Here is a 72089-nt window from a genome sequence, read left to right as displayed (position 1 = left end):
GATCGTCTGATGATTTCACTAGACGGTAAATTACAGCGTCATCTGCAATGAGTCTATAACCTAGATCATTTATGTAAATCAGGAACAGCAGAAGATCTATGACACTACCTTGCGGAACGCCAGATATCACTTCTGTTCTAGTCAAGGAATTAGCGTCTACCACTACTAACTATGACCTTTCTGAGAGCAAATAACGAATGCAGTCACACAACTGAGACGATAACTCCACATGCACGCAATTTGATTAATAGTCGCTTGTGAGGAACGTTATCAAAAGCCTTCTGGAAATCGATTATGGAATCGATCTGAGATTCCTTGTCGACAGCACTCATTACTTCATGGGAATAAAGAGATAGCACTGTTACACAAAAACGATATTTTCTGAATCCTTGTTGGTTATGTATCAATAAGCCATTTTCTTCGAGGTGATTCATAATGTTCGAGTACAGTATATGCTCCAAAATCCTACTGCAAAAGCCGGTCGCTGTAACCGAGCGGTTCTAGGCCCTTCAGTACGGAACCGCGATGCTACTAAGGTCACAGGTTCGAATCCTGCCTCGGGCATGGATGTGTGTGATGTCCCTAGGGTAGTTAGGTTTAAGTAGTTCTAAGTCTAGGAGACTGAGAACCTCAGACGTTAAGTCCCATAGTGCTCAGAGCCATTTGAACCTACTGCAAATTAAGGTCAGTGATATGGGTCTCTAATTCAATGGGCTACTCCTATTTCATTTCTTGAATATTGGTGTGACCTGTGCTACTTTCCAGTCTTTAGGAACAGACCTTTCATCAAGTGAGCGGTTGTATAGGATTGCTAAGAAAGGCGCTATTGTGTCTGCATACTCTGAGAGGAACCTGACTGGTATACCATCTGGACCGGAAGACTTGCCTTTCTTAAGTGATCTGAGTTGTTTCGCAAGACCTATGTCACTCATGCTAACAGCTGTTCTGGTTTAGAATTCTGGAATATTTACTTCGTCTTCTTTCGTGGAGGAATTACGGAAAACTGTATTTAGTAACTTTGCTTTAGTGGCACCATCATCGGTATTGACTGTTTTTTGTCACTGGTGCACGTTACAAGCGACCAGAATCTCTTTGGGTTTTCTACCATATTTTGAGACAGAATTTCATTGTGGAAACTATTAAAAGCATCTTGTGATGTCACCGCCAGACACCACACTTGCTAGGTGGTAGCCTCTAAATCGGCCGTGGTCCGGTAGTATACGTCGGACCCGCGTGTCGCCACTGTCAGTGATTGCAGACCGAGCGCCGCCACACGGTAGGTCTAGAGAGACTTCCTAGCACTCGCCCCAGTTGTGCAGACGACTTTGCTAGCGATGGTTCACTGTCTACTTACGTTCTCAATTGCCGGGAAGATAGTTTAGCATAGCCTTCAGCTACGTCATTTGCTACGACCTCGCAAGGCGCCATTACCAGTTACTATTGATATTGTGAATCATGTACCGTCAAGAGCGACGTTCATCATTAATGGATTAAAGTTAAGTATTCCACCAGCTACGTCCTTTGTTTCTAAATTCTAATTTCCTTGTCCTGTTCCTGACCTCACGCTAGCCTGCGTGAGCTAAGTCGTGTGCCTTTCGGCCTCCTCTAGTAAAACGGTGTTGGCTCTCCTGCCAACCACAAAATTGGCGACGAGGCACAACCGCGTTCTTATCGATACTGCCCTGATTTACTTGTGTAATGGCTTCGCCCCAATCTCCAGATGTATTGTCCGAATTTTATCGTTTACAGAATCAGCAGACGCAAGCCTTACTGGATGCCCTTGGACAGCTCGTCCAGGGTCAACGTGCGATACAAAACGATGCGGCAGCAGCCGCTTCACCGCTAACGCAGCCACAACACGCTGTTGCACCAACTTTTCGACCTTTTGATGCTGCACTGGAAAGCTGGACGGAGTGGTCACGCCAATTTGGATTCCATCTCGCCGCCTACAGAATTCAAGGTAACGAGCGGCAGCCTTTTTTGTTATCTTCAGTCGGAATGAACACGTACCGTGTGATGGTCACATTATTTCCCCGCCGCGACATAGCAACTCTGTCCTACGAAGAAATTTTGTCTGCATTAGATGCATATTTCAAAGAATCAGTCAATGTAGTTGCGAAAAGGTATACCTTCTTTCGTACAAAACGTACGGCAGGTCAGACTAATCGGGAGTGGGTTGCAACTTTGCAAGGCCTTACTACGGATTGTGCTTTTGAGTGACTGTTTTCGTCCGAAAAATAGTGTGCGTCGACATCGCCGGAACTCCCGTCAAGTCGCAAGTGATTATGTACATGTGTCAGTTCACGTTGCACGAGACAGTCGCTCTTGTCGTCAGCAGGACAATAAACTTTTTGTGGACTTGGACATTAACGGCAAAGTGATACCATTCCAGCTCGATACCGGGGCTGCAGTTTCACTGATCAATCAAGACACTTACAAACTGCTGGGCACACCTCCGTTGCGTGCCGCAAATGTTAAGTTAACTAGATATTCAGGTCAAGAGATCCCTGTGTTAGGACAGTGCAGCCTTCTAGTGAACTTGTGTGGTTTCGATTTATTTCAGTTGTTTAACTTGTCTATAGTAAATCAGCACCTATCAGTGAACCAGACGGTGCCTTCAGACAGTGTTTCTCGTCTATGTGAAGAATTTGCAGACATTTTTGCACCGGGCCTCGGTTGCGCTAAGAACTATAAAGCACATTTGGAACTGAAAGTAAACGCACAACCGAAATTTTTCAGAGCGCGCAAAGGTCCCCACGCATTGCGTGATGCGGTCGCAAAAACATTACACGATTTGGAATCCCAAGGTGTAATTGAACGTGTGCAGGCTTCTCTCTGGGCATCACCCTTAGTAATTTTGCAACAACCTTCCCGAAAGTTGAGACTTTGTGTGGACTTCAAGGCAACAGTGGATCCACAACTAGTGACTGCAACTTTTCCTTTACCCCGCCCGGAAGATGTTTTTGACAAACTGTGCCCGGGTAAATATTTTTCGAAGTTGGACCTCGCAGATGCATACTTGCGAATACCGGTGGACGAAGAATCCCAGCGCGTCTTGGTAGTTAACACGCATCTTGGTTTGTATCAAGTCAAATGACTGCCATTCGGGTGTGCATCCGCCCCTGCATTGTTTCAACAATATCTACAAACTGTTTGTGCGTCGGTCCCTACTGCAGCAAATTATCTGCACGATAAGACGGAAGAAGAACATTTGGCCAATCTCAGAACATTATTTCAGGTCTTGCGACAAAATGGTCTTCGCTTGCGGAAGGACAAATGTGTGTTTTTTGCTCGTGATTTGCCATACCTGGGACATATACTCAATGCCCAAGGCATACATCCCAGTCCCACGCACCTTCGTGCCATACAAGACTTTCGTCACAGAATTTGAAGCAGCAACAGAGTGTGCTGGGAAAAAATTAATTTAATACCACCGCTATGTGCCGCTTGCCTCTTCCATTTCAGCTCCGCTTCATCGCTTACGCCGTAAGGGCGTTCCGTTCGTCTGGACGACGGAATGCGAACGCTCCTGTCGCCAGTTGAAATCGGCGTTGCTTTTCAATACTTGCCTTACGCCATTCGATCCCCAGAAGCCCATTTTGTTGATGATAGATGCATCGGATTTCGGGATCGGTGCTGTGCTTGCGCACAAAGATGGATCGCACGATCGCCCTATTGCCTTTGCGTCCAAATTGCTCTCGTCTGCTCAAAGAAATTATTCACAGATCGAGAAAGAAGCATTGGCTCTCGTATTTGGTGTTACAGAGTTTCATGATTTCTTGTATGGTCGTCACTTTACCATAATCACAGACCACAAACCTTTGACATCGCTTTTTCATCCGACCCAGCCTGTACCTCCACGTACAACGCAGAAATTCATTCGCTGGTCTATTTTCCTCTCGCAGTACCGCTACGATATCTTGTATCGGTCCACTGCTAAGCACGGAAACGCCGATGTGTTGTCCCGCATGCCTGTTGCTGAGGATAGGGCATTCGATTCCTCCGAACTTGCTTGCATGTTCGTTGATGCGGAAACCGATGACGTGGTCGAATCGTTTCCGATTTATTTTCGTCGTGTCGCTACAGCCACAGCTGCGGACCATGTCCTTGCTCCCGTTCTGCGTTTTGTTGCTACGCAATGGCCCTTGTCAAAGTCACGGATCAGGGATCCGTTGGTTCGCCGATTTTCTGCTTTGTACGAGGTGGTGTTTTGCTGTTGCGTTCTGATAATGATCAGTCCAGGGTCGTGGTATCACGTTCGTTACAGTCCTCTGTCTTACAGCTTCTCCACCAAGGACAGTGGGTTATAGTGAGAACGAAACGACTTGCTCGTCAGCACTGTACTTGGTTCGGAATCGATGCCGCGATTACGAATATGTGCTCTTCTTGCATGATGTATGCTGAACAACTGTCAGCACCACCGCGGAAATTCTTTGCATGGCCAAAAGCCACTTCCCCTCGGCAACGCTTACACATCGATTTTGCTGGTCCATTCTGGAATGCTCGATGGTTGGTTGTGGTAGATTCATTCAGTAATTTTCCTTTTGTTGTCCGGATGTCTTCCACGACGTCATCTGCCACCATTCAAGCGTTATCCGCTATCTTTTGCATTGAAGGTCTTCCACAGACTATTGTTTCCGACAATGACCCACTATTCATGTCCGCAGACTTTCAGTCATTCTGCAAGGCCAATGGTATTCAACATCTGACGTCCGCGCCGTTTTCGCCACAGTCAAACGGTGCCGCTGAACGATTGGTCCGGACTTTCAAGTCACAGATGTTGAAGCTGAAAGAGTCGCATTCTCGGGAGGACGCGTTATTGCTCTTTCTGTCCTCGTATCGCTCTCAGCCCCGAGATGGTCGCTCGCCGTCTGAGTTGCTCCACGGTCGTTGATGTCTTTGCTACATCCGCCGCATCAGGTTCCTGTGCAGCGGCAGACACCTGCTTTTGCCCCAGGCGACGTTGTCTACTACCACCACTATCGAGGTTCACGGCGTTGGCTCGAAGGGCGCATTTTTCGCTGCCTCGGCAGCGCTATGTATCTGGTTTTGGGGGCCTCTGGTGAGGTGGGTCGGCATCTCAATCAGCTGCGCCTCTGTCGTCGCAAAGGATCTGCTGCTCGCCGTCTGCTTTCAGCGACGGTGCCGTCCGGTCAGCGCCCTGGGGACCCATCTACTTGCTCGCCTCAGCCCCAGGTGTTACCGACGCTGCCTTCCATTTTGCCCCATGGCGACGCGCCGCCGCCACCGCCGCCGCCGCCTGCTCTGCCGCCGGCGACGCCCGCAGTGGACGCGTCGCTGCAACCGCCGGGCTCCTCCCTGGGTCACGCGCCGCCGATCGCTTCCCGTGACCAGTTGTCCTCCGACGTGGAACTCTTGCCCGCTCCGGACCATATGTCGTCTTCGCACGTCGGGTGCCCTGGCCCGAAGGAGGTCGACCCTTCGGCCCCTCCTGTCTCTCTGCGGGCGCATACACCGCTAGTTGGCGTGCACTATGGAGCAGGTTTTCAGGCGTTTCCTAGCTCCCCGCGGTCCGAATGGCAGAGTGCGGGTGGCACAGCCTCGACTGTTGATAGGCTCCCCACCTCGTCGCATACGTCAACATGGGGTCCTCCCCCGGCGGGCGGAAGCCTTATGGCACAGCCGTACGCCGATTTGCGGGGGAGGAATGTGGTGTCACCGCCAGACACCACACTTGCTAGGTGGTAGCCTTTAAATCGGCCGCGGTCCGTTAGTATACGTCGGACCCGCGTGTCGCCACTATTAGTGACTGCAGACCGAGCGCCACCACACGGCAGGTCTAGAGAGACTTCCTAGCACTCGCCCCAGTTGTACAGCCGACTTTGCTAGCGATGGTTCACTGCCTACTTAAATTCTCAATTGTCGAGAAGATAATTTAGCATAGCCTTCAGCTACGTCATTTGCTGCGACCTAGCAAGGCGCCATTATCAGTTACTATTGATATTGTGAACTATGTACCGTCAAGAGCGACGTTCATCATTAATGGATTACAGTTAAGTATTCCAACAGCTACGTCCTTTGTTTCTAAATTCTAATTTCCTTGTCCTGTTCCAGACCTCACGCTAGCCTGTGTGAGCTAAATCGTGTGCCTTTCGGCCTCCTCTATTAAAACGGTGTTGGCTCTCCTGCCAACCACAAAACATCTAGCATTGGCGTTCGCACTAAATTTCGAGATTCTGTCTTGGGGATTTTGCGTTCTTCTGAATTTGGCATGCTTTTTTCGTTGCTTCTGCAACAGTGTTCTGACTTGTTTTGTGTACCATGTTGGGTCAGTCCCGTCTCTTATTAACTTATGAGGTATGTATCTATCTATTGCTGTAGATACTGTATCTATGATTTTGAGCCATATGTGGTCTACACTTACATAATTAGCTTGGATAAACTCCACTTGTAATCCCTGACACAGTACTCATTAAAGCTTGTGCTATGGTAAGTGAGCGGGATTCACCTTATGAGAAAGGATTTTCGCATAGATATAGACCGCGTGTACCTGAATGGCGGGAAATCAGACTTACATCCACTCTGTAATAACAATGATACGTCAAGTAAGTTCGAAATGCAATTACACGTCAGGATGGATCACAAGCAAACCTGAAGATGCTACCAATGTGACAATAATATGGTCGCCAGCCTAATTAGGCATTAACTGAGTTGGTATATATTCATGCAAAACAACAAGTTGTAACACTGCATAAGATAGTAAAATTTTAGAGCCAGAAAATCTATTGAACTGATAGTTTTACGTTCTGTACTGATTTGAAAAACCATGAGTACATAACACTACACAGTAATGTTTACTACAAAACTTTATACTGTCTATTAATATGATTAAAATCGGGCATAGGTTACCCTAGAAATTGTACTTTCATGCCAGACACAAAATTTCAATTTTGATAAAGATGAATCACTAATAAATTTTGAATTTTATATTGACTATAACTTTTGCTGGTCAAATCAATTTAGAACACTTCAGAATTCAAATGAATGAAGGGGGAGCCTGAAACTGTTATGATCGCTGTATTTAAAAAAAAATATGATTACTGAATTTATTATTTATTCAAGATTTCCAGTATATAAGTTACTACTCTTTTCATCTTACTTACTGCTCATTTAAATGCCTTTAAATATGTCTCGAAATAATAAACTTCATTACTATATCAATACTAAAGTTATCTTTCGACTTCGTTAGACCTTCGCTATTCATTTACTGGTTCATTAACAAAACATTTCTTTAAACACCATTTTAATATAGCTAGTTCTGCAAATAATTATTATTAACACAATTTTTAATTTTGATTTTGGGACACTCGGATTGCACAACGTTTGGAAAGGACCCTGTCTAAGTTAGTTGTGAGGATAATTAAATGATGGAAAAGTTCTGGTAAAATTAATCAAGTTCTGTTGAAAGTTGGTCACCATCAATCTGCTACTCTAAGTGTGCAAGTGGCACTTCTATCGTCTGACCTAACGGCAGAAGATAAACACGCCACGATAAGACCACGAGACATATTGCTGACACTCGCCTACTTCGTTAGAGCGGCAAGTAAAATAATCTGACGGTGTGTGTAGCGAAGGTCTTACAGTACGCACACCACACGGACAGTTACAGTTTTAAACATCTTACAACAATTTCAACATTTGTTACATTTCAATTCTATTACAATATTACTTGACATTTGACATAAACATTGATATTCACATTGAAACTTATTTACAGTTTTCTTAACATAATGGCTTGAAACAAAAAGGAATGAAATCAGAACATCAGTTTCACAGGTTTATCATAAAATCAGATGAAAAGAATTACTTATATGTACAATAGTGCATAGTCGTTGTTGTTACACACTACACGGCAAGTTTTGGCGATTGTCATCCACGGAATGTGGAGAACAGTGAGTAGCGCCTGCACGACCCGCTGGTAGACGCACAGTGGCCACGGAGTGCCACACACCCAGATAGAGGGCGCAGGTGTGGGCCGAGGCAGGCCGAGGCGGGCTGTAAATTTCCGGCAGATCCCTTTGACGGGCAGAGCAGGGCCTGCCCGCCTGCGCTATGAGCAGATCCCACTCACGCTTCGCGGCCGGGCTTAGCCGAACCAGGGGGTGAGGGCTGGAGGGGTGAGAAGCCGCGGTGGAGCGTTCTCTGCCCTTCCTTAGGGCCGCAACGGGCACGACGCCCTGGCGGGTTTCCTCAGGGCCGCAACAGGCGCCACGCCCTGGCGGGTTCCCCGATAGATTTTACTCGGAATATGTGGGGGGGTAACCAGCTTTTATGAGAGGTATTTGTTTTTATTGTGGAAGAGATCGCAGCTGTCAAAATGCAGGTACTGCTGGTGGGTTTAATGTGGACAAATGTGTGGATGGAGCGTTCAGAGAGGAGGAGGTCAATACACAGGAAGGTGGCATGCTGAGTTGAAGAGGACCAGGTGTAGCAGGTCGGAGAGAAGTTGTTGAACTTGTGAAGGAACGAGGATATGATGTATTAGCCCCGAGTCCCAATCATGAAAATGTCATCGATGAACGTGAACTAGACCAAAGTTTTGGGAGGCTAGGAAGATTTCCTCTAGAAGTATGTTCATCGGAGGTGATGGTATTATCTGGAGTGCACCAGTAAAGTGTGATAGGTCCGCTGTTGTTTTCTATCTACATAAACGTGAAACGTGAAAGGTGACAGTGTACCTCTTAGACTGGGTAACGGAAGGGAAAAAGTGAAGACATAAGAGGGGGAAATTAGTGTTCTTGCTGCTGTTGCAGTTGATCCGCACGTTAGCCCCCTCACAACCGCACGAGGAAGTGGAATGTGTCAGGCAAATGCCCCTGCATTCTCTATCGACATAGGTTCCATCCCTACCACATTTCTCTCCATCAAGAGCTGCATGGAAAAGATTATGAGAAGCATGTTAACTTCTGTACATGGTCAAAAGACAGAATAATCCAGATGTATCATGTATCTTGTTTGGTGATGAAGCCACATTTACCAAGCATGGCCAGGTAAACGGCCGAAATATACGCTGTCGGTCTGTTAACAATCCTCGTTGGAGTTATCAGGTGGAACGTCAGCGTCCATGGAGTGTAAGCGTGTGATATGGGACAGTGTATTATCAGCTCTTAGGCTCGTTTTTCATACACGGAGCACTGAACAAGCGCAGATATCGCTTCCTACAGACCATTCTCCACGGATGCTATAAGATGTTCCTAACCCATAGTGTACTAAGTACTTCTGCATGTCCTCACGACTTCGTTACAGATCGTTGGATTGGGCGCAGGCGACCCGTACATGGGCTGGCCCGGAAATGACGACCGTAGCCATTTTCCTGTGGAGAAAACTGAAAGATTCTATCTACAAGGACATACCAACTACACCCGCTGAATTGTAACGACGTGTTACAGCAGCCTGCTCGGACTTCTCGGCCGTAATCCTAGCTCGTGTGCAGCAGTTGTTCCATACCAGACTGGAAGCACGCATTGCCGCTGCCGGTGATCATTTTGAACACAACCTGTGATGCTCATTCGTATCGGTATTGGTCAGAATCCATATAAATATTGTATGCAATTGCGTCGTTCTTTTAGTGTATTCTGTGTCAGGTATTGTACAACTGTAGGTGTGTAAGCCTTTCAAAATACGATATCTCTTAAACGACCCGCTGAATTGTAACGACGTGTTACAGCAGCCTGCTCGGACTTCTCGGCTGTAATCCTAGCTCGTGTGCAGCAGTTGTTCCATACCAGACTGGAAGCACGCATTGCCGCTGCCGGTGATCATTTTGAACACAACCTGTGATGCTCATTCGTATCGGTATTGGTCAGAATCCATATAAATATTGTATGCAATTGCGTCGTTCTTTTAGTGTATTCTGTGTCAGGTATTGTACAACTGTAGGTGTGTAAGCCTTTCAAAATACGATATCTCTTAAACGACCCGCTGAATTGTAACGACGTGTTACAGCAGCCTGCTCGGACTTCTCGGCTGTAATCCTAGCTCGTGTGCAGCAGTTGTTCCATACCAGACTGGAAGCACGCATTGCCGCTGCCGGTGATCATTTTGAACACAACCTGTGATGCTCATTCGTATCGGTATTGGTCAGAATCCATATAAATATTGTATGCAATTGCGTCGTTCTTTTAGTGTATTCTGTGTCAGGTATTGTACAACTGTAGGTGTGTAAGCCTTTCAAAATACGATATCTCTTAAACGACCCGCTGAATTGTAACGACGTGTTACAGCAGCCTGCTCGGACTTCTCGGCTGTAATCCTAGCTCGTGTGCAGCAGTTGTTCCATACCAGACTGGAAGCACGCATTGCCGCTGCCGGTGATCATTTTGAACACAACCTGTGATGCTCATTCGTATCGGTATTGGTCAGAATCCATATAAATATTGTATGCAATTGCTTCGTTCTTTTAGTGTATTCTGTGTCAGGTATTGTACAACTGTAGGTGTGTAAGCCTTTCAAAATACGATATCTCTTAAACGACCCGCTGAATTGTAACGACGTGTTACAGCAGCCTGCTCGGACTTCTCGGCTGTAATCCTAGCTCGTGTGCAGCAGTTGTTCCATACCAGACTGGAAGCACGCATTGCCGCTGCCGGTGATCATTTTGAACACAACCTGTGATGCTCATTCGTATCGGTATTGGTCAGAATCCATATAAATATTGTATGCAATTGCGTCGTTCTTTTAGTGTATGCTGCGTCAGGTATTGTACAACTGTAGGTGTGTAAGCCTTTCAAAATACGATATCTCTTAAACGACCCGCTGAATTGTAACGACGTGTTACAGCAGCCTGCTCGGACTTCTCGGCTGTAATCCTAGCTTGTGTGCAGCAGTTGTTCCATACCAGACTGGAAGCACGCATTGCCGCTGCCGGTGATCATTTTGAACACAACCTGTGATGCTCATTCGTATCGGTATTGGTCAGAATCCATATAAATATTGTATGCAATTGCGTCGTTCTTTTAGTGTATGCTGCGTCAGGTATTGTACAACTGTAGGTGTGTAAGCCTTTCAAAATACGATATCTCTTAAACGACCCGCTGAATTGTAACGACGTGTTACAGCAGCCTGCTCGGACTTCTCGGCTGTAATCCTAGCTCGTGTGCAGCAGTTGTTCCATACCAGACTGGAAGCATGCATTGCCGCTGCCGGTGATCATTTTGAACACAACCTGTGATGCTCATTCGTATCGGTATTGGTCAGAATCCATATAAATATTGTATGCAATTGAGTCGTTCTTTAGTGTATGCTACATCAGGTATTGTACAACTGTAGGTGTGTAAGCCTTTCAAAATACGATATCTCTTAAACGACTCTCACTATAATCCTGCAACAAACACCACTGCCATTGTAATTTACCCTAAGTTTGGTCGATTAATGCCAACAGGCATCGTTCCATTTAAAAATTGTATGTTGGTACAAAAAATACACATTGTAGGTATGTTAACTGACTAACAATGCGAGTCCCTGACTATCAATTCATTTTCTGAAAACCGCACATCAATAGCAGTTTCCATTTCCGCAGTGTTTGTGGTGCAAGTTTTAGGTTATACACTCAATATATAAACCTGAGGTCAGTTTTTGTTTGGCAGATGCCATAATGACGACCATAAACACACTGCACGTAGGGCTGCACATGGTCCCCAAGGATAGATGCATATTTGTGTTGATTCCCGTGTTTACTTTATAAACGTCAATAAGCATTGTTCCATTTCAAAAAGTGAACATTTGCACAAAAATACACTTTGTAAGTATTATTACAATCTGTTGAAGACCAACAATATGAGGTCCTGACCACCAATCCATTCTGTGAATGCCACACGTACTTGTAATGTTGACGCATTACATATGTTCTGTAAGCGCTGCAGATATTCAAAACAATAAAAGCGGGTTCAAAGCTATGAGCTATCTGGGGAAGTTATCCTTGCATTACTGAGCAACTGTTTCATCAGGTATCCAGTCTAGTTAGACATTTATTTTAACATTGATCATTGTACCGTTAAAATTTCAGCATATTAAACTTGATTCATAACTTAACTGATGCCTTATTTAGGATTGTGAAAATGTGAGTTTGTAATCTTACGGAACACATCAAATATGGAGCTGAGATTGGGAGACTGCATACAGCACTGCATTCGTAATATAACACACGAAGAACGTTGAAACATATGCAAGAGGAAATTAACCACAACCAACCGATTCAATTTTCACCCAAAGAAGTTACGGTTGTAGTGCAATCCTGTCCGTCATGAAATTACCACACACTGGTATACTAAATTCATACTAACTCTCTGTGAAATCTTCTCGACAAGAACAGCTGAGGGCTACTTTCATGATTACACCACATGCTTCACGTGGTCAACTTGGTTTACACATAGAGTGTAACTCCAGAATAATTTTGAGAATTAAAATAAATTACATCGAAAAGAAAAATCTCGTACTGGTTACTATCGTCATACTATTAACCTGATGGGTAACAATTATATAAGCACGTGATACTGGTGTCACAAAGTACACTCCACCTGGGTTGAACATAAATAGAAGTTGCTATATTGAAAAATATTGTCAAGACGAGACGTTATAATCTCACGCACATTCGCATTTAAGATTGATGATCTTAATTAGAGTTACAGATCATCAACACATGGTTCCACTTTGCTCACAAAGTAGTGACTAAGCAACTACTGGAAGATGTTCTGAACTTCACACTCGAATTACACACCGTTGCAATTTAAGATAACATCAGGTATTTTACAGCTAAACCTGAAACAAAGGTGATTAAATTTTCAGTTAGGCTGAACTTAAGAAATCCATTGTCCTACGGACTTTGCAGAGACGCGCTTAGCTGGAGAGCTTACCACTTCAGACGCTCGCTGTGGACAGACTGGCGTGGGTCCCTTCCAAGGGTACCTCACGGATACAAACGGAAGTGGCCAGAGAGGCAGCTTCCTATACCAACATGACAAGGGATGCACATGACCATACCAAGAATAAAAACCTCTTTGCTTTTAGAAAGCGTAGCTACCTGTTCCGACGTTGGTCCTACTGTTCTCTAGCAGACAGGCTTGTCTGCTACCATCAAGCATGTAACTAGAAAAATACATTTGCTCATTCATCCTTTCACACAGAAGGAAAGGGGGATGACAGTATCTTATCATATACAGTATATAAAAGAAAGCGGATGTAGGTTCCGTATGAGACTGTGTGACATGAATTACATATAAACTGTGTTTTAAAGTGTAGTAGTGTGACAGGTCGTTCTTGTTTATGTGTAAAAGTAACACGTTCCACTGCTCATTCTCCTCCCAGATAGTCAGAAACACCACAGTAAATTTAGAAGTGGAATGAATGTATGCCGTAAATGACAACAGATTTAAGAAATTAACATGAAAGGAATCCAACAGAGACCTTTCAGTACTCTTGGTGCAAGTTTAAGGTGATTCATCCTGCATACGGGATGTTTAACAATTCATGTCATACACTTGTAGAGGCTGTATACGGACTTAGTAGATCACGTTTTACATAGGAAACTATGTCGGAATGTCATCCAACGACTCTATGGAGCTTCAATGTTGTAGGTGCCAGCGCCTGTAAATGTATGTGAATCTATGATGATGTTACAGACTTTCTAGGAGGAGGATAAATGAATCAATTTTGAGGTAAGGGTGGGTGTACCGGAAACGAACGAGTCAAAAGTTATAAGCGAAAGCCATTCTGATACCTCTGACAATTGTCTATATGTACTGATACTGTTGTTGCTAAGACTGTAAGGTAGGAAACTTTCAGAGGTGGTAGCATGGACGCAAACAAGGAAAAAATGTCCAGTAAAGATGGGCACTAAAGTGCATACCAGAGAAGTTACGAGCACTTTTTTATCTTCGCTACTGTGGAACGCATCCCCTCTGTTGAAGAGGTGTTCATAGATCTTAAGGAATGCATTTTAGAGACCATGTTTACTAGACATTTTTTTTCTTGTTTTGGTCCTTAGTACTACCCCTGAGAGTTGCCTACCCTACAGTCTACAGTCTTCGCAACAATAGTGTCAGTACATTTACCCGTCTTTCAGAGGTACGACAACGGTTCTCGCTTATGACTTTCGACTTGTTCGTTTCCGGTACAGGGACCCTTACCCCAAAGAGATAGATTTATCCTTCTCCATCATCGAAGAAAGTTTGTAACATCACCACGGAATCACCCTGTATATCCATAAATTTAGAGGTGCCGGCGCCTGTAACTTGGACGGTGTGTAGTGTCGTTAGATGAAATTTCTGGACATGGTTCCATTCAGTTGGCTCTGAGCACTATGGCACACAACGTCTGAGGTCATCAGTCCTCTAGAACTTAGAACTACTTAAACCTAACTAAACTAAGGACATCACACACATCCATGCCCGAGGCAGGATTCGATTCAGCGACCGTAGCGGTCGCGCGGTTCCACACTCTAGCGCCTAGAAGCGCTCGGCCACCTCGGCCGGCTCTGGACACGGGTTCTTGTCTGAAACTTGAGCTACGAAGTCCCCTCTACAACCTCTAGAAATGTGTAACATGAATTTTGAAACACTGTAGACATCTTTATCTCATCCAGCGGCAACGCAAATAATATTCAAAGGTTTTCAGCGACGTTAGTCTCATTTGTGCATTGAAATGAATCAAAGGTAACTGCCGAAAATTTGTGGCAGACCGGGACTCGAACCCGAATTCCCGCTTAACGCGAGCAGTCACCTTAACCGCCAGGTCGTCCGAGCACAAATCTCATCCGACCCTTATTCCCAGCCTATTACAGACTACTAGCGTATAGTCACCTACCAGTGAAATCTTCACTCGCCGTTTCAGACTCCTGCAAGAGACAGGGCTTGGTGTGCATCCGCAATGAAAGAATGTATCTTTTCGGTGGTTGCACTTTATACAGACTGATCAACTAGAACATTATGCCCACCGACCTACTATGGATATAAGCCCATCCAGGCTACAGCAGCGTCACCTGAAGAGGAATGACTGTTAGTCAGACACACGCATGGTGCATGTAGTAGCAATGAGCTTGTTGTCCATACATAGAATGGGGAAGTTGTGCGATCTATGCGAGTCTGACCGAGAGCAGACTGCGATAGCCCAGAGGCTCGGCACGAGCATTTCGTTAACTGGCGTTGGGTCGGGCGACGTAGGCTGCCCAGACTGGTAAAACAAGACAGGTGGCCAACTGAACGGAACTAACGTCAGACTTAAATGCTGGGTGGAGTATAACTGTGTCTGAACACACAATGCAGCGAAAACACCTCATGATGCACCTTGTAATGGAACTGAAATGATGGTGGGCTGACAGTAATTTGGAGCCCGTGCGTCGGAAACGGGCGCGCTTGTGTGAGACTGCCAGGGAGTGCACCCTGATGCCATCTATTGGCGAAACTGGGAATTAGCGCTACCTGTCAGACAATGCACTAAGCTCTCGGAGTCAAATGTATTCTTTTTCTTGGTAATTATAAGTTATTACTGTATAATTTAATGTTGTAAAGCGCTAGTAGTAAATTATTATGACTGGTATGAACTCCAGGGTAGTAAATATAAATATTCTTAAATACTAAATGATTTCGGTAAAAAGGTGGTAGGAGAACGCCCCCACTCTTGGTGATACGAGCGTAGCTAGGGGTAGCTGGAGACACGGGGACTGAACAATGGAATGGCCTGGGGAGTGTTGACGTGATCGGACGTGCGTAACTGTGCTCACGCAAAAGTGATTGTGCAACAGAGAAGAGGCGAATATCGTCGCCGTTTTTGGAGTGAAACGCGACGAATGGTTGTTGAAGCCGACTCTATGCCACTGGGGCTGAGTGTAAGAGTTCCTGCGCCCAGATTTTATGGCGGACGTGCAGTAGCTTATACGAGTGCTACAGCTCGTAGTTCCAGCCGCCATTAAGGGCATGAGGCGTGAAGAGCTGCGTTAGCCACATGCATCTCACCCCCAGCACCGACACGTCTACCCAAGGCAAGACTGCTTGCAATTGTTAAGTCGAACTTTGTATACATGTAAAAGGAGAATACCAGTTTTCTTTTATGCAAGTGCAGAGGACAGAATATAGTAATGAGTAAAATTACGACGCATGTTGTTCATTGTAAGGTGTAGTAACCTCAAACATAGTGTAGTGAAATCAGACTGAGGCCACCATCGCCTCTTTCATTTACAATTCTTTTGGTTGTAGAATACTTTAGCGTATAAGAATGTTGAAAAGAGCAACGGTCACACCAGAATGAGTCGCCTATTTATAGTTACTTAAATTTTTCTGAGTAACCTTTCAAGTAAAGTCACTTAACTAATTCCGTATCAATTGTCCAAAGAGTAATATCCAAAATCATTAAATAAGTTGAAGGATAGAATTTTGTTAACCCAAGTTGCATAAACTGTCTTGGTAGTAATTACCAAGCCAACTCACAGAAATTGAGAGAGTATTTGCGTTGTAGAATCATCTAGAATGATCAGAAATAGTAATATTCAGAATTAAGTTTAAATTCAACTCAAGCCATTTCACTTTGAAACGAGCCAAAAATTGATTTATTCTTTTGCTCCTTCAGAGCTGGCGACCGTAGTTATAAGTATTTTCAGGAGGATTCGACGGTAAGTCTGCTGCTCTCGTCGTGCTGATAGGATTATCCACTGCTGCTAGCAGTGGTGATTGGATACATAAGCTCACTACCAAGTTAAGTGGGTCAGGTAGGCAGTGTTACCGTGTGAACTGTAGGGCACTGTAGGCTGTGGATCGAACCCGTTCAATCATCACAGCTCTTAGGGGAATAGTCCGGTTAGGAGTGTACTAATCATTAGGTAAATACTGGCGAGTAACGGTCAAAAATGTATACGCAAGTGAATTTAGCAAGGTCCACGTAGCACCTAGTTAATGTGGTGCAATGGCGAGGGTAGGAGTGGAGTAAAAGTGAGCTGAGCTTGTGGCAGCTGTGCTGTATTCAAATATTGACAACGTGAATTCACTACTACCTCTTACCATTAGGACTGAGCTATTTACAGTTAAAATACGTAGCAGTAAGCGCAAAGGCGTGACAGCTACAAGTCCGGATTGGTTTTATATATACGGAATTAGGAAGTGGGTCATTCCGTCAGTGGAGGGGGTTAAAACAACCGAGTCAGTTGAGAACATACGCCATTTACTGATGGAAAGATTCGGCGGTTCGGTCGCATGTGGCGACCGTGACAGGACTTACCAAGTTTGTAGAATAATGGCTGCAGTAAAAGTGTTTTATATAAACTTGTAGTTTCAAGAAAATTTTAAATTTAAAATTCTGTTGTAGACAAATATACCTCAATTGGTAAGTTCAAGACGACAACCTGCAAAACAGCAAAAGAAAGTCCAATAGTAGGAGTTAAACAAGCAATACTTGGTTTAATAAACATTTTTATTAGGCACGAAATACAGCAGCATAACATGGAGTCGAATAGTAACAAGCAAGACGAAAACATTACAAGGTCAGACCCAGAGATAGGGACCATAGATACTGTTGTAGGGTTGGAAAATCTTATATATGAATCCACACCCATAAGACAGGAGGAACGGGAAGTGAAACCAAAGGTAGTGAAAAGTGAACCCAATGTATCTGTGGATGCAAGTCACAAGGGAGAGGATATGGAATTAACAAGTTTGTTAAAGAGGATGATGGCGCAAATTCGTGAAGGGAATGCTAGTTTGAAAGCAGAAATGGCTAGTCATATATCCCAATTGGATGAAAACCTATCTGGTAAAATAAAAGCCAATTTAGATATTTTGAATACGCAAAGCCAACGTAGCACAGAGGTAAACAAACCAGTAAATAGCATTAGGGCTGAAATAACAAATGTTCAGAGAAAAGTCACAGAAATAGAGAAAAGATTTGATACCGAAATTCAGAGAATAGAGAAATCAGTGGAACCTTTGGTTAGTGAAAAATTAGAACCGATAATTGAAAGTAAATTACAGGTGATAGTACCAGTTGGAAAGAAAGAGATTGTTAAAGAAACGGCAGCTGATATTGAAACACTGCGCAATACCATGTTGAGTTTTGATGCATGTGTGCAGGAGCAGGAAAATACACTGCGTAATGAGATAAAATTGTTAAGTCAGCAAGTTCGGAATCAGACGTTTCTTAACTGTAGTGGTATCCCATTGGTAATGCAAAAATCGGAAATACTGAGTAGGGAGGAAAAATACGATCCTCAAAAGAAACAAGGTGGATGGCATCCAATGGATTTTATAAAAAATTGTGAACGTGTCTTACCAACAGACATGTCGGATAAAGAAAAAATTAATTTAGTAATAGACGCTTTAGCAGGTCATGCTAAACGTTGGGGATTGAATTTGGATATCGACAATTTGAAGTTTACATACTTCAAAGAAAAGTTCCTTGAGGAATTCTGGAGCACACAACAGAGAGATAGGTTGTGGAGAGGAGAGAATTCGTTGTCGCCAGAATGCCAGAACATGGGCGTGGGCTCATGAAAGAATACTGTGAAGGATGGTTCAAGCGTTTGGAGTATGTTAAAGATCGTAGGTCAGAATCGGAGATAGTGTGGGAGTTGTGGAAAAAGCTACCTGACGATTCAAAGCGTTATGTAGGAGTCACTCATCGAACATTCGATGAATTTTTAGAAAAAAATCGAGAATGAAGATAGGTGTCGTGAAACTAGAGAGTTTCGAGGTTTCAGAAATCAGAATGGAATAGTAAAAGGTGGTAGGAATGAACCGCAAATTAACATAATGAGAGGAAGAGGTCAAGGAGGTAACTCTCAGCGAGGGAGAGGACACTATCAGGGAAATAGGATGCATTATCAAAATCAGGAAAACTAAATACCGCGCAGGTCAAGGGCCTAACGCGCGCGGAAAGAAAGAAATGGCCCAAATATAGGGAAGATCGGAGTAGTCAGTACTATAGTAGGATAGTGCGTGGTTCGCCTGAAGAGCAGTTACATAAACGAAACTTTGCGAAGTATAATGCAGGGATACAAACAGAGGAGAGAGAGCAGGGAGGAATTATTAAGGGAAATGAAGTATGAAAAGAATATCGGTCGGATGTGAAGGCTCACGTGAATGAGATAAGTACAATTCGCGGTCAGAGTGACGAATTGATGAAGGAAGAGTCAGAGAAGGCGTTGTTTGTCGGTAGGGATGGCAACTGTGCAGAGAGGCAGGGGCAAGGGAGGAGTGATGTGACTTATGGTAAAAGGTTCGTACGAATAGTCGACGAATCGCATCGAGAAGTAATTAAAGAGGAAAGGGTGGATAAGAAAAAGGGGCATAGTGCAGAGACGCATGCTGATTCAGAAATTACCGCGTATGCAGAATATGTACATCAGCTCAAAAGCCAGCCAGCACAATTAGAAAGATCTTCCACTCAAGTGATTAATTTGGACCCGAATATGACAGTGTTAGAGAGCCATACCGATTATGATGTGTACCTAGTGACAGCAAGAGTACATGACTGTGATGAAGATTCTTTTAAAGAAATTAGAGAAAGTGTATCTAACCAAGAGGAAGAGTGTTGTGATCCCTGTAGTACTGAAGCAAATGAGTTGAGTGAGACTGGAATTCCATTAGTAGGGGAAAATAATGAAAGTAAGAGTGGCGAATGCACTATCCAACAAAGGGAAAGTATTGAAATGGATTATAATTTGCGAGAATTATTTGAACCCGAAGAAGGTCATATTTCTAAGGAGGAGGAATTATCGTCAGAATCATCAGAAAGCATCCAGGGAGAAAAAGAAGTAGAGGAAGTTTCCGATTCCGCAACCGAGAGTTCAGGCATGACAGATTCGAATGAGAACGAGATGGCATTAAAGAGCCTAGACGAAGGACTATTGGAAAAAGTGGTGAAAGAATTTCGGATGAAAAGGAGAAAGAAACCTCCAGATGGAATGGTCAGTATAAAAACCGGAAAAATAATATGGCAAGACTTGGCGGTGGAAAAGGATTTATTATGGGAAGATAAAGAAAGTATGAAAGTGGACAACAGGATGCAAACAATCCTACCCATTAATGTATGTGGGTACGATTTATATGTATTGTTGGATACAGGTGCTCAAATAAGTGCTATTTCGCACGCATTTTTTGAGATGATCAAAGAGCAACGAGGAGTAGTCATGATGCCAATAACGGGTGTTAAAGTGATAGGGGCGACAGGGAAATGTAGTAAACCTGTTAAACATCAAGTGATGATGGAATTTAAGATAAAAAACAAGCTATTTTCGAATGCATTTTTAGTGGTTCCAGAGCTCAGTGCCGAGATCATTTTAGGCATTGACTGGTTAATAAAACAGAAAGTAATTATAGATTGTGACAAAGGGATAATAGTTTGTAAAGTTGATAGTGCGGTATTAGAAATACCATTTGAATCATCTAGAGTAATGGAAGAGAACCAGCTGAGATGGGTAGAATTTAGAGATGATCATGATTCAGGAATAGGTCAAAAATTCGATTGGTTTCTGGTGAGGCAGATAGTTGAAGATGGAAATAAGGAGACACTCCTTCAAAATGTAGTGGATAAAACGGAAGGACTATCTGATGCCCAAAGGGAGGATCTATGGCAAATTCTGAAAGAAAATCAGGAGGTATTTTCGGACAAACCGGGACGAGTGATAAATTATGAGTACTGCATGGAGGCAGAGGAGCATGAACCTTTCTTTAAACCACCATATAATGTACCCTTGTCTAAGAAATAAGCAGTTCAAAAAGAAATAGATAAAATGGTTTCATGTGGGGTCATTGAACGGAGTTCTAGCCCATATAATAACCCATTGGTGATAGTAGGTAAGAAGGATGGAAGTGTACGAATAGTGATAGATGCTCGTACTCTGAATAAAGTAGTGAAGAGGGAGTTGGATCGTCCAGAGAACATAGATAATTTGTTGCAGAAGTTTAATGGTGTAAAGTACATGACTAGTTTAGACTTAACTGCAGGATACTGGCAAATCCCATTAAGTGAGGAGTCTAGGAAGTACACGGCATTTTTATTCAATGGCAAATGCTACCATTACACAGTGGTATCATTTGGCCCAAATACTTCCGTTTCAGTGTTCATTCGGGCTTTAGACAAAATTTTAGGGAGTGAACTTAGTTCGCTAATCACAGTTTATGTAGATGATCTGTTAATTGCTATAAGGTCATGGGAAGATCACATGGAGTTATGCGACAGGGTGTTCAAAGCTTTAATTAAAGGAGGAATGACCCTGAACCTGAAAAAATGCGAGTTTGTGAAGAAAGAAATAAAGTTTTTAGGTCACATAGTAACACCAGATGGAATTGAAAAGGATCCAAATAAAGTCAAAGCAATAAGAAATTGTCCGGCTCCCAAGAATAAAAAACAACTAAAGTCGTTTATAGGACTTTGTTCCTTTTATCGTAAGTATGTGGATGATCAGGTGTTCAATAGCCCACATCTGAACAACCTACTTAAGAAGAACAGTGTATATATATGGACTGAGGAATGTGAAACAGCATTCAACCGGCTAAAAGACAATTTGGCTAAAATATAAAGTTATGGCACCCTGACCATTCCACATGGCAACAAATAGCTCAGATTATGGATTGGGAGTATCCATATTTCAGGAGGTAATGATAGATGGGGAAAAAACTCATAGACAAATAGCATTTGCGAGTAGAACCATGTCTAAGTATGAAAGAAACTATACAGTTTCAGAGAAGGAGGCTTTAGCTATAGTATGGGGTTTTAGGAAATTTCAATTTTTCTTATGAGGACATAAGACTGTGGTCCATACAGACCACAAAGCTTTAATATTTTTGAAGGACTGCAGATTGTTACATAACAGGTTGACCAGATGGGCGCTGTTTTTACAACAATTTGATATAGAGATCAAGTATGTTAAAGGGAAAGAACAGGCAGTACCGGATGCTTTGTCGAGATTACCGGAAGGATGTGAGGCACTAGAAAGTGTAAAGAATAGGGAAGACGTTTTTGAGGTGAATTACTTCAAAAAAGCGGAAGGAAGAGAAAAAATTAGGGAAATATGTCGGAATATGCGAAGATATCAAAGTGATGATGATGCACTCAAGTCGGTAAAGGTCAAGTTTGACAATCCAGACGCAACTAACATAAGGGCTTCATATAAAATACATAAAGGTGTACTGTATCTTCAAAGATTAAATAATCCAGGGAAGTGGAGAGTATGTTGGCCGGAACAACACACTGAAGTGCTGATAGATTATGTTCACTTGGCATATGGCCATTGTGGTGCACAGAAGTGTACCAATAAGTTAGATGAATGCGTTACCTTTAACAACATGGCACGAAGGGTAGCACAGAGGATAAGATCTTGTGATCTATGCCAAAAGGCGAAAGTAACAAATGCAACTAATCAAGGGCCCATGCAATCAATAAAACCTGATGAAGTATTAGAAATAGTAGCAGTAGATATCTTTGGACCATTACCGAAAACCATGGGGGGTTTTGTGTACATATTTGTAGCAGTTGAACTTTTCTCAAAGTATATAAAGCTGTATCCCTTGAGAAAAGCTACTGCCAGAGCTGTGTATGATAAAATGGTGTGTGATTATTTTGTGAAAGTAGGGAAGCCAAAGAGAATACTATCAGTTAATGGTGTTCAGTTTTGCTCAAAATTGTGGAAGGATGGGATAACTGAGATACAGGTAGAAGTGGTACATATCTCAGCTTATCACCCATCAAGCAATCCGGCAGAAAGATATATGCGTGAGATAGGTCGGTTATTTAGGACGTACTGCCATAGTAGCCACAAGAAGTGGGGCATGTATGTGAGTGAATTCGAAGAAATCATGAATTCATTAACAAACGAGAGCACTGGATTTACTCCAGAAGAAATCCTGAAAAAGACAAGAAGTTAAAGTCTAGTAGAAGACCTACTAGAATTTCCAGATAGAGTTGAATTAGATTATGATAGTAAAAAGAACTTAGTAAAAGACAAGATGAGAAAACAAGCAGATGTGAGAGTTCGTCGTCACGACGAAAAAGTAAGGAATCCTAAATTCAAAATAGGTGATCTCGTTCTTGTAAAAACACATGAAAAGTCAAGTGAAATTAATAACGAGATCAGCAAATTTAAATATATATATATATATATATATATATATATATATATATATATATATATATAATGGACCATTTAAAATAGTGTCCATACCCAATGTGAATGCTTATTATTTAGTGTACCCATTAACAGGCAAACGCCTGGGAGTAAGAAACATAGTGGATCTCAAAAGGTATAAACCACGAACTCTACCAGATTGAAAATAAATATATAAATAAATATTAAAGTAAACCAACACGTAAATAGTTTTGTTTCTTTTGTTCTATGTGAAAGGTAAATGTTCACTAAAATATATTGCAGTATTCTAATGAAACTTCTAGTTTAAGTAGAGACTAAACAGACTGGGAAAGACTGAGCTTCTAAAAAAGCCTTAAGAGATGTGTAAATAAGTGTTGTGGAACAGGTAGAAAAGTGAGGAGATAAAGTGAAAAGGATGGGCTACAAAGTAATAGGCGCATAACGTGTGTTTTACTTGCCTGAGATAAAAGAAGTGTATTTAAAACTTTGTAAAAAAGATGTTTAAAGTGTACTGTGTTTAGAAGTAAGAAAATTGGAAAGAATATATGTAAATGATTTATGTAATGTTTAGCAGGAAAGAGAGAAAGAATTGGTGTTTAATTGAAATATGTAATATAAGTATCGAGGTGTATCAGTAAGAAAGGGAAAACCCTTGGTAAAAAGCTTAATGAACATTTCAGATTCATTATAGGAGAGACTTCTTATTGAATTATCACTGAAAGATACTTCAATAAGAAGTTGGGCATGTGTAACAGAAATGAAATGATGGTGGGCTGACAGTAATTTGGAGCCCGCGCGTCGGAAACGGGCGCGCTTGTGTGAGACTACCAGGGAGTGCACCCTGATGCCATCTATTGGCGAAACTGGGAATTAGCGCTACCTGTCAGACAATGCACTAAGCTCTCGGAGTCAAATGTATTCTTTTTCTTGGTAATTATAAGTTATTACTGTATAATTTAATGTTGTAAAGCGCTAGTAGTAAATTATTATGACTGGTATGAACTCCAGGGTAGTAAATATAAATATTCTTAAATACTAAATGATTTCGGTAAAAAGGTGGTAGGAGAACGCCCCCACTCTTGGTGATACGAGCGTAGCTAGGGGTAGCTGGAGACACGGCGACTGAACAATGGAATGGCCTGGAGAGTGTTGACGTGATCGGACGTGCGTAACTGTGCTCACGCAAAAGTGATTGTGCAACAGAGAAGAGGCGAATATCGTCGCCGTTTTTGGAGTGAAACGCGACGAATGGTTGTTGAAGCCACCTCTATGCCACTGGGGCTGATTGTAAGAGTTCCTGCGCCCAGATTTTATGGCGGACGTGCAGTAGCTTATACGAGTGCTACAGCTCGTAGTTCCAGCCGCCATTAAGGGCATGAGGCGTGAAGAGCTGCGTTAGCCACATGCATCTCACCCCCAGCACCGACACGTCTACCCAAGGCAAGACTGCTTGCAATTGTTAAGTCGAACTTTGTATACATGTAAAAGGAGAATACCAGTTTTCTTTTATGCAAGTGCAGAGGACAGAATATAGTAATGAGTAAAATTACGACGCATGTTGTTCATTGTAAGGTGTAGTAACCTCAAACATAGTATAGTGAAATCAGACTGAGGCCACCATCGCCTCTTTCATTTACAATTCTTTTGGTTGTAGAATACTTTAGCGTATAAGAATGTTGAAAAGAGCAATGGTCACACCAGAATGAGTCGCCTATTTATAGTTACTTAAATTTTTCTGAGTAACCTTTCAAGTAAAGTCACTTAACTAATTCCGTATCAATTGTCCAAAGAGTAATATCCAAAATCATTAAATAAGTTGAAGGATAGAATTTTGTTAACCCAAGTTGCATAAACTGTCTTGGTAGTAATTACCAAGCCAACTCACAGAAATTGAGAGAGTATTTGCGTTGTAGAATCATCTAGAATGATCAGAAATAGTAATATTCAGAATTAAGTTTAAATTCAACTCAAGCCATTTCACTTTGAAACGAGCCAAAAATTGATTTATTCTTTTGCTCCTTCAGAGCTGGCGACCGTAGTTATAAGTATTTTCAGGAGGATTCGACGGTAAGTCTGCTGCTCTCGTCGTGCTGATAGGATTATCCACTGCTGCTAGCAGTGGTGATTGGATACATAAGCTCACTACCAAGTTAAGTGGGTCAGGTAGGCAGTGTTACCGTGTGAACTGTAGGGCACTGTAGGCTGTGGATCGAACCCGTTCAATCATCACAGCTCTTAGGGGAATAGTCCGGTTAGGAGTGTACTAATCATTAGGTAAATACTGGCGAGTAACGGTCAAAAATGTATACGCAAGTGAATTTAGCAAGGTCCACGTAGCACCTAGTTAATGTGGTGCAATGGCGAGGGTAGGAGTGGAGTAAAAGTGAGCTGAGCTTGTGGCAGCTGTGCTGTATTCAAATATTGACAACGTGAATTCACTACTACCTCTTACCATTAGGACTGAGCTATTTACAGTTAAAATACGTAGCAGTAAGCGCAAAGGCGTGACAGCTACAAGTCCGTATTGGTTTTATACATACGGAATTAGGAAGCGGGTCATTCCGTCAGTGGAGGGGGTTAAAACAACCGAGTCAGTTGAGAACATACCCCATTTACTGATGGAAAGATTCGGCGGTTCGGTCGCAACCTCCGCAGCCGAGGACCCATGCATGTTCCAATATTAACACCAGAGGTCTGGAATTAAGACTGAAATGGGCACTTGATCAACGGCAGTGAACGTTGGCGCAGTGTAGAGAGTTGCATGGTCTGATGAATCCCGATACGTTCTTCATAAGGCCGATAGCAGGGAGCCAATCTGTCGTCTTGCAGGAGAATAGCTTCTTGACATTGTTTTATGGAATGGAGACAAGTTGGCAGCAGTTACATCGTGCCCTGGGGAATATTTACGTTAGCATCAGTGGGTGCAGAGGAGCTCGTGCAAGGCACCATGACGGCCAGTCAGTATCGTACACTGGTTGCAGACCACGTACACCCCTTCGTGACTATCATGTTTCCCAACAGCAGTGGTATTTTTCAAATGATAATGCACCACGTCACGAGGCTATAAGTGTGATGGAGTGGTTTGAGGAACACAGTGGCGTGTTCCAATTGATGTGCTGACTCGCAAACTCACCAGATCTGAACCCGATGAAACACATCTGGGATGTGATTGAACGTGGCGTCAGAGACCATCGCCCCAGTCCCCGGAATTTAGAATAATTAGGTGAATCGTACGTGCAGATGTGGTGCTAACTCCCTCCAACGTCCTACGAAGGCCTCATTGCTTCCATACTAGGACCAGTCGTCAGACAGAGGTATCCGGAAAAATGTAAAAATGTAGATACTCTTTGGTAGGTAATGTCTTTGGAATAAAATGACATACCGTTGCAATTTTGCGCGGTAGCGTAGGCCACATTTTCTCAACAGATCTTCGTACCCGTTTTCCAGCATATGACAGAGCAGCGATGAAGTAATGTTGTTGTTCGAGCAATTCAAGACCCTGTTCAAATGGTTCTGGAAGTCGGAAAATGTGATGGAGGTACAACGGAAATGGTGTAAGTTGTACGAAACTCAGCCCCGCCACGTACAGCACTTTATCGTATTGAAGCCGACAGTATTGTTCAGTAGAGGTGTAGCCGATCAAAAACATGAACAACTTTAGCTTCCAGCGCTGCTGGGTAGCAACATTTTACTACATCACTTTAGAAATCTGTGCAGCAGTGTGTACGTGAAAGCGGAGTAAACCTATCAAGCGTACGACAAATTCTAAAGGCTGCAAAGTGGAAAGTGTGCATTCCAAGATCGCTGCACGCTATGAACGAGAACGACCCGTATTGAAGGATGGAGTATTGCAATTGGTTTGAAGGGATGCATCTAGAGGATGACCGGTTTGCAGGGATCGTTGTCTGATCTGACGAGGCACAATTCTAACTGAACAGTAATGTAAATAGCCAAAATTGCTTGTACTGGGCTCATGAAAATCATCACGTTTACGTGTATGAACATGTTAATCCACCGGATATTAATGCGTAGTGTGTTCTGTCATCATAGCTGAAGACAATGGTTTTACCTGTCATCCGAGAAGTGCTTGGAAACTGATGATTTTACCTACAGCAACCTGGCGCTCCGTCTTACTACAACAGAGATATGAAAGCCTACTCGGATGAAAATCTACCTGGACGAAGGACAGGTCAAAGGGGGGACTGTTGAGTATCCACCACGGTCTCCGGACCTTTGCACCTATTCACTTCTATTTACACTGAATGAGCTACACAGAACGATCTGCACTGAACGAGCTGTGGGAAAGCATCGAGGCGTCCTGTGAAGCTGTCACTCCGGCATCGCTGACAACCGTAGTCTGGTCAACAGTTCAGCCTCATCGACGTTGTTTGGCTGCTAATGGGGGTCACTTTGAACACTTAAAATAACCTTTCCCCGGTGCAAGAATTATAAAGTGAGGTCATTTTGTTCCATTAATAATGACTTCGTCTTTTTGTCATCTGAATACAAGAACAGAAACTACTTATACATATGCTTCGATGCTCGTATTTACACGAATATACAGTTGATATAATCGAAGAAAAATCAAAGTATGCTCACTTTCTATGGTTTGACAGTGAAGCACATTCTGTAACTAAAACGTACCAAATACTCACCATCGCTCTGAGAAGAAATCTCAAGTTTCAGAGAATGCTTCTTGTTTCACGCACTTTGCTCTTACCAGCGCCCTCTACAGATCTTCATGTTAATTCCATATGGGTGGACCACTTCGGCAGCCAAATTTGGCCCCTTTACCTCATCTTGTTCAGAAATACACAATGTTACTTGGCTACGTGGATTACAACATGTTACGTGATTCACGAGGCAGCCAGCTTAACTCACATGCAGTAATTAAAATGAAGTGTCCATTAAAATTGTGACGGTTAGATACGTATTGCTGCTAATCAAAAACGAACGTCGAACTCGTTTGTCTTTGTTGAACAGCCTTAGCCTGTCAGAAATTATTTCGAATATAAAACAGGGTTCGAATGAGGAGCTGTCTAGTGGGAACACTAGTGAAATTACCTAGGCTAAGGAAATAGTGAGGAAAACCCAGAACGCTTTGGTAACTTGCATTGGTAAAATATTAGGCAAAATTGCCTGGATGCTTAAAAAAAGCAGAAAGAGAAATTTTGTTTACTGGGTATTCGTTGGACAGATTGACACCCACACAAACAACAAAGTGAACTTTTTGTGAATGTTAGGAATTCACAAAATGAACTGCGACAACTGCCATAAATTTGAAGTACTTGAGGCAGGATGAAATTCCAACAACAGATTTAAAGGACGTGCTGCTTTGACAGAGAACAATAATTCCACAGTTGCAACACATTTGAGAGAGATTTCCCACATTATTTCAGAGGCCAGCAAAGCCTTACAGATACTGTGTACAAGCAGGAAAGGAAGAGTTGTGGATTCACTCGAAGAAATGCAAGTATATGGGCATTCTAAATGGAAATGGGACAATATGTTGTATGAAAAAACAAAATTCTGTAATGTGACGTTTATTGTACAAAATTTTAACTCAGTATTTTATGAAATGGAATGGTATAAATGTTGCATGTAAGTACCTATTAGTTTAATGTAGCACAGAAAATTAGCAATCTTTCCTTAAAAGAAAAGTTATTAAGAAAGTAGTGTAAATAAATTTGAGAGAAAGTGTTGTTGATGATAATAAACTAAAATTCAATTTCTTATATCAGTGTTTTATTTATAAAAGTCCCTGATCTTGTCACTTTCAAAGTTATTGTACGGTGGAAAACAAGTGAAAACACTGTTTCTTAGCATAACATTTGTTATTTATACACAGTCATTCACTTTTGTGATATTGTTCAAAAAATTGTTTTCTATATGCCTCAATTTAACCTGGGTCGTATTTATTATGTATGGGCCTGAAGATGGCATTTTGAATTACGAAGATCGGTAGTGAAAACGAAATAAAACAACTTCTCAGTTTGCATGGTTGTTTGGCGCATTTTTTTGTTAAGTGTTTACCAGCCACTGTCCCACGTCCACAATGGATCAACAGAGACTGAATTGTATTCAGACCTATAGATGTAACTTCTTATACAGTAATTCAGTAAATTGAGCCTTGTCTGGCGTGAGGTCAGTCGCTTGACGGCGCGTTTCGGTGCGGGCCTGCCCGTCGCCGGCGCGCCGTAAGGCACGGATGCTCGCACTGGAGCGTATCGCTTCACGTCGAGCGTGCCGCGACAGTCCTCACTTGGGGAAGTGATGCGTCTCTCACAGCCTCTCCTTCCCAAGTGGCTCTTTCCGCCTTCCCGTGGTGCCAGACGTCAAGCTTGGCATTCTGCCTTGCGTCAAAAGGGAGAGCTGCGACCCAACCCGATGCGAAAGCGAAGGGTGCGTGGCACAGGGGGAGCTGTGTCGAGGGACCGAACACCAGTCCCTTTCTGTTCGCAGGGCACAGACCAGCAGGTGCTCTGCATGCCGGCGACCTCGTTTGTCGGCGTGGGATCACGGCGCGAGTCGGCAAGGGTGCTTCGCCGCGCCCCTGGGTAACCGGGGCGTGTTCTGCCAAACCCAGGTGGTGGTGACATCGCCTGGGCCAGGTTAGATGGGCCCAGACCGCCGAACGACTGGCGGACCGACCCACCACCTGAGTAGGAGTGGGTCCTTGGCCTTCAGGTGGAAACTCGGGCAAGTAGGCGGCGAAGGGCGAGAGGTGCATCCGCCTCTCCGGAGTGCGGGGTGCAGTTGCCGAGGAGCGCCGTGTGAAATCGTTGGCGACGAGGCCATCGATGGGGACCAGTGCGCTGGCGACGGCGTGCTGAACCCGGCAGCTCTGGAGTGCCCTTGACCTAGGGGCGAGGTCGGTGGGCGAGCTGCAGAAGTCCCCCCCCCCCCCCCCCCCATGCCAGAGGAGCCGGTCCGGGGAAAAAGACGGGCTCCCAATCCTTTTTTCGCTTGTCGACAATATGGCTGAGACAGAGACAAGCGATTCATGTGCGCCTTCGAGGGCTTCTTTGCTTACTGTTCCCTCCCCATCAGGGGGCGCGGGGCAGACTGAGGAAAGCATTAGTGAGAGGCATGCCAGGATTACACAGTACCTGGAAGCCAATGTAAAAAATGGAAAGATAAGCCAGGCTGCGATCTTGACGTTAAAAAATGAACTCGCCTCCTGGGCTATTGCTCATGCGAAGCTCGAGGGGCGGGTTGAAGAACTACAGAAAGAGAATGAAAGGCTGCGCAAGCAGCCAACTAAATCGTGGGCTAATGTAGTCGCTCAAACGGCACCCAAGAGCCAGACTACTAGAGATACTATTGTAAAAGTGTCACAAAGACCGGACACTGCTGTCTTTCTGAGACCATTGCCCGGTCAAGACACTAAAAAAGTTCAAGAAATATTCACAACTATGATTAATCCTGTAAAGGATAAAATTAAAGTTAACAAGGTCAAAGCTACAAAGAACGTAGTTATAGTCGATGTAGCAACAGAGGATGACCGGAACAAAATACTTAATAATCAAAAACTGTGTAAAGCCGTAAGATGTGAACCCCCAAAAAAGAGAAACCCGCTAGTAATTATGTATGACATACCAGTTACGTTTGATAACAATAATGAACTCCAGGAAACAATTCGAAATCAAAATTTTGATGATATAAGTACTGAGGACTTTAAAAATGAATTCAAACTTAAATTCAAAACAGGCCAAGAGACAAAGACGTTGTGCATCACGTAGCAGAAGTCTCTGGCCAGATGTGGAAAAAACTCACCTCAATGGGTAAGATCTATATTGGCTTCCACGCCATCAATGTGCGAGACTTCTTGGTGGTACCTCGCTGTCATAACTGCGGCGATCTTGATCACGTTCATAAATACTGTGAGAGGAAGTCGGTTTGCTCCAGGTGTGGAGAAGAAAATCATATTAGAAAAAACTGTAAAAACTCGGCAATTTGTATTCCATGCACAAGGAGGGGCAAAAAGACTTGCAATGCCTCCGGTCGCAACTGCCCAACGTATAGGATGCTTGAGCAGAGGTTAATATCAAGAACTGACTATGGCTGAGTCAACAACGGCACCTAGGATGCCTAAAAGAAAATCCCCATGCAAGAGGAGAAGGGACGCGGCAAGAGCAGCCCAGTTCAAACAATTCCTTGCAACACTTGCAGAAGGAAGAGATGGTAGGAGGAAAATGAAGGATGCGTGTGTCCAAACGGACCCACAAGAACAAGTGGCAGCCCCCTCTCCCTATTGCTGGGGATCGCGAACGCCAGGAAACCAGGCAACTCGAGACAGGCGTCCTATAGCGGTGGGCCGACCGGCATTCGTTCAAGGGAGTCCTGTGCTGGAATTGCCGGTGCAGGTCAACACAGTTACTAGCTCAAACACGCAAATAAATAACATCAATGTGAGCACTGACTCGAGACAACCAATAGCTGTGAGAACAGCGGTTGAACCGAGCAGAATATATCCCAATCTCGAACATTCCCTACAACTATCCCGCCTGGAGGAGCCGGCTGTCCTGACCACCGCACTACGACATCTAGTGCGGGTGGGACATAGATACGGGCGCAAGGTCACCTTCTCGGCCATGGAGGCTGTAGACAGGGTACAACTAAAGACAATGAATCTCCCCACTGACTTCGGCGCCCTGCGTGACCTAGTTAAAAAGGTGTTTGATAGAAGAAATGAAACCTTTAATTTAGAGGAAATATATAATCAGTCAGTCCTATCTAATGGGAGAATAGCTTACGACTGGACGAAAACCTTTCCTGAATCATATGTACACACATATTTCCCATAGCTACAGAAATACAGATAGGACAGCTAAACGCACACAATAGTAGGCTGGTCATGCAGGAACTTCGGAGAGTGGTGGAGGAGAAGAGCCTTGATGTGCTCTGTTTGCAGGAGCCATACTCTCTTGCGGGGAATATAGCCTTCGCTGCCATGAGTTGGCAAGTAGTAAGCTTCGGAGACGACCCTAAAGCCGCCATCATTATAGTCAACAAGGCACTGCGGGCAACAGTGCTCTCACACCTTTCGGACGACCACTGCGGTGTCATTGAGCTTCAGTCACCAGTTGGCGTCATATATTTAATAAATATGTACTTTCAGTACGGTACAGACATTGACGTGTACCTTGACCAACTTACGCAGGTAGCAACGGTGCTGAGGGGCAGAAAGGTAGTTGTGGTGGCGGACGTGAACGCCAAATCCCCCCTGTGGCACAGTGCCACTCGAGATGAAAGAGGCAGCAAGCTGGAAGAGACCATTATGTCTCTGCAACTCCTAGTTGCCAACAGACCTGGAAACCCCCCCACCTACACAGGAGGGGGAGGAAATGGAACCAACATTGACATCACGATGATGACAGCCAACATTGCTGCCAATATACAAAATTGGACTGTTACCGATGGAGACACTACCAGTGATCACAACCTGATCACATTCACAGTTACAGATCGGGAGTGCCACTGGGACATAGGGTGGGAGGTACAACTAAATTATAACAAGACCAATTGGGAGCGCCTTGCAAGAGAGTTTGACCCTCCGACATGGCCGGAAGATGACGATGACATCAACAAACACGCCGAAGATCTGGTGGGCGCTCTTACCAGGGCGGTAAAGGCTGCCGTACCAACCAGGAGGAGAGCCGTTGCGGCTTCTCCATCACCATGGTCTGCGGAACTAGGGCAGATGCGTCAGTCTGTCAGGAGGGCGAGGAGGTATTACCAGCGTAGTGTCGTCTGGGAAGAAAAACAAAGATGGCTGCAAGCATACAGGGAAGCCAAAGAGCAGTTTCAGAAAGAACTGCGAACGGTCAGACTGGAAAGCTGGGAAAAATATGTGCATAGCCAATTGGCTACGGATCCCTGGGGCACTCCATACAAAATAGTAAGGGAAAAAATCAGGTCGCCAATGGTGCTCTCCACAATCAGGGATGGAAACCGGATGACTGGGTCTTGGCAGGAAACTGCTGAGGTCCTTCTCCACCAACTCCTCCCTGACGATAATGAGGAAGAGGACACAGAAGAACAACGCCTAATTAGGCAAGCTTTGCAGGCAGACTACGAGAACAACATCATGGTGTACCCCTTCTCTGAAGAGGAAATTGCAGCCCACATAAAATCACTAAAGAAAGGAAAGGCCCCAGGACCAGACGGCATCATCGCGGAGGTGGTACAATACCTCGCTCCTCAACTAGTGACACCTTTAGCAAGAATTTACAACGAGGCCCTGCGCCTCAGAACATTCCCCAAAATCTGGAAACAGGCCAACGTTGTAATTATCAAAAAGGGGCAAGATAAAGACCCTAAAGAAGCAAAATCCTACAGACCCATCTGTCTGTTGGACCTGTTGGGCAAATTGCTAGAGAGATTACTGGCTGAAAGACTGACAGCACACCGAGTGCTGTGCGGGATGAGTGACAGACAATTCGGTTTTCGGCAGGGGCGATCTGCGTGTGACGCAATTGCCCTCGCATCCGAGGTCTGTGGGTCGTCTCCGCACAAGTACATAGTTGGCATCATGGTGGATATCAGTGGCGCCTTTGACAACCTGTGGTGGCCTTCGCTCTTCTCCTGCCTGCGGGAGAAGGAGTGTCCAGGGCCGCTATATGGCTGTCTTAGGAGCTATTGTATGGAAAGAGAGGTCTGGCTATCGTCCCCTAGCGAGCGAATAGGCAAGATGATCACGAAGGGGTGTCCACAGGGCTCTGTCCTGGGGCCACTCTTTTGGGACATAAATATGGAGCCTCTCCTGGAGAGCTTGGAAAACAGTGTAGACGTGCTAGAGGCGATAGCTTACGCTGACGACCTCCTTCTGCTGGTTGGCGGCCGAAGTCGCGAAGACCTCGAACCCAAAATCAATAGGACAATATCAATTCTCACACAGTGGTGCCAAAACACGAAAATGACCATTGCGCCTAACAAGTCTACATACCTATTACTGAAAGGCCAATTGGCCAGAAACCCAACAGTAAGAATTGAGGGCTCACCAGTGATTCGGCGTCGTGAGGCCCGATATTTGGGGGTAATAATAGATGAAAGGTGGAATTTTGCCAAGCATATAGAAACAGCTACACAGAAATCATTAGTAGCTCTAAATAACTTAATTACAATAGGACACAATAGATTTCATCTTCCACCAGAACTTATTAAGTTATATCACAACACTATTCTTGTTTCTATCATGGGTTATGGATCCGGAGTGTGGGCGCACAGGCTCACGAGGGTCGTGCCTGCCATGTCTGTGAGGAGGGTGCAGCGGAACATGCTTCTGCGCTCCATTGGAGCATACAGAACATCTCCAGGAGGGGCACTACTAACACTCATGGGAGTATGTCCCCTAGACGTCAAAATCCGGGAACAGGCAGCCTGGTACTGGGTGAAAAGGGGAGATGTAGAAAAGACTGAAAGTATCCTGGGAGTGCGGGTGGGGGACAAGTTTGCAATCAGGAGGAGAGGAGAAGAGTTATGGCAGGAACTTTGGGATGCGGACACAACAGGCCGAAGGACTTACCAACTGCTCCCAAACATCAAAGAACGTCTCCAACTCTCGCATTTCCAGCCAAGTAAGGGACTGTTGCACTTCCTCACAGGACATGGACCGTATCCGGCATATCTTTGCCGATTCGGGAAAAGGGCTACCCCCTCGTGTGACTGCGGAGCTGAATGGGGTACCCCGGACCACGTGATCTACGAGTGCCCCATCTTCGATGATGTGGCCCGTGACCTAAGAAACCAGTTGCCTCATATCGACACATATCAACTAATTAGAGACCCCACCACATTCAACATAGTAAACCGCCTTGCCAGTGAGGTATCAGCAAAGGTCTTGCGAGAATACCTAAGGGGAAACACATGAACCACCGGACATGACATGACTGAAGGCGACCCATCCCATTCCGCCGGGGCGTGGACTGGCCAATCGCCGTGACGGTAGGAATCCGCCACGCTCTGGAACAGGGGGAGGGTGCGCCAATACCCGAAACTGACAAATGCGCACCGATTGTGACTTAGTAATAGTTTAACCTTAAGTAGATAGTAGATAGGAAACTTAACAGAACCTGCAGCGATCCTCAAAAGGCCAGCCCAGTGCCAGGGGCATGCTCACTGGGATTAGCTCAGTGGGCACGGCCACACAGTAGGTTTATACTAAACATCTGGCACGCCTGTAACGCTGCAGGAAGTAGACCTTAGATTAGTCAGCAAAGATTAGTCAGTAGAATTAGATCTTACCCAATAAGAAACTAACTCCACATTTCCTGTAGCAAGTAAGTTCATTAACACTAGAATAGAAGTAGAAGTAAAAATGCTGCCAAAACTCGTGAAATTGTAATGTAGATTTAGGACCCACTAATGTATTAGGTGGTGGGTTAAAATGTAAGAAATAATTCAATTGAATAAAGATTTTTTTTTTTTTTTTAAAAAAATTGAGCCTTCCCAAATTTTATGCTTATAGGGTTTTCAAATGCATATTCTGAGGCTGAATGAATAAAAGCATTTATATACTGTTCTAACTGATTTACATTCACACTTGCACTTGAAAATAGTCAGTAAAGTCACTGTATACAGCTTTAATATAAGGACACCAGTGGCTGAATCTGTCTAGAGCAATCAATAAAGCGTTGTACAAGTCATTTAAATTCACCACAACTTGAATGTTTAATGTGTATTACTGCTCCCTCAGATTTTAACTCAAGCACTGCCTGTCCATACATATTGACAACTGACACATCACCCTTCAACATTTATGTGAGTAGAAAGGAGTGTTTGGTTGCATTCAACCATCATATTCCTCCCTATTAATGCTATCATACTGCACAGATAGTCCCAGTCGTACCATGCATACTGCACTCAGGAACCAAGATGTCAGGCATTGTCTATTTCAGCCACCACATGAAAGTCATTGTGGGCTGCTAGGCCTACGTTTACATGTTTACATACATTTACAGCGCATTGGCGAATAGCTGTGTTCTGTTATCACTTACCTATGACCCAAGTTCCAGCTGCAGCTGTGCAATGGCATAGTCAAACAACAGCAGGTTCTATAAGTCAAGATGATGTTCTGTGAGAGTGACTGCTGCTGCTGCTGCTGCTATGGTGGTTCTGGCAGAAAATTCTGTATGTCCCCGTCTGAAACAATAATAACAAAATCATACGTACAACAACATAAATAGTAAAAACAATTAGACATGGAGGGTTCAAATGGCTCTGAGCACTATGGGACTTAACATCTGTGGTCATCAGTCCCCTAGAACTTAGAACTACGTAAACTTATGTAACCCAAGGACATCACACACGTCCATGCCCGAGGCAGGATTCGAACCTGCGACCGTAGCAGTCGCGCAGTTCCGGACTGAGCGCCTAGAACCGCTAGACCACCGCGGCCGGCAGACATGGAGGGACAAAATATTTCCTGAATAGTTTGTTGTTCATACGAGCTGATCACTGGTGCTGGTTATGTTTCATACTGAACAAAGGAGAGATGGCAAATGATGGTACTTATGCAATCGAATTATAAAAATGAAAATTGTTGGAAGAGCTTCAACACCAATGGCTGCAACTTCAGTGCTCCAGGGCCCCATGGTGATTGGTGAGACCATGATGACACTGACACAAGTAACACTAATGGCCGTGGGGGGAGTGAGGAAAGGGGTTCAGAGGAAATTCTGGGAAATGGTGGAGGAATAGGGATTTCTGGAAAGCTGGTGCTGGCATCGCCAACTTTGGATCTTGAACGCCCACCGCCCTCCTATTACCAGCCAACCTGCTGTTCCCCAGAATGGATTAAGTAAATACCTGGCTGGTAACCACGCTCCTTCTTAGTTACATGCTACACAAACATTTATAAAACGTCTGCGGTCTTGAACATAAGATAACACGAGACTCAGACAGATGGGGTACAAATAGTTCTCACCCCAGGAGAGAAGTGCTGATGTCAAGAAGGGCATCCAGCCCCTCGTTAGGACTAACATTTGCCAAATCCGAAATAACATATCGACCCTTTGAAGAGGAGTAAGAAGGCTGGAAAGAAAAATATTCCTTTACCCTCGTATTAATTATGTTGATGTTCATAGTACAAGCTCTTTACATGACTGCAGCAATTTCGTTCAACTGTTCTTCCAAGTCCTTTGCCATCTCTGACAGAACTACGTCATCGGCACACCTCAAAGTTGTTATTTCTTCTCTGTGAGATAAATCTCTTTCCAGTTTCCTGTTTTTTGTACTGTACAGCATGCACATTGTACAGAAAGTCCTGAAATAAACTGGGGGAAAAAATTAGTACACCTTTTTAGGCGTTTCCAGTTCATTCAAGGTTTATTTTTGCAACAGTGCATGTAGAGTAGACAAAATGATAACTTTTACACATCAATAGCACAAGCGGTTTTGAGGTTCCACATATCGACCCATGGTGAAACACACATATTGGTGCCTTCGCAGGGAACAGTACATGTGCCGTCTCTGGCATCCAGTCAATCACACAGAAGACAAATACTGTCCTGGGATACACTATGCCACACCTTCTCGAACTGTCCATGTAGTCGTGTAAGCGTTGTTGTATGACAAATCGCACTAGTCACTTCTGGTCCTATCATAAACCACGTGTGCTCAGTTGGAGATAAGTCCAGAGATTGCGCTGGCCAGGGAAGTTGCTGCACCTGTTGCTGAGCAAGTTAAGTTTCATGGGCAATGTGTGGGAGAACATTATTCCGTGGGAACATCACATCACCTCCCTGTTGCGAGAACGGTAGAGATTGAGTCTAACAATATTCTGCACGCACCGAGCATTGGTTAACATCCCCTCCAGAGACACCGAAGGTAAATGACATTTGTAGCTCATTGTAACCAGCCCATAAGGCTAGTGGATGAACACACTGCACGAGACAGCACTCACCAGATCTGCGTCGTACGTGCAAACGACCTTCACGAGCATGCAGGCAGAATCTCCCTTCAGTGCTGAAGACCACTGTACGCCATTCCATCTAACCAGGTGATCCTCTGATGGTACCAGTCGAGCAGTGCACGTGAAAGCTCTGGCGTGAGTGGAAGGTGGGCTACAGATGTGTGTGCTCATAGTCCCACTGCTAATAACCGGTTCACCTCAAGTTGTGTTCACATGTCTGGGCTTACAAGCACTCTTACCTGTGTTGTGTTAGCTGCACAATCTGCCACTGTTGGCCGGCCGCGGTGGTCTCGCGGTTCTAGGCGCCTAGTCCGGAGCCGCGCGACTGCTACGGTCGCAGGTTCGAATCCTGCCTCGGGCATGGATGTGTGTGATGTCCTTAGGTTAGTTAGGTTTAAGTAGTTCTAAGTTCTAGGGGACTGATGACCACAGATGTTAAGTCCCATAGTGCTCAGAGCCATTTGAACCATTCTGCCACTGTTGTCTACATCTACATCCATACTCCGCAAGTCATCTGACGGTGTGTGGCGGAGGGTGTAACCTCCCCCTCACTTATCGACCTTAATGACAGTGAAAAATTAAACCGAGTGCACCTAATGGAAATTTGGGAAAAGCAATCGTCACCGAAGTTAATCTGTCCGTAAAGAGGGAGGAAAGGGTTACATCTAAATGAAAGGAAAAATGCAATTGAAACTGGCGGAAATTAATTTTGAAAAGGGGTAAAGTCAATAAAGAAAGTAAATTTGCGGCCGTTACGTTAACAATTAACTAGCGGTAATTAGATATTTGAGATTTGGGGGAAATTACGGTCGCCAGTCCTATAGACAGTTACTATAGTAACTGAAAAAGAAAGGTTATTACACATATAATTAGCACTAGAAGCGTGGCAAGTGAAGGTTGACAAGTGTAGTGTGAAAACTGAAAGTTTGTCACAAGTAATAAATTTCACTACACTCTGACTTAATTCAGCAAAAGAATTAATAAAACCGGAAAATCGAAAGTTAATTTAGTGACTGATGTTAATAGTGAGCTTTCTTTCTGAAGCACATCGAAATTCAGTAAAATAAGGTTAGTCTTGGGCTACCTCAACAATCATTTCAAAAGCTACTTGAATCTACGCAATTTAGAAATAAGAGATTTAACTTTGAACTTGAATTAAATGATTCTGAACAATGAACAATAGTAAAATTTAGTACGTACCAAGCTGAGCTGCAGTCACAGGGAAGCTAAAATATGGTAACAAAACTCGCACTCTTAATTTGTGCTTGTGTAATCTGAATATTGTAGCCAGCTATGAATACTTTAACTGAACTTTGAAATTAAAGCAGTGAAATGGAATAATTTTACTTTAATGCTGGCGTTTGAGTTTCAACGACACTCGGGTTCATTCCGGAAAAGGAAGGGACCCTGCTTGGTAATGCAATTGGGACAATGAGCAACAAATGTTCATGCTAAGTTGCTGTAATTATAGTTACGAAAATGGAACAGTTTGAAAAGCTGAGGTCTGACATTCAGCTCTAAAACTTTACGTGCTTCCAGTCTTCTTTGTTGGTTGATTGAAGGTTTGAAGCCGTCGATCGAGGAAGTGGCGACAGTCACTCATTGTCGGCCGTCGCTGTTGCAGAAGCTGGATGTTGGCGCGCCTTCTTCTCGACACGGTCACCAGGCAAAACGGGCTCTTGATGTGCGCCAGCTAATGCTTCCCATCCGCGACACCGTGCCAGAAACTATCATAGCAAGTCGAGCGCAATTACATGCTGCCAAACCCCGAAAGCGCGGCAACTCGCGGGAGCGTCACACAACACACCTGCTCCACTGCACGACCCCAGCCAGGCTCCCCTCTGCCCGCGCTCCACGCGACAGAGTTAACACTACCAAAGACCCCAAACACTTTGGTTCTCCACACGACCTATCGATGTATTCGTTCGATAGCATAGTTTTCACTAGGCAAGACCCAGCGAAAAATACAAATAATATTTACAAAACAAACCAATTATACATCGACATAAATGCATATATATATATATATATATATATATATATATATATATATATACATATACAAATGGTAAAACAATTACAATATATAAAGACACAGAAGTGTCATGTCTTCAGGTAACAAATAAAGGAAAAGAATTTGCAGTGCAATAGATGGAAGTAGGAGGATATGCATTTCCGGCGTTCCAAGGGTACCATGAGTACGTCTATCGGTTCTCCCTTCAATTCCAGTCTCGTACTGTTCGTGGAAAGAAAGATTGTCGGTATGCCTCTGTGTGGGCTCTAATCTCTCTGTTTTTATCAAAAATGGCTCTGAGCACAATGGGACTTAACTTCTGAGGTCATCAGTCCCCTAGAAATTAGAACTACTTAAACCTAACTAACCTAAGGACATCACACACGTCCATGCCCGAGGCAGGATTCGAACCTGCGACCGTAGCGGTCGCGCTGTTCCAGACTGTAGCGCCTAGAACCGCTCGGCCACACCGGGCGGCTCTCTGATTTAATCCTCATGGTCTCTTCGCGAGATATACGTAGGAGGAAGCAATATACTGCTTGACTCCTCAGTGAAGGTATGTTCTCGAAACTTCAACAAAAGCCCGTTCCGACCTACTGAGTCACTCTCTTGCAGAGTCTTCCACTGGAGTTTACCTATCATCTCCGTAACGCTTGCGCGATTACTAAATAATCCTGTAACGAAGCGCGCTGCTCTCCGTTGGATCTTCTCTGTCTGTTCCATCAACCCTATCTGGTACGGATCCCACACTGGTGAGCAGTATTCAAGCAGTGGGAGAACAAGTGTACTGTAACCTACTTCCTTTGTTTTCGGACTGCATTTCCTTAGGATTCTTCCAATGAATCTCAGTCTGGCGTCTGCTTCACCGACGATTAATTTTATATGGTCATTCCATTTTAAGTCACTCCTAATGCCTACTCCCAGATAATTTATGGAATTAACTGCTTCCAGTTGCTGACCTGCTATATTGTAGCTAAATGATAAAGGCTCTTTCTTTCTGTGTATTCGTAGCACATTACACTTGTCTACATTGGGATTCAATTGCCATTCCCTGCACCATGCGTCAATTCGTTGCAGATGCTCCTACATTTCAGTACAATTTTCCGTTGTTACAACTTCTCGATATAGTACAGCATCATCCGCAAAAAGCCTCAGTGAACTTCCGATGTTATCTACAAGGTCATTTATATATATTGTGAATAGCAACGGTCCTACGACACTCCCCTGCGGCACACCTGAAATCCTTACAGTAGGACGATGGTGGCGGGCGTCATTGCTGCGTGGACATCCGTAACATTGTCCACGGAAATCATAATGATCACGTGACCGCAGACAACTGTATTGTTGCACAAATGAAACAGCGTATCCAACTTGTTTGGCAATTCTCCGAAAGGAGCATCCTGCCACTCGGAAGTTCTCAATTTGAACCCTCTCTAACTTGCTCAGTGGGCTGTTGGAAGCACCAGTCGTATACACGGCATGGTTACCTGCTTGCTTCACATGTTTGCCCCACGCTGAACCTTCTGGCTGTGAGAATTCCCTATTAAAAGGCAGACACAGACGGCACTCCGGTAACCATGCCATTACGCTGTCTTTTGGCGGACGACGTCGAAACCATAGTTAGTACGTCCAGTATCCGCAAGGTAGCATATGTTAATTCATCGAATCAAAATCGACGTCGTCTTTCCAAGTGTACTAATTTTTCTCCGGCAATGTAAAACACAAAGAGAGTTTCTCGGTATGACCACAATGTTGTGCAGTATTAAATAATAATAATAAAAAAATACGTCACATTTGTCAGGTTGCTACAGATATTATTCATAATCGGATAGATTCTAGTGTCCGATTCCACTCGTCGGCTTTGAGCAATGACGTCACGCCTAAGGCAAAGATGCTACGAATAGGCGATCTATGGAAGCAACGGATCACACTCGTAAACAAACGAATGTAGAAAATGAAAAAATTACAGTCACATTCACGCAGTTATTTACTTAGCCACGAAGTATATCGAAACGAACTGAAGATAACGAAAACAACTAAGAACAAGAATTAAAAATAAATTTTCATGTCTGATAAGAGGTATTCTCGTAATTTATGCGAGTAGAAAAGCACAGAGAACCTTTATATTGCTTTACAGTGAAGCACATCGTGAAGCCATACTGTTATAAAATAGCGTTAATTTTGTATTAATTATTGAAACTAACGGGAGAAGCGCAGGAACGTGGGGGTTTTGGGTGGGGAGAAACTAAAATGTATCAGAAAAACGGAAAAATTAAATGAACGACAGAAGATACGAAGCAGTAGCATAAAATGTCGAGAAACAGACACACTAAATTCTAAAAGAAAAACTAGTACATGACAAACGAATATCTAGAAAAAATAAAGAATATTGGAATTGATAACTAAAATTAGCCTATGTAAGTACATTCCAGTTACAGATTCCAATCGCTCCATGATTCATACGTAAATTATTTTTGCAGTTGTATGCACTTAAACGTAAAACTATTCTACATTTATAATGGATCTCTAAAAATACGGCGTTGTATGACAAAAATTGGAATCGGTAACTGGAACTGATCTTCTATATAGTTCAATCTAGTTACCGATTGCAATATTAGTAACTGTTTTGCTGTAGTTCACAGAGCAATTGCAAATGCAGACGTCATATTACCCTATATTTTAGTGAACACACGTGCTGAAAAAAGATCTAATTGATGAATCACCGAATGGCTGGAATCGGTGACTAGAATTGACCTTCTCTTCTAGTTACCGATTCCAGCTTTTCGATTGTTCATAATTTTGGACATTTTTGCAGTAAATCTCTGCACTATGTTTTTGTAGAATTTCTAGATTTCTTATTGATCTCAGAACTTCTACGAAAAACTAATAATTATTGTGCGTACACCTACCAAATATTTCTCTGTTTCATAGTAATGAAGAAAGTAATACCATATGTAGAAATCCTGTAACACTTTAGTACACACAATAGTTGTTAAAACGATCTAAATAACACACCGCTGAATGGATGGAATCGGTAACTGGAATTAACCTATATAGGTTAGTTCCAGTTACCGATTCCAGTATTTTAGTTCAGTCAAATAGCAGATGTACCTTGAAAAACGTGGGGTAGAAGAGTTTATTTTTTCAATTCGCTCATATGGTTGGAATGATTAGAAAACCGAGTTTTGCCAACAAAATTTCGCTTGGGAAAACTTTCTGCAGTCAAAAAACATGGAAAATATCGGCCTTTTTTCAGTTTTTTCAAAATATCTCAATTTTCTTGCTCGTATCGCTTTAACGTCTATTTTATTTTTTAAAGAGCACAAAATTCTCTACAAATTTGGTTCTTACCATATCTAATGCGCTACAGCGCCTCAAAAAATACCAATTTTTCAAATTTTGAGCATGGTGGCAAGATACCTTCTTTTTAACACTATTTTTTCAGTTTCTGTTTGTGTAGTATAAATACATATACATCATGTTATATGTTGTAATTTTCCACCTCACTTTCAGGTACTCAATTTCTGTGTATGCAACATGAGGATTGCTGGGCACCCAACTATTGTGATTCTTACATCACTGCCTGAAGTTCACTATGGGCCATCTCAGCCCTGGTATTTGTAAAACTATAAATATGAAAATACATAATTAAGACACACACACACACACACACACACACACATACACACGCACACAAAATAAATTGTCTCAGGAAACTGAACTACGAGGGCAGTTCAATAAGTAATGCAACACATTTTTTTTCTCGGCCAATTTTGGTTGAAAAAACCGGAAATTTCTTGTGGAATATTTTCAAACATTCCCGCTTCGTCTCGTATAGTTTCATTGACTTCCGACAGGTGGAAGCGCTGTACGGAGCTGTTAAAATGGCGTCTGTAACGGATGTGCGCTGCAAACAACGGGCAGTGATCGAGTTTCTTTTGGCGGAAAACCAGGGCATCTCAGATATTCATAGGCGCTTGCAGAATGTCTACGGTGATCTGGCAGTGGACAAAAGCACGGTGAGTCGTTGGGCAAAGCGTGTGTCATCATCGCCGCAAGGTCAAGCAAGACTGTCTGATCTCCCGCGTGCGGGCCGGCCGTGCACAGCTGTGACTCCTGCAATGGCGGAGCGTGCGAACACACTCGTTCGAGATCGACGGATAACCATCAAACAACTCAGTGCTCAACTTGACATCTCTGTTGGTAGTGCTGTCACAATTGTTCACAAAAATCTGAACGAACTTCTCCTTCTTCATGACAACGCAAGACCTCACACAAGTCTTCTCTCCCGAGAGGAGCTCACAAAACTTCAGTGGACTGTTCTTCCTCATGCACCATACAGCCCCGATCTCGCACCGTCGGATTTCCATATGTTTGGCCCAATGAAGGACGCAATCCGTGGGAGGCACTACGCGTATGATGAAGAAGTTATTGATGCAGTACGACGTTGGCTCCGACATCGACCAGTGGAATGGTACCGTGCAGGCATACAGGCCCTCATTTCAAGGTGGCGTAAGGCCGTAGCATTGAATGGAGATTACCTTGAAAAATAGTGTTGTGTAGCTAAAATATTGGGGAATAGCCTGGCGTATTTCAATGCTGAATAAAACAACCCCTGTTTCAGAAAAAAAAATGTGTTGCATTATTTATTGAACTGCCCTCGTATTATTAGCTGCAATATGCAACGTAATTAGGTAGGTAATTATTCTGGTGTATAAAAGCCACACAGTTGACATTAAAAATAAACAGCTTTATTACAATTAAAATGTATTGTCAGTTACTAAAAAATGTTGACAGTTCTGGGTGTGTAATACAGGTAATAGCACACTTTAGCGCACTTGAGACAGGTATGAGCATCACTTCCAACGTTTTGATGGGCCAGGTTCCTCAGTGTCACCAGAAATACCTTGAGCTACGGATTCAGGGTCTGTACATAGAGTTGATCCCAGATTTTCTGGGAGACCGCTTGTGTTTCAAAACTATAGTTTCAAAGAGCAGTCTTACAGATTCTGATATGACAGACTCTACATCACATAAAAAATTATCAGAGGGAGGGTACTGTTTTACATCGTACACTACTGATCTTATATCGTCTAATATGATATTTGCAGCTGCTTTGACGATTCGTAGTCTTTCTTGCTGAGTATCTGAATTTCTTTTGGTGTACCAATTTTCACTGAGTTGTTGGTGCCCAATGTTCTTGAAACATACGACTGCTGGCTTTGAAGCAGACTCCCTGCGTTTAGCACTACAATCGATAAGTGTGCTCAGTCCTTTCTTTTTCACATTGCGTCCACCAATCACCACAGTTTTTTCGCAAATGAAACACAAATTCATGTCAGACATAGTCATTTTCAGCACCACAACATATACTGAATGAAAGAGACTCCAAACTGTAGGACCCTTATTGTTGTGTGCTAATAGCTGTCAGCTCGCTGTGAACAATCACCAGAGATAATTGCCTTCCACCCGCCAAAGAATAAATTCGCTTTTGTCTGCTAAAGAACAATTCCTACATACTTTTTCTTATAGCTGATCATTAACGTCAATCAACTGTAAAAAATGTACGGCAGCTGCATGCAATCGTATTACATATTGTAACACAAATTAACTTTACGCAATCCGAAGTGAATGTGTTTGTAGTTACTGAATATGATGCTGTTTGTCCTGGCCCTGTAGCAGAGTGAGATGGTAAATTCCAATAAATAACATGATGAGTAATATGTTTATACTACACAAATAGAAACTGAAATAACAGTGTTCAAAAATTAGGTAATTTGCCACTTTGCTCGAAATTTGAAAAATACTTAGATACCAGGAGTAGAAAAAAATGGTAAGAATCAACTTTGTAGAGAATTTTGTGCTCTTTAAAAAAGAAAATAGACGTCAAACCGATAGGAGCAAATGAAACTGAGATATTCTGAAAAACTGAAAAAAGTCCGAAATTTTCGAATTTTTTGACTTCAGAAGTTTTCCCAAGAGAAATTTTGTTGGCAAAAATTCGTTTTCTGACCTTTCCAACAATATGAACGAGTTAAAAAAATAAAATCTTCTGCCCCACCTTTTGCAAGGTACAGGCTTTTTTCTGACAGTTTCACTGGACTATTTGTTAGACCCAACTTTTTTTGTCAATTTTCTTTACCTGTGTACTCGTCCCGCGAGCTTTAGCAATTAGTATTAGCAGCTAAAGCGGATTCATAATATTATGACTTCACCATGCTCTATATTGCACAGGATTTAAAGGTTCTCTATACTTTCCTTACTCGCATAAACTGCGATAGTAATTTATTTCAGACATGTGTATACTTCTCTTTTTCTGTTCTTATTTATTTTCGTTACCTTTAATTCTTGTCCATATAATTTGTGGCAAATTGATCAATCACGTGAACTGTGTTTGTAATTTTATCGTATGCTACAGTCGTTTGTTCACGAATATGATCTGTTGCTTTCAAAGACTACCCTTCGACCATAGATACTAGTAGACTGGCCTTGCTGTGCAGAAGCTATGGGGCTAGTGTGGCTCCAACATAAACCACGTGACTGTTGGCAAAACGTGGCTGGATTTCAAATCAGCGGTCTGCCATCCTATGTTTGTATCGGATTTTCCCCACATTTCTCAATTGACTGCCAAGCGCTTCCAACAAAAACTACTTTTTTATTTGTGAAAAATTATGCCAGAACTACATTTGACCTGGATTTGTTCAAAGTACCATTTATAAAATCTTAACAAATACATCGAACGCCACACTGGTGGGCAGCGGGACGAAATTACTATAAACTATCAATTATAGTAAAATGTCGTTAAAATTCTTTTAAACAGTAAGAGTGGGCTCGTGTCAAAACTTTAAACATTGTATTCGCCACGTTTCAAGCTTTAGTCACTTATAAAAGAAAATGGGCTATGGGAATTATGTCAACTATAGGTGTCAAAATTGTTTACTTTAGGAGCAGGTCCATTTTAGAGTACCAATTTTAGATGCACTTCAAAGGTTCAGTTCCCACTATTTTTACAAAGGTTTAAACTATCAGTTTTAAAAAAAATGATATTTTAGATGAAAGGTGAGACTTTGCAGTTTCAGAAAATAATTTTGGAGCCTAGGTTTAAAAATGACAGACACTGTAAATACAAATTATAGATATACATTGTAAATAATAACTAACCTATCAAAACACTTTTCCGCGAAGTGCTTCAAGCAAAGGCGCGTATGTGCAAACGGCTTAAAGTTTTTCCGTTTCAGGGCCTGTATCCAAAGCTGCCTTCGGTTTTCATCCTTACGGAACCTATGAGTAGGAACGAGAAACGATTATATTTACTTCTGTAACCGAATTATCACAGATACTTTCCAAAATGTAATATGAGTCTGACTTTAGAGGCATCACTTTAATTTACGTGATACTCTATTTCAAGTGTAAAAAACATATAAAAGTCACTTCAGCAGATTTCAATAAACGCGTCCGCACTATCTTAGACACACTTAGACGTGAAATGTAATGCCATTTCCCCGGCAAAACGCTGAGTACAGCCATAAGCGCAACACGAAACAACCATGTTTTGCCAACATTCACGTGACTTCAGCCCAGAGATGTTGGAGCCAGGAAAATGACGTCAGGGGCAGTCTATTATATTTATGGTCGAAGAGACTACCTCTACGTAGCATCTCTGCCTTAGGTATGGCGTCATTGCACAAAACCGACGAATGGAACCGGATACTAGAATTGACCCTAATAATCTGTTTGCGTTTATGCGGTGCACCATGTTGAGAATGTCCCGCTTGACGTTTTCCGGCTTTCTCGCGCGACAATAGAATTTATATCTCTGGCGCCAACAAAGACAGTTGAGCGCCCCGGGCCGTTGCCGCGCGACTGAGTTCCGCGGCAGCAAACCGGCAGGTCGCGGCGCGGACGCGGGCCATGAGCTGGTTGGAGAGCGCCGCGCGATGGTCTGTCCGGCTGCCGCGAGGCGCGCTGCGGGCGCCCGCACTGCGCATGCGCCAGCCGGCGCGAGCGTTGGCCGACGAGCCGGAGCAGCGCCAGCCCGGCCCCGGCCGCGATCGGGTTAGTACGCGTGCGAGCCGCTGCGCGCTGCGGTCTAGCCTCTGCAGCAGTCGCTAGCTTGCATAGCAGACGATAAGACAGAGATAGTCGCCTCAGAAAATGCGGGGCCGCATCGAACACTATCGTGACAGTACTCGTCGGTTTTGTCCCGTAACGCAGTCAACATGGTGGCTGTAACGTAGTACGTTATCGCGTATTTCAGTTGTTATAAAGCCAATGGAAGGCCAAGCAATAATGATCCTACGACGTATAAGACAGATGGGTCTAGTGTAGCAGGGGATACAACCCGTCGGCTTTGAACAATGACGTCACAAGTCGCCAGAGAGCGTGTATTACAAAGATGAAAGAGCTGAGGAGAACGTTGAGAAACAAAGGAATGCGAGAGAGAGAAACTTTATTTCACATATGTAAGGGCCAGTAGTATTTTCACGTTAACGATATCGCGTGTTTGTATCTTAGTATTTCTCCGCAAAATACAATGGAAAGAAATGAATGAAATTACTAGCAAAGAATACATCACGTTACATGTATGTCAGTTGTATCTCAAATGTCTTTCGAACTGTATTGCTTAAGTGCAGTACGGGATACAAGTTCAGCATAGTCGATTTCTTAGTTTCAACAGCATTGCTGTCCTGTTGTTCACTTGAACTATGTATCCCCTGCTTCACTAAACCGCAAATGAAACCCGATACAAATGAAAAGCTCATTCGAAGTGTGTTGCTTAAGTACAGTCCGGAATACGAGTTTGTCGTAAGGCGATTTCTTCGTTTTCACTAGCATTACTGTCCTGTTCTTCACCTGAACGATGTATCCTCCGCTTCAGTAAACCCTAAGTGGAACACGGGATACAAATTGTAGATGTGCTGTTTATTTCGTCTCCGCTATTACTAACATAAAGTAGGATCAGTTTATTCTATCTCGTGAGATTTTTTTTTAAAAAGCCAAAAAACACTTATCAGCTACTGCAGCATCTGTATCTTAGGATCAGTTTATTCTATCTCGTGAGAATTTTTTTAAAAAAGCCAAAAAGCCCTTATCAGCTACTGAAGCATCTGTATCTTCTAATGGGTGCGGGAGTTCTGACTCCTGGGGAGGTGGGTGGGTGTGAGTCGGAACTCCCGTACCCATTAGAAGATACAGATGCTTCAGTAGCTGATAAGTGTTTTTTGGCTTAAAAAAAAAATCTCACGAGATAGAATAAACTGATCCTAAGATACAGATGCTTCAGTAGCTGATAAGTGTTTTTTGGCTTTTTTAAAAAAAAAATCTCACGAGATAGAATAAACTGATCCTACTTACAAATAGGTGGAAATAGACGTACGTTACATTTGCAACCTGTTTCATTTTATATGTTTTGATTGTTTATTTAACCTTTGTGTTTCACTTGTCTTTTGCTGTTATGTTTTACTGTAGTTTTTTTTATTGATTGCTTAATAAAGTAGGATCAGTTTATTCTATCTCGTGAGATTTTTTTTTAAAAAGCCAAAAAACACTTATCAGCTACTGAAGCATCTGTATCTAATATCAAGCAATCGCTTTTAGATTCACATTCAATTATTTTAATGATAGCGCTTATTAGAACACAGAACTGCTTTATTATCTATGCCTCGAAGTGAAGACATTACTATCTATGACTAAGGAATGACGTCATTGTTCAAAGCCGACGGGTTGTATCCCCTGCTTCACTAGACCCAGACAGATAGAAGAAAGTACAGCTTACATCCGTTTCGGACATACAAGGGCCGATCAAAAATTTTACGTTGAGGGCGTTGGTGCTGTGCGCTTCTCCGATGCAGGTGTATAAGCACCGACATGAAGGCAAGGGATCATGGTGACATACATGTCTTTCCGACGTTATCTATGGCGACGTCATTACCAAATGCATCCAAACGGGACAAACTTCTGCAAAAAAAGTGGTTCAAATGGCTCTGAGCGCTATGGGACTTAACAGCTGAGGTGAGTCCCCTAGAACATAGAACTAGTTAAACCTAACTAATCTAAGGACATCACACACATCCATGCCCAAGGCAGGTTTCGAACCTGCGACCGTAACGGTCGCGCGGTTCCGGACTGAAGCGCCTAGAACCGCTCGGCCACACCAGCCGGCCCAACTTCTGCCGCAGGACAAACACCAGTATCGGAGACTCAATCATGTTTGTGGGTCAGTAAGTTTCGCGAAAACCGTCATTGTGGAATTCTATGCTAAGTTCTGTGCTGGTCGCAGTTCGACACAAGAGGCCGGTCAGTTCAGAAGGCCAGCCTCATCGTTATGGATGAGATTCATTGGCAAAACACTTAGAAAGTGAAACAGGTCTGCTAAAGAGACTTATTATACCACTCTCGTCCGACAAAAGACGTTGACGCCTCAAGATCTTTTTTAAGGGACCGAAAGTGTGATGGGGAGATATCAGGACTATATGGTGGGACTCGAAGTCCAGTTGAGTAGCCGTTGCTTCTGCGTTACGACATTTGCAACAATGAGACGCGTGTTAACCATGATGCAGCAGCGCCCCACGTCACGCACCATTCCGCAACGTGGTTCGTTTTCAACAGAAGTGATTTTTTATTTTTATTTTATTTATTTATTTATTTATTGTTCCGTGGGACCACATTAAGGAGAAGTCTCCATGGTCATGGAACGAGTCAATACATGAAATTATAACACGATTGTAGAAACAGATAAAATGAAATATAAGAAACATATTCAGGCGACACGTCATTAGTTTAAATAAAGAAAACCAAGAATGTAACACTGGAATTTGCTTAATTTTTTAGCTCTTCCAGGAGCTCCTCGACAGAATAGAAGGAGTGAGCCATGAGGAAACTCTTCAGTTTAGACTTAAAAGCGTTTGGGCTACTGCTAAGATTTTTGAGTTCTTGTGGTAGCTTATTGAAAATGGATGCAGCAGAATATTGCACTCCTTTCTGCACAAGAGTCAAGGATGTGCATTCCACATGCAGATTTGATTTCTGCCTAGTATTAACTGAGTGAAAGTTGCTAACTCTTGGGAATAAGCTAATATTGCTAACAGCAAACGACATTAAAGAAAATACACTCCTGGAAATTGAAATAAGAACACCGTGAATTCATTGTCCCAGGAAGGGGAAACTTTATTGACACATTCCTGGGGTCAGATACATCACATGATCACACTGACAGAACCACAGGCACATAGACACAGGCAACAGAGCATGCACAATGTCGGCACTAGTACAGTGTATATCCACCTTTCGCAGCAATGCAGGCTGCTATTCTCCCATGGAAACGATCGTAGAGATGCTGGATGTAGTCCTGTGGAACGGCTTGCCATGCCATTTCCACCTGGCGCCTCAGTTGGACCAGCGTTCGTGCTGGACGTGCAGACCGCGTGAGACGACGCTTCATCCAGTCCCAAACATGCTCAATGGGGGACAGATCCGGAGATCTTGCTGGCCAGGGTAGTTGACTTACACCTTCTAGAGCACGTTGGGTGGCACGGGATACATGAGGACGTGCATTGTCCTGTTGGAACAGCAAGTTCCCTTGCCGGTCTAGGAATGGTAGAACGATGGGTTCGATGACGGTTTGGATGTACCGTGCACTATTCAGTGTCCCCTCGACGATCACCAGTGGTGTACGGCCAGTGTAGGAGATCGCTCCCCACACCATGATGCCGGGTGTTGGCCCTGTGTGCCTCGGTCGTATGCAGTCCTGATTGTGGCGCTCACCTGCACGGCGCCAAACACGCATACGACCATCATTGGCACCAAGGCAGAAGCGACTCTCATCGCTGAAGACGACACGTCTCCATTCGTCCCTCCATTCACGCCTGTCGCGACACCACTGGAGGCGGGCTGCACGATGTTGGGGCGTGAGCGGAAGACGGCCTAACGGTGTGCGGGACCGTAGCCCAGCTTCATGCAGACGGTTGCGAATGGTCCTCGCCGATACTCCAGGAGCAACAGTGTCCCTAATTTGCTGGGAAGTAGCGGTGCGGTCCCTTACGGCACTGCGTAGGATCCTACGGTCTTGGCGTGCATCCGTGCGTTGCTGCGGTCCGGTCCGAGGTCGACGGGCACGTGCACCTTCCGCCGACCACTGGCGACAACATCGATGTACTGTGGAGACCTCACGCCCCACGTGTTGAGCAATTCGGCGGTACGTCCACCCGGCCTCCCGCATGCCCACTATACGCCCTCGCTCAAAGTCCGTCAACTGCACGTACGGTTCACGTCCACGCTGTCGCGGCATGCTACCAGTGTTAAAGACTGCGATGGAGCTCCGTATGCCACGGCAAACTGGCTGACACTGACGGCGGCGGTGCACAAATGCTGCGCAGCTAGCGCCATTCGACGGCCAACACCGCGGTTCCTGGTGTGTCCGCTGTGCCGTGCGTGTGATCATTGCTTTTACAGCCCTCTCGCGGTGTCCGGAGCAAGTATGGTGGGTCTGACACACCGGTGTCAATGTGTTCTTTTTTCCATTTCCAGGAGTGTATATACTGTGAGGGCAAGGTCAGAATTCCCAGACTATTGAATAGGGGTCGACAAGAGGTTCTAGAACTTACACCACACATAGCTCGAACAGCCCGTTTTTGAGCCAAAAATACCCTTTTTGAATCAGATGAATTACCTCAAAAAATAATGCCATATGACATAAGCGTATGAAAATATGCGAAGTAGACTACTTTTCGTGTTGAAATGTCACTTATTTCAGATACTGTTCTAATGGTAAATAAAGTGGCATTTAGTTTCTGAACAAGATCCTGAACATGGGCTTTCCAGTCCATGCCCCATGCATATTCTCCATTCTCCGTTGGATGTCTGCCGGTGTTTCTTCTTCGGAAGCCAAGAAAAAATAACAGCACGATGGTCTCATTTGGATGCATTTGGTGATAAAAAACATCACAGTCAACGTTTCCGTATTTACCGCACGAACATAGGAAAGTCTACGTCGCACCAGTGTCTTGCCTATACGCCGTTGCTTATATACCCGACCCAGAGCGACACCACGTTGCATAAACTGATGACCCAAAAACATTATGACCGCCTGCTTAATAGCCCGTTCGTCCGTCTTTGGAACGAAAAACAGTTGAAACTACACTATGCGACGAAAAGTATCTGGACACCCCTAGAAACATACGTTTTTCTTATTATGTGTATTGTGCTGCCACCTACTGGCAGGTACTCCATATAAGCAACCTCTGTAGTCATTAGACATCGTGAGAGAGCAGAATGGGGCGCTCAGCGGAACTCACGGACTTCGAACGTGGTCAGGTGATTGGGTGTCACTTGTGTCATACGTCTGTACGCGAGATTTCCTCATTCCTAAATATCCCTAGGTCACTGTTTCCGATGTGGTAGTGAAGTTGATGTTGTGTGACTAGGGCCGCCCGGTAGGTAGACCGTTCGCCGGGTGCAGGTCTTCCTATTTGACGCCACTTCGGCGACTTGCACGTCGATGGGGATGAAATGATGATGGTTAGGACAACACAGCACGCAGTCCCTGAGCGGAGAAAATATCCATCCCAGCTGGGAATCGAACCCAGGCCCTTAGGATTAACATTCTGTCGCGCTGACCACTCAGCTACCGGGGGCGGACAGCGAAGTCGAAATGTGAAGGGACACGTACAGCACAAAAGCGTACAGGCCGTCCTCGTCTGTCGACTGACAGAGACCACAGACAGTTGAAGAGATCGTAATGTGTAACAGGCAGACATCTATCCAGACCATCACACAGGAATTCCAAACAGCATCAGGATTCACCGCAAGCACTATGACAGTAATGCTGGAGGTGAGAAAACTTGGATTTCACGGTCTCGGAGTACGCAACGATGTGTAAGGAAATCCGATGTGCCCTTTTAAATGAACCATCCTGGCTGTTGCCTGGAGCGATCTAGGGAAATCACGGAAAACCTAAATGAGGACGGCCGGACGCGGGTTTGATCCTCTGTTCTCCCGAATGCGAGTCCAGTGTGCTAAACTCTGCGCCACTTCACTCCCTCACTTTTTAGAGGTTCAAATGGCTCTGAGCACTATGGGACTTAACTGCTGTGACCATCAGTCCCCTATAACTTAGAACTACTTAAACCTAACTAACCTAAGGACATCACACATATCCATGCCCGAGGCAGGATTCTGACCTGCGACCGCAGCGGTCGCGCGGTTCCAGACTGTAGCGCCTAGAACCGCTCGGCCACTCCAGCCGGCCTTTTTAGAGGAAAGACGATATTTGTGTCTATGCCCGCACGTCTGCAGCCCTTGTTGCTTAAATTTCCTGAAATTCCTTAACGCATGGGTTACATTTTGGTCCTAGCTGCAGTTACCTTGGTTACTAGAAGACAGTATTAGTGGACTATGACGTTCAGGGTGTTTCTTGACTTGCCTTACAGTGAAGAACAAAATGACATCAATAGAGCTCCCAGTTTTGATTTGCCTCATCGAAGCAAGAAAATTTCTAAAGGGGAGGCGTTGACTCTGCAGCTTCATACTGTCATTGCTTTTGCAACGGATGTAGCAGCAATGACTGCTGTTGCTGTTTTAATTCTCACTTCTTTTCTTGCTGTTGCTGTTGCTGCCGTTGGTTTTCCTTTTGCAGTTGCAACTGCTGGTCACACAATTTTAGAAACTTAGGGTTCATGCTTCACAGGTGAGAAAGTCCTCGTCGCTACTTTGCTATCCATCTCGACGTAGGGAGAACACAATTTAAGATCATTCATATCCCAGAGAGTGCCGAAAGTGCTCATAATCGTGCACAAACAGACCAGGAAGAGGTCAGAATCGAAGAACGCAAACACAGGCAAGGTTAACCACTCTGCTATCAATGGGAAGTTTGGAAGGCTTTAGAGAATAACGAGAGCGGCCGGATAACTGCACACCGCGGTACCGGATCAGTGGGGCCAACCTTGACGTGCCTGTGGTAGTGACCTCTGCTACCATCAAGTGTATCTGGTAAGGGTTCCTTACTGCACATCAGTATTCTAGCAGAGAGCGGACAAGCGTAGTGTAGGCAGTCTCTTTAGCGGACCTGTTGCTTTTTGAATGCGATCGGCCCATACAACGCAGTCATTACTTTACCTTCCGCACAAACCTGTCTATGTAATCGTTACAGTTTCAGTTGTTCGTTATTGTAATTCATAAATATTTAGTTGAACTAACAGCGTTTGGATTTGTGTGATTTATCGTGTAATCGAACTTTACCGGATTCCTTTTAGGACTCATGTGGATGACCTCAAACTTTTTATTATTTATTATTACTTCTCGTAGCGATACAGATATTTCGTGTAAAACATTTTGCAGTTGGTTGCGGTCCTTTGATGACTTTACTAGACGGCGATATCATCTGTTAACAATCTGAGATGGCTACTCGGTTTGTCTCCTAAATCGGTCACAGAAACTACGAACATCAGAACCCTGGAGTAATTCCTTGGGTAACGGTAGATATCACTTCTGTTTCAATCGATGACTTTCCATTAGTTACTACGAATTGTAGCCTTTTCGTAGAAAATCACGAATCCAATCGCACAACTGAGAAGCTACTCCATGAGCATGTAATCTGATTAGAAGTCCTTTGTGAGGAACGGTGTGAAAAGCCTCTTGGATATCTGGAAATGTGGAATCAGTTTGAGACGACCTGTCTATAGCACTCATAATCTCGTCAGAGTAAAGAGCTATTTGTTCCCCAAAAAACCAATATTTTCTGAATCCGCGCTGACTGAGAGTTAAAAGATCGTTTTCTGCGAGGTAGTTCATAATGTCCGAACACAGTATATATGTTAAACATAACTTTTGTTTTAGTAATGATTTAAATACCATTTTTAAAGTAATAATTTTTGAAAGAACTTGTTTAGAATTTTCTGAAGCGAAACCACACTAGTATAGACTCTTTGTTCTGTAAAGTACATTCATCAAGCACTAAAGAAAAGTCTGACTGAAATGTATTTTCTGATGGATTTTTTAAACTTATGAAGCAACATTCGATGTCTACCTTGTTCTTTCCATCCCGAATAATAAAGTCAGACCTGAATCCAGTCTGCAACTTTAAAATGTTAATTTTGAGCTCCATTCCACACATAAAAATATATGACCTTCTTCTGCCTAGCGTTACCCTCCACTTTAGTAAGGATTTGGGAATTCAGTATTATGTAATACTGTAGCTGCAAGCCCTTTCTCGTCGCAGTCCTCAGGTATCTAAGGGAGCAAAAGTCGTATGCATCATGCGAGCTAACATCCCAAAGATCTTCGGGGTCACATGCGGTTCCTCTTCTTCGAAATGTCTTGGCTCAAACTTGTCTAGGGGTTGAATTCCACGTGTCGCATTACACGCCCTAAATTAGACACTTGTTACCTATTGGTTAAATTGTCTGGCTTATGGCAAGTTTGCGAGATACAAAGTTAACATAACATATAATAACAGTAATAGTAATATCGGGAACTAAATTAACGACCCATAAAAGATGCAGGCCACACAGTTGCGATTTGGTTAGAATAATGTTTATTCAGAGAGCAAAGTAATAGCGAAAGTGGTCGTGTTTAGAGTTACTATTACACTCGAGCGCATATCCATTTGACACAGTTCGATCATTCCCAATCTCATCACGAAATACCTCGTTAACTACACGAAAAGTTAAGAGTTCACTTCAGGCGCGCGGCTACTCACCACTCAGAGACGAAGTCCTGCGATACCACAGCGAAATTTTCTGAGTCGTTTCATTTCCTGGCTACCTAAGGACCGACCGTCCACTTTCGCGTCTCCACCAGCACTGCCCCTCTGCCCGTCTTCGACCGCGTTTGCGGCGTGCCGAGCACCGTCGCTCAACTGACTAGTGAAGTTCCCTTCCCTGAAGCCGTCCATCTGATTGGCTACAGCTCATTCTACATTATTTTACGTTTTATGATATTTAAATAATCAAAGATTCACCACTTTCACGTTCTAAAGAAAGTAACAGTAATATCCATTACATAACAAACGTTAAATTCTTTTGCATAAAACCAATACAATTACCTTTTCTTAGCTTTGAATGCAAAGGTCAGTAGCCTTGCACCAATGTGACTTCTGATAAATAAATAAAGAACAAAAGTGAGTATTATGCACTAAACATTACAACAAATATTCTATTGCCTAATGATTCAGTAAGGTGTCATGTTGTCATCGTTCAATGTGTTTTGTGTGGAGGAAATGATGATATGATGATTAGCTATAAATACTTATAATTTAAATTTACTGTATCTTTTAAACAAATAGAGTTACAGAGTTGATATTTACAACGTTTGTAATTTTAATGATGCGCTTCTATATTAAATATCGATGGTTAAGATCGACTAAACCGGTCAAATTTTAGCATTCAGGTCTTTGTTACCAAACTTGTTAATTTCACTTTAACAGTAAATCCTAATCTATTATAGATGTGATCAATATTCAAGTTTTATTGGGATCAGCGTGAAATTTTGTGGACTATGGCAGATAAAAATTGCTGTGGCTTCATTCCCTGCACTGCTACAGAATTAAATAATTTTCATACGTGTTTCCCTTTATGGCCGACCTTAGGTCCGCCATATTTAACACCGCTACGTCTCCTTGGCCACAGAAGCCTTCTACTGGGTTTCCGTATGACGTAGGTTCTCATCTGTCTCACTCGCAGACTACAGCGCTTAGCCCTCAATAGACAATACAGGACTGTGAGCTTCCCCATCTCGTGGTGAATCTACGCGCTTTATGGCATCCGGTCCTGGACGATAGGGTTCGTTTCACAATTCCTAAAGGCTGACTCTTTCAGCCATATATTTAAATGAGAGTGCAACGCTCCTTAACTCACAATCATTTGTCTGTCAACTGTGGAAACGTTGCTCTATATGTGTGATCGTTTCTTAGCTATTTTTGTATTGTATTTTCTGACGCGGAAGTTCGGGGCCAGCCGAGAATTTGCCAAAAACGGGAAGGGAAACCATTCAAAAACCCACGTTCAGGCTGGTCGATGAACCAGCCGTGGTCATTAACCAGTCATGCGGGTTTGATCCTACCGACTCCGTGAGCTCCTTTCACTCCCTACAACACTTGTTCTCAGCTGCTACAGTAGTCCAGAATTTCCAGGACGCCGTCGTACACTTACAAAAGCTGGGAAAATAGGCGCCTTCCTGCTGGGTGCCAGGGCACATGTGTATTGCGGCGAATGAGAGGGAGATATAGCAGCCGAGGAAGCGTGTTGTAGTCCTCAGATATTTCAAAAATGGCTCTGAGCACTATGCGACTTAACTTCTGAGGTCATCAGTCACCTAGAACTTAGAACTACTTAAACCTAACTAACCTAAGGACATCACACACATCCATGCCCGAGGCAGGATTCGAACCTGCGACGGTAGCGATCGCCCGGTTCCAGACTGTAGCGCCTAGAACTGCACGGCCACTCCGGCCGGCTCAGATATTTCAGTGTGCCATCCCTCCAAATGTAGTCATCTCACTGTTGAGATAGAGAGCCCTGCAGCGATAGGAAGAACATTGGCCGGAAGTGACAGACAATAAACTGCGTTTTGACAGGTTCACAATGCGGGCGTGAGGTACCTCCTTCCAGCCACGCAGGCAGGCTCATTCGTGTGTTTTGCAACCGATCAGAGCTAGTGCGATTGTGCGGGTGATTGTGGTTCTACTGGTGGAAAAGTGAGTGGAATTTTATCTCAGTTTGCTTTTTCTCTCTTTCTTCGCGTTTTCTGTGTTATAACCTGGTTAGTTTCCACTGATTTCGTATGGGGGCAGATATTCTCGTCGTTGAGCGCTCCTAAAACACACACACACACTCACTTTCCTGTCTTTCAGGGTAGCACACTGCCCATTACGTTATTCAAGCAGGCCCGTAAAAACATTTTAGCTATAAATCTAAAAATTGTACCTAGTCTTTGTAGAGACTACGCAAATAAGAAAAGGAGGAATGTGCACACTTCTGTTCTCGTGAATGAAATTTAGCCATTTTTCCTTCTTCCCTGGTGTCTAATGCATTTTGTATTGCATGATTAGTTGTAATACAGACCGTTGGTACCTGATGGACGCTAAGTGCGTCAAAATAGATAAATCATTTTGAAATAAGCAAAGCCAGATCATCTCCATTATGCCAGTATTGTACACTTTGATGTTTTAGCAACAAATAACCCTGAGCTTATACTGAGCGTCAAAACGAAAACAGGGATTAGTGAACACAGAGTTGTCGTAGCGAGACTGATTACTGTAACTTCCAAATCCTCCGAAAATAAACGAAAACTACACCTATTTAAAAAATAGGATAATAATTCTCTTGACGTCTTCCTGAGGGGCAATCCCCACTCCTTCCAGATTAACAATTTAAGTGTAGTCCAGATGTGGCTTGAATCCAAGAGAAATAGTATCGACATCAATTGAAAGATTTATACGAAGTACGGGAATTAACAAACGGCGGAGCTGATTCCCCTTGGTACACAATACAAGTCACAACATTGTTGCAGAAACAACGGAAAAAGCATGCTCAATTCAAACGAACGCCAGCCCCCCAAGCCAGACGATCTTTTACAGAAGCTCGAAATTTTGCGCTAACTTCAGTGCGAGATGCTTATAATAGTTTTCAGAGCGAAACATTGTGTTGAAACCTGGTAGAAAATCCAAAGATTCCTCTCGAGTGTAATGTATGCTAGCGGCAAGACACAATCAGTGCCTTCCCTGTGCAATACCGATGGAAAGACAATAGATGACAGGGCTGTTAAAACAGAGTTATTAAACACAGCCTTCAGAAATTCCTTCACCAAAGACAACGAAGTCAATATTCCAGAATTCGAGGCTCAAAAAATGGTTCAAATGGTTCTGAGTACTATGGGACTCAACTGCTGTGGTCATAAGTCCCCTAGAACTTAGAACTACTTAAACCTAACTAACCTAAGGACAGCACACAACACCCAGCCATCACGAGGCAGAGAAAATCCCTGACCCCGCCAGGAATCGAACCCGGGAACCCGGGCGTGGGAAGCGAGAACGCTACCGCACGACCACGAGATGCGGGATAATTCGAGGCAAGAACAGCTACCAACATGAGTAACTTAGAAGTAGTCGTGAAGCAACTTAACTCACTTAATACAAGCAAGTCCTCCGTTACAGACTTTATACCAATTAGGTTCCTTTCAGATTATGCTAATGGAATAGCTCCATACTTAACAATCACATACAACCGTTCGTTCGACGAAGATCTATACCCGAAGACTGGAAAGTTGCACAAGTCACACCAATATTCAAGAAAGACAATAGGAGTAATTCACTAAATTACAGGCCCATATCATTAACGTCGATATACAGCAGGATTTTGGAGTATATACTGTCTTCCATCGTTATGAATTACCTTGAAGAGAACGGTCTACTGACACACAGTCAACGCGAATGTACAAGACAACGTTGTTGTAAAATTCAACTAGATCTTTATTCACACGGAGTGTTGGGTGCTATTGACAAGGTATTTCAAAATGATCCCGTATTTTTAGATTTCCAGAAGGCTTTTGACCTGTACCTCACCAGTGGCTTGTAATCAAATTGCGGGCTTATGGAATGTCGTCTCAGCTATGCGATTGGATTCGTGATTTCCATTTCGTAGTATTTAACTGCTGTTCCTGCAACCGCGTGACCGCTACGGTCGTAGGTTCGAATCCTGCCTCGGGCATGGATGTGTGTGATGTCCTTAGGTTAGTTAGGTTTAAGTAGTTCTAAGTTCTAGGGGACGGATGACCATATATGTTAAGTCCCTTATTACTCAGAGCCATTTTTGACACTAAATGGTGAAAAGTTTAAGGTCATCCATATGAATGTTGAACGGAATCCGTTAAACTTCGGTCACACTATAAATCAGTCAAATGTAAAGGCCGTAAATTCAACCAAATACCTAGGAATTACAATTATGAACAACTTAAATTGGATAGAAAACATAAGAAATGTTCTGGGGGAGGCAAACGAAAGACTGCGATTTATTGACAGAACACTTAGAAGATGCCACAGAACTACTAAAGAGACTGCCTACACTGCGCCTCTTCTGGAGTACTGGATAGTACCAGACAGGATTAACGGAGTGCATCGAGACAGCTCAAAGAAGAGCAGCACGTTTTGTACTATCGAAAAATAGAGGAGAGAATGTCACGGATGTAATAAAAGATTTGGGGTGGACGTCATTAAAACAAAGGCGTTTCTCTTCTAGTCGCATGTAAAGGCGCAAAAGATAGCAACCAGTCACTCACAGATGAAACAGGAACTGAAACAGAGAGCAAGAAAACAAAAGCACAAATACTTAGAGGCATTTTCAGATGGTCCTTTTTGTGATAAATCACAAGAGAATTACCACAATTTAATTCTTGTACCACTGAAAAGATTAGCGGATAGGTATGAGTGTCAGTGGCTTTGAGAAACAGCTGAAATTGTTAGGGCCCCATGGAATCCCTGTTAGAAATCATAGTGGGGAATTTGAAGCTGAGTTAGCTCCTTTATCAACTATTACCTATTGCAGATCCCTCGAACAAAAAACCGTGCTCAGTAGTTACAAGAAAGTATAACCCTACAAGATTGGTAGTATAGTTCACAAAACTACCGTCCAATAAACTTGACATCGATTTATTGTACAATCATAGAACATTCTGATCTCTGACACACTGAGGTACCTCGAACAGAATGCTCTCCTCCACGCTAACCAACATGAATTCAGAAAACATCGATCGTGCGAAAACAAACTCGCACTTTTTTTCACATGACATACTGCAAGCTTTTTATCAGTCAAGTAGATGCAATATTTCTCGATTTCCGAAAAGCATTTGGCTCGGTACCACATTCACGCTTATTATCAAAAGTTCGATCATAAGGTGTATTGTCACTTTCTGGCAGAAGTCCAATTCAACAATGTAGAGTTGGTAATGCTGGTCGCTGATGACGGTGTGAGTATGTGGTGCTGTCGTTTAATTACTCTATTCAAAGCTTATGGCGAGGATAAGAGGTGATAGAATATCCTTGGTTTTCTTCTGGGTGGGATACATTATCCAAGGGTATAGCCTTCATACAACCAGTTGTTGAATGGCAAGTTTCATTTAGGATGACATCCACTTTTACAGCGTTGGCCAATCTCTTCCAGAATGCGAACGTGTGTTCAACAGTGGGAAAGGAAAAGGCTTTGAGAGTTGTCCAGAGAACCGTAGACTTTACTCGCCACTTACTGTACAAGATACTTATGGATGTGTGTGATATGTCTTCTGTCCATCCAATATTTGAGAGCACACTGAACAGCGTGAAAACTCTTACAGCTTTTAAAATAAAACAAAGTTTATTAACATTCTACATCTTTATTCTGTACATCTACATACAGATATGTATTTTTAAATGACAGTATTACGTGAAGGGGAGACTGCCATTCTCCATGTAGAGGACACGTTAAGTTCAAACAGGCGAACAAAAAGACTGCTATATGAGGTGCGATTGGAGAGTTTTAAGAATGGACCCGCTACTGCTTACTGGTTTGGCGGGCAGGTACACGGAGGGTGGGGAGTGAGTCATTCTCTTGTCCTTGTACGCCCTCTGACAGGAAACTGCGTTTCATTTATTCAGTTCTTTGTGGCAGCTGGTTGGGTGCGGTCTGTTGCTTGTTGCCGGACTCAGTCTGTGTGAAAATGGACATAAAAACGGAGCTACGAGTTTGTGTTAAATTTTGTTTTAAAACCGAGAAATCAGCTTCTGACACTTATGAACTATTAAAAACCGTTTTTGGAGATTATTTTACCTGCCAGTCAAATGTTTTTGTCTGGTTCAACAGATTTAAAAATGGCCGCGAATCATTTGGAAATGAACCTCGGTCCGGCCGTCCTTTCACCTCAGAAACGAGTGAAAATGTTGTGAAAGTTCGCGACTTTGTGCGCTCTGATAGTAGACTTACAATTAGGAAGGTGGCTGATGAACTTAATCTAAGTTTCTATGCAGTTCAGGCAATTTTAAGTGAAGATCTGAACAGGTGTTGAGTGTCTGCAAAATTCATTCCAAAAGTGTTGTCAAGTGACCAGAGACAACACCGACTTGAAGTGTGCCAAGAACTGATTAATCGGACTAAAAATGAACCACATTTGTTAAACAGGGTAATTACAGGTGATGAATAGTGGGTATATGGATATGACACTGAAACCAAAGTGCAGTCTTCGCAGTGGAAGACTTCAGGTTCAGCACGACCAAGAAAAGCACGGCAAAGTTGGTCGAAGGTGAAGTCAATGTTTTTGATTTTTTTCGATTCTACCGGTACTGTGCACTATGAGTTTATCATTCATTTTTTCACAACTTTCGTGTGATACTACTTTCCTGTAGACTACAGCATCATCGGCAAACAGTCTAAGGCTGCTGTCAATACCATCAACCAGATCGTTTATGTAAATCGTATAAAGCAGAGGACCTATTACGCTGCCCTGGGGAACACCTGAAGTTACGCTTCTTTCTGTTGAATGCACCCCATTCAGGACGACATACTGCTTCCTGTCTGTTAGAAAACTTTCTATCCAACCGCATATGTCATTGGATAGACCGTAAGCGCATGACCGCTGTTTCGTAAAACCGTGCTGGTTTCTGCAGATGAGCTTCTCAGAGTCTAAAAAGGTCATTATGTCTGAACACAAAATATGTTCCATGATTCTACAACAAATCGACGTCAGTGAAATTGGCTGGTAATTATGTGCATACGCTTTACTACCCTTTTTATAGATTGCTATGACCTGAGCCTTCTTCCAGTCCCTTGCAACTTTCCGCTGTTCCAATGATCTCTCATAGGTGATGGATAAGCATAGTCAACATAAAATCTTACGGGGATACCGTCTGGGCCAGATGCCTTCCTGGCGTCTAAGGATCTTAACTGTTTTACAGTCCCAGATACACTAAACCCTATGTCAGCCATCGTTATGTTTGTTCAATAATTGAAAGGGGGAATGGTGCAGCAGTCCTCTACCGTAAACGAGTTTTTGAATGCTAGTTTTAGAATTTCGGCCTTCTGTTTATCATTATCAGTTACATTACCAGTTCTGTCAGCAAGAGAAGGATTTGAATTATACGTAGCGCTTATAGATTTCACGTACGACCAAAATTTTTTGGGGTTATTTTTAGAATCTGCTTGATTCCAACGGTTAAGCATGGAGGTGGAAGTGTGATGGTTTGGGCAGCCATATCATGGTATTCTGCTGGTCCCATCAATACCCTCAAAGGCCGTGTTACAGCCAACGATTGTGTTAACATTTTATGTGATCAGGTGCACCCCATGATTGAAATGTTGTTCCCCAACAATGATGCCATATTTCAGGACGACAATACACCCATTCACACAGCCAGGACAGTACAGTCGTGGTATGAGGAGCATGCAACTGAACTGCAGCGTCTTTCCTGGCCAGCGCAGCCCCCGGACTTGAACATTATCAGACCGTTGAGAGCGGTATTGGAGCGCAGTCTGCGGAACAAATTCCGCCCCCCTCCCTCCCCCCTCGTCACTACAGGAGTTAGAAGAGGTTCTCATCGAAGCGTGGCGTAACATTCCACTGGAGAGTACACAATCATTGTATGCCAGTATTCCAAGAAGAATCACAGCTTATATTACGGGCAAACGGGGGTCCAACTCCTTATTCATAAACCATTCCCCACTAAGTACAGATGTTCACATTATTTTGTCCATCCCCTGTATGTTTTCCTAAATATACATTAATAAACCGTGTAGTATTACGTGCATGTTACTTGTAAGTTATATTGGATATCCTACTGTTGCATCTGAATGGCTATGCCATTAAATTCGTTTGGAAATTCCTACTTCAAATCCTGTTAAATTGAACAAGAAGAGCGTCACCCATATGGGGATGATGGGGCTCAAAAGAAAGTCTTTCTTTTAAAAAAAATTCTTTATTGGAATAGCAATAATAATTATACAAACGTAACCCACTTCCTTAAATGATTAGTGGGTCCTAATTTTATTCAAACATTAATTGCAGCTGGATACAGATTTTATTAATTTGTCAGCTACAGCTATAACTAGATAACAATGGGCAACTAATTTGTCTATTATTATTAATATTAAATTTATATTACCTACGCTTAACTGAACTGTATTGCCTGCAGCATCACAGTTGTGTCAGTAGTTTATAAGCCTACTTTTAGAGCCTTGCCCATCGAGCTAAACCCGATGGGCGTGCCCCTGACACTGGGCAGGCCAAGGATGTTATTCGTTGCAGGTCCCTAAATAGCTAATTTCGTAATCTAAGTCTTACTAAGTAGTTCTAACCTAAGTCAAGTCCGGTGCTTTGCCCTGTATCGGTATTGTTGTACCCCACTCTCCCTAGTCCTGTACGCGGCGGATTCCAGAGCGCAAAATTCAGTATTTGATGTGTCTCAAATTGTTAAGTTAGTTTATGTCCCTCAGGTATTCTTTTAACACTTTTCGTGATACCTTATCTGCCAATTGTTTAAGAGTTCGGAAAGTGTCGTCTTGGCTTAGTAAGTGGTATGTGTCGCGGTCAGGTAATTGGTCACGTAATGTGGATGCTACTATCATTGAAAACGGGGCACTCGTAGACCACATGGTCGGTGGTACCCTCTGATTCACCACATTCACACGCGGGTGTGGCCCTTTTCCCGAACCGACATAAATATGTAGGGATCAGCATGGGTTTCGAAAAATACGATCGTGTGAAACCCATCTCCACGAGACTCAGAGGGCCATAGACACGGGTTCCAAGGTAGATGCCGTGTTTCTTGACTATCAGACCAATTGTGTGAATGGATTGAAGAGTTCCTAGATAACAGAACGCAGCATGTCAATCTCAATGGAGAGAAGTCTTCCGAAGTAAGAGTGATTTCAGGTGTGCCGCAGAGAAATGTCGTAGGACCGTTGCTATTCATAATATACATAAATGACCTTGTGGATGACATCGGAAGTTCACTGAGGCTTTTTGCGGATGAGCGGTTGATGCTGTGGTATATCGAGAGGTTGTAACAATGGAAAATTGTACTGAAATGCAGGAAGATCTGCAGCGAATTGGCGCATGGCGCAGGGAATGGCAATTGAATCTCAATGTAGACAAGTGTAATGTGCTTGCGAATACATAGAAAGAAAGATCCCATATCATTTAGCTACAGTATAGCAGGTCAGCAACTGGAAACAGTTAATTCCATAAATTATCGGGGAGCACGCATTAGGAATGATTTAAAATGGAATGATCATATAAAGTTGATCGTCGGTAAAGCAGATGCCAGACTGAGATTCACTGGAAAAATCCTAAGGAAATGCAGTCCGAAAACAAAGGGAGTAGGTTACAGTACGCTTGTTCGCCCACTGCTTGAATACTGCTCAACAGTGTGGGATCCGTATCAGATGGGGTTGACAGAAGAGATAGAGAAGATCCAACGGAGAGCAGCGCGCTTCGTTACAGGATCATTTAGTAAGCGTGAAAGCGTTACGGAGATGATAGATAAATTCCAGTGGAAGACTCTGCAGGAGAGACGCTCAGTAGGTCGGTATGGGCTTTTGTTGAAGTTTCGAGAACACACCTTCACCGAAGAGTCAAGCAGTATATTGTTCCCTCCTACGCATATCTCGCGAAGAGACCATGAGGATAAAATCAGAGAGATTAGAGCCCACACAGAGGCATACCGACAACCCTTCTTTCCACAAACAGTACGAGACTGGAATAGAAGGGAGAACCGATAGAGGTACTCAAGGTACCCTCCGCCACAGGTGGCTTGCGGAGTATGCATGTAGAAGGATGCAGATGTATGTCCCATGACCAGTGAGAAAATGGATCAGTCCCCGAGTAGGTTCAAAGTATCTTATGTCCAGTCGTTACCTGTCGTTAGGAAGAAATTCTAAAGTTCTGCGCCCTGCTCCTTCAGCTCACAAGGAAGTTTACCCGTCACCGAAATACGATGACATGGCGACGAACGTGTTAATCCCGGTCCAGCACTCAGTTGTAACTTCGCAGTAAACACTCTGCCGAGAGTACGTGAATCGAATGTCAGTGTTTGTCTGCAGGACGTGTCTCCGAGTAAGTTGCGGAGGGAAGCCATCATCTGCCCTCCGGCCATCCACACCACGTGGCCGTACCGGCTGCCGCCCCAGATACCGCCCCCGCGCCGTCCGCCGTCCAGGCCGCCGCCGCCGCCCCCGCGGCCCACGACGCGGCTGGACTTCGTGCGGAACCTCAGAGTGCCCGCGAGGTGCAAGCCCCCGCCGCCGCGCTCCCCCAACGACCCGCCGGTCGTCACGGGCCTCTGCCCCATGGAGGAGGTCACCAACTGCCCGCGGGTGCCCGGCCCGGGGGGCCAGCTGCCGGAGCCGAAGCCGCAGTGCGGGCCCCCCAGCCCGCCGGCCCCGCCGCCCCCGCCGGCGGACACCTGCTGCCTGCCCCCGGGGCAGGACGAGGCCAGCATCCCCAGGCCGCTCTTCAGCTGCGAGCCGCCGCTCGACTGCCAGGGGCCGTGTCCTCCGCCCCCAGAGGTACGGCGCAGTTACACTTGAGACGAACTATGTAATGACCAAACACATAACGACACAGTTAAGCAGAGAGAGTAACACACGTCTAAACACATTTACTTTCAGAACGAGAAGACCAGCACAGATTTTATTTGCCTATCTGTAAATTTCTGCTCATAGCGGAGTTCGAGACATCTGAAGCTAGGTACAAGTTGAAACGTCCCCTTAGAAAAATTTATACGAGACTGTGCTTACATTGACACACAATATTTTTAGCGCAACGCAATCTGACTTTCAATAATCCCTACAAAACAATGGCCCTGACTAACTTCAACCTATACCTTTCACAAATCACTTACCTCACAAAAATCTTCGTTACTCGAACTACTGCAATACAGCGAGCGCCACTACTGCCAGCTAAATAAAAGATTCAAACTACAGAAGGCACTAACTACTGATAGGGATAGTTAGCAAATGAAAGATATTAATAGACAACAAACAATGTATTTACCTTAATAGTCATAATATATATAGCAGTTCATGACAAATTACCAAACTCCGCCATCTCTCTCCCCACATCCACCACTGCTGGCGGCTCACCTTCAACTGCGCGACGCTACGCGCTGTTCACATCCAGCTGCCGCTGCCCAACACTACAATGGCAGACAACAATGCAAACTAGCCACGGACTGCACACAGTACAGCCAGTGATTTTCATACAGAGCGCTATGTAACGTTGCCAATAAGAAAACATAAACAGCCTACTTACAAAGTATACTGTGAATATACACTACTGGCCATCAAAATTGCTCACCACGAAGATAACGTGCTACAAACACGAAATTTATCCGACAGGAAAAAGATGCTGTGATATGCAAATGATTGGCTTTTCAGACCATTCACACAAGGTTGGCGCCAGTGGCGACACCTACAACGTGCTGACATGAGGAAAGTTTCCAGCCAATTTCTCGTACACAAACGGCAGTTGACCGGCTTTGCCTGGTGAAACGTTGTTGTGATACCTCGTGGAAGGAGAAGAAATGCGTACCATCACGTTTCCGATTTTGATAAAAGTCGGATTGTAGCCTATCACGAATGCGGTTTTCTCGTATCGCGACATTGCTGCTCGCGTTGGTCGAGATCCAATGACTGTTAGCAGAATATGGAATCGGTGCGTTCAGGAGGGTAATACGGAACGCCGTGATGGATCCCAACGACCTCGTATCACTAGCAGTCGAGGTGAGAGGCATCTTATCAGCATGCCTGTAACGGATCGTGCAGCCACGTCTCGATCCCTGAGTCAACAGATGCGGAACACTGCACGAACACTTCGACAACGTTTGCAGGAGCATGGACTATCAACTCGGAGACCACGGCTGCGGTTACCCTTGACACTGCATCACCGACAGGAGCGCCTGCGATAGAGCACTCAACGACGAACCGGGGTGCACCAATGGCAAAACGTCATTTTTTCGGATGAATGCAGAATCTGTTTACTGCATGATGATGGTCGCATCCGTGTTTGGCGACATCGCGGTGAACGCACATTGCAAGCATGTATTCGTCATCGCCATACTGGCGTATCACCCGGCGTGATGGTATGTTGTGCCATTGGTTACACCTCTCTTTCACCTCTTGTTCGCACTGACGGCACTTTGAACAGTGGACGTTACATTTCAGATTTGTTACGACCCGTGGCTCTACCCTTCATTCGATCCCTGCGAAATCCCACGTTTCAGCAGGATAATGCACGAGCGCATGTTGCAGGTCCTGTACGGGCCTTTCTGGATACAGAAAATGTTCGACTGCTGCCCTGGCGAGCACATTCTCCAGATCTCTCACCAACTGAAAGCGTCTGGTCAATGGTGACCGAGCAACTGGCTCGTCACATTACGCCAGTCACTACTCTTGAGGAACTGTGGTATCGTGTTGAAGCTTCATGGGCAGATGTACCTGTACACGCCATCCAAGCTCTGTTTGGCTCAATGCCCAGGCGTATCAAGGCCGTTGTTACGGCCAGAGGCGGTTGTACTGGGTACTGATTTCTCATGATCTATGCACCCAATTGCGTGAAAATGGAATCACTTGTCAACTCTAGTATATTTGTCCAATGAATACCCGTTTATCATCTACATTTGTTCTTGGTGTAGCTATTTTAATGGCCAGTAGTGTACATATAAGTAACGGCATCAGTCAGAAGCGTAAAGAACGATTTGCACAGATGTTGTCGTTTTCCTGTAGGAGTTAACTCGTAAACACTGTTCTTATTTTCGTGATTAATTCCGTCAAAAGTGAAAGAATATTCAGCACGTTTAACAATTTAACATACAGTGAGTCCAAAAAGTATTCGTCTATTTGCAGTTTAAAAAAAAAAAAAAACTAAGTATACGTCACGTGAAAGGAAAGGAACATAAAATGTGAACATCCAGTGATATGCAACGAACCTTGGTAAGTCAGTTTTATAGATGGTCAAGAAAATAAATACATTCATAGCGATAGCAAATTTGACAAACTGGAGAATAATTCAAGGGATACCTCAAAAAGTATTCGTCCACTCATTTTTTTAAATTTACAGTCTGAAAATATGATTTCAACTACAAAAATTAATATTTAGTGATGTTTCCATTTGCAGCTGTTACTGCTTGTATGTGATTATGTAGGCTTTCCCGGCGTAGTAAGTCTTGACAGGTTCAAATGGCTCTGAGCACTATGGGACTTAACATCTATGGTTATCAGTGCCCTAGAACGTAGAACTACTTAAACCTAACTAACCTAAGGACATCACACAACACCCAGTCATCACGAGGCAGAGAAAATCCCTGACCCCGCCGGGAATCGAACCCGGGAACCCGGGCGCGGGAAGCGAGAACGCTATCGCACGACCACGAGCTGTGGACAGTCTTGAAAGTCTCTTCGGGTCTGCTGCCGGATTCAAAAATCAATGACACGTCTTAGGATGCAGATACCAATCTGTGTGCGTCGGCTTTCGGTGAACACCATGTCCCAAAGTACCATCTGGTTTTTTATAAACCATTACGTCTAAAAATGGAAGCATCCCATCATTTTCAACGTCCATAGTAAATTTGATACGGGGATGAAGACAGAGAGTTGTCATCCACCACACCAACGCAGTGGTTTCCTTAGGACTTTGGTACGGAGAGCATATGCCATTTCCGACGCGCATAGCTTAACCTAAGAACTTGCGCATTTAATGGGGCTTAGGAAACCCGGCGTGTACAACATTCCATGTCAGTGTGGGAAAGCTTACGATGACCGTGTGTGGAACATCGCCGTCATACGAGGCTACAACAGCCGGAAAAATCGGCAGTAGCAGAACACTGCTTAAATGAGGAAAACAGTATGAAATTTGATGAAACTGTGGTAGTTGCCAACATTTCCGGTGCTTGGAACTGTGTCTATAAAGAGGAGATTGAAATTAGGTTGGCGGATAATTTAATCAACAGAGACAATGGGTTTCCTCTTAGCAGAACGTGGAATCCTGTATTGTCTCGCATCAAAATTGAACTTTCTTCGGTGCGGCCCAGAGTGCGATATATCGTTGCCAGCAGTGTTTCACTAAGGGCGGCGCCACCTCCCTGTCTTGGAGGGGAGCATCCGTGATGGGCAGAGCATGCGCGGTGTACTGAACCGTGACCTATACAGTGCGTTACAAAAAGGTACGGCCAAACTTTCAGGAAACATTCCTCACACACAAATACAGAAAAGATGTTATGTTGCCGTGTCCGGAAACGCTTAATTTCCATGTTAGAGCTCATTGTAGTTTCGTCAGTATGTTCTTCCGCCTACGCTCAATGGAGCACGTTATAATGATTTCATACTGGATACTCTACCTGCGCTGCTAGAACATGTGCCTTTACAAGTACGACACAACATGTGGTTCATGCATGATGGAGCTCCTGCACATTTCAGTCGAAGTGTTCGTACGCTTCTCAACAACAGATTCGGTGACCGATGGATTGGTAGGGGCGGACCAATTCCATGGCCTCCACGCTCTCCTGACCTCAACCCTCTTGACTTTCATTTATGGGGGCATTTGAAAGCTCTTGTCTACGCAACCCCGGTACCAAATGTAAAGACTCTTCGTGCTCTTATTGTGGACGGCTGTGATGCAATACGCCATTCTCCAGGGCTGCATCAGCGCATCAGGGATTCCATGCGACGGAGGGTGGATGCACGTATCCTCGCTAACGGAGGACATTTTGAACATTTCCTGTAATAAAGTGTTTGAAGTCACGCTGGTATGTTCTGTTGCTGTGTGTTTCCATTCCATGATAAATGTGATTTTAAGAGAAGTAATAAAATGAGCTCTAACATGGAAAGTAAGCGTTTCCGGACACATGTCCACATAATGTATTTTCTTTCTTTGTGTGTGAGGAATGTTTCCTGAAACTTTGGCCGTACCTTTTTGTAACACCCTATATAGGACGTCGATTTGTAGGCTGGCGTCGTTCTTTTAATCGTCCCAGTGTGTAGTTTTTTGTGTGAGCTACTTTTTTTATGGTTTTCATCTCCATTTTACAGTCGCCCCTTTTTTTGTCTATTGTCTTCCGTAATGTTCCC

Source organism: Schistocerca cancellata, chromosome 2, assembly GCF_023864275.1.
Source record: "Schistocerca cancellata isolate TAMUIC-IGC-003103 chromosome 2, iqSchCanc2.1, whole genome shotgun sequence".
NCBI lineage: Eukaryota > Metazoa > Arthropoda > Insecta > Orthoptera > Acrididae > Schistocerca > Schistocerca cancellata.
This window is presented reverse-complemented; position numbering follows the sequence as displayed.